Source organism: Nerophis lumbriciformis, linkage group LG19 (genome assembly GCF_033978685.3).
Source record: "Nerophis lumbriciformis linkage group LG19, RoL_Nlum_v2.1, whole genome shotgun sequence".
Lineage (NCBI taxonomy): Eukaryota > Metazoa > Chordata > Actinopteri > Syngnathiformes > Syngnathidae > Nerophis > Nerophis lumbriciformis.
In genome coordinates, this window is record NC_084566.2 from 45334369 (window position 1) to 45406457 (window position 72089).

Consider the following 72089-nt stretch of genomic DNA (forward strand, 5'->3'; position numbering starts at 1 on the left):
ACTCCGTAGACGAAATATGGACACGTTTGGCAACACTTTTGCTTGATTCAAATCCCTCGTCCATCGTACGTGCTCATAGCTTATACGACGCCACTATTTTTTGAATTTTTGTCCTTGTAACACGCCTTTGCAATAGGGTAGTTTATTTCAGTACGGTCCCTTAATTTTTAAAAATGTTGTACAATCCATTTTAATCCAGTTTTTTGCTCGCTTTCACATTGTAAACAAAGCCTTCGTCCAACAAGTATGGCTACCGCAAGCCCCACAATGCATTGCATAATCCTGTGGCCTTTGGAGAAAGAAACATGTGAAATAGGTCAAAGCAAATGGTCCACGACCAGTCGCTACCTTAAAAAACACTCGCAATAATCTAAATATTTAGAAACGTTTTGGTAATGCAGTGTTGTTACAAAGTGATGGTCCACTTTTTAAAATTAAAAGCAATATGTTTATGTGCCGTATTTCTCTATGAATGCACTTTCACTTTTACTTATGTAACAATATGAATTGAGTTTGTGTTAGCACATCTTTCCACCTTGCTGGAAGTTCACGCTCTACTGAACGATTTTACAGTTTCAGAGATGATTTTTTTATTTTTTGCAATTGCGATCTCTGCCTATTAATGGGAAAAACAACACAACAGTCTGGTTTGGTTACCCACATGCAGACTAACAATTAACGCAAACTTTGGCCTCCTCTGCAGCTATCTTCACCTCCTTGCATATTTAATAAACTCATTAATACACAACCACTGCGATTGACCCTAAAAAACAAACACTCCATATGAAACAAGTGTTGTTCAAGTAAGTTTTCTTCCTCCCACACTTTCTATACTAAGCCAGGATTTGAACGCCTCTACGTTTGCACTCAATGAACTTCAACAGACACCACTGAAAGATGGGCCTTCTCTGATGTATCAGAAGATTTAGCATCTAAAAGATTTTAATAATGTGTTTCCTCAATAACTATAATACAGAAAAACAAAACAATCCTTTGGATCAAGTAGCTCACTCCTGCCTTGAGGAGATGTAGTCCAGTCTGAAAGAGGGAGGTATAAATCCAAAGTGGAGGAGGATTGACAAGTGAGTGGGTGAAAGTGAAGGGAAAATTGAGGCTTTGGCAGAAATGCAGCATGAAATTGTTTGCATTTTGCAGACGTGATGGCAGGGATGAAAGCCTCGTGCAAAGAGAAGGGGAAGGAATTCAGACGGAAGGTGGGAGAATGTCGAGGCTGTGGGTATGGTTAACGGCCAAACGTCACATGGAGTGTGAGCTTAGGGCACATAAAGCACACCTAAGCACATGCACTCTGTGGCTTACACACGTGTTTGTGCTAGGACGCTCCACTCTAGTCTTGACCTTCCTGAATTTATCACGGAATCATTTTGTTCAATATACTTTCAAGTCTGACATTCACACACATTCAGTTGCCATTGTAATTCCCCTTTAAGTTGGGGTCTAAGCTGGCCTTTCAAGCAAGTATCAGACCTATATGCTAACATATAGCATTTCCATAAACAGACGCAGGTATAGCAACAGCTGTCACAATGTGTAATTGAAATATCTTCCATACACTTGAAACAGCCGAGCTACAGCCTTGTAATGTGCAGCTTTGGCATGTAAAGCGACCATCAAGCATGGCAGAGTCAAGTATGGAAAGATGGAACCTAAATCCTAAGACTAAAGTTAGGCAATAGCAGAGGTGGCCTGAGGCTCTAAAAATGTAAAAACAAATGAAAGCCCAGGCCAGTGGGATGGAGCGCTAACATTAGCTGTTAATGTTAGCTTGTAATGTTAAAACATTATCAAGAGTAGACTGTTAAAAAATAATGATGTGTTGTCAAACTATTCAAGCTGTTTAAGAACAAAACTTGAAGGGACCTTCCCAGAGATTCTTTTGTATAGTACTCACAGGTAAATTAGCTTGTGGTGTAAGGTCATTTGAACAATATTATTTGAGCAAAGGAACATTTTATATGAATTGAATTTCTCTAACTTGGTTAATATGTATTTGACACATTTTTCATACATTTTTTTCTAATTACCCCTGAAAAGATATCATAGCTCTTAATACATCTTCGGGTGTACGCCAGGGATCAATACTGGGACCAAGCTCAATCTCTCATTATCTTGTGTGATGACTGTATTATGATGATAGTATATATCTGTATCATGAATCAATTAAGTGGACCCCGACTTAAACAAGTGGAAAAACTTATTGGGGTGTTACCATTTAGTGGTCAATTGTACGGAATATGTACTTCACTGTGCAACCTACTAATAAAAGTCTCAATCAATCAAAAAACTCTATGTAAACAACATTTGTTAAGTTAAAAACAACTTTAAGTTAGTATTATTTGCAGACAATATGATAATTTTTTCAGGAGAGAACACACAGAAGCTAATTCAAATAATAACAGAATAAATGAAAGACATGGTTTGACAAAAACAGACAATTTTAGAATTCCAGTAAAACTAAAATAATGCTATTCGGTCTTAGTAGGAAAGACAGTCATACACAAATAGAAAAAGACAGCGTAGACATTGACAGTGTAAAATAAATCACATTCCTAGGTGTTATAACAAATGATACAAATACACAACATAAGGTGGCAAGAAATACTTAAACAATGAATAAAGAAAGATATGTTTATGGACCACCATATTCTCGAGTGCCCACTTTTGTTACCGGATATAAGTTACTGTGTAGTAATCTCGTCAAATAATGCACCAATATGATCCAGTTAAAGAAACTCTTCAAACTCGTGATAAACATTTTGAACCTCTCCAAGGTTTCTCATAGTCATTCACATTGACATCTCACTGGGTTGTGAGTTTTTCCTTGCCCTTATGTGGGATCTGAACTGAGGATGTCGTTGTGGCTTGTGCAGCCTTTTGAGACGCTTGTGATTTAGGGCTACATAAATAAACATTGATTGATGATTGATTGAACCTTATCAACAACTTTGACAAAACAGTTCATCTCATTACGTGAATCACAACTTATAAATCATGACTTTATTATCTATTTAATGAGTTTCTGCTGCAAATTGAGTGCAAGGTGTCAAAAAAACAAACATGTGTTAGAAATGTCTAAAAAATGGAAAAGGGGTAAATAAAGCTCTGCTTCTTCCTACTCCTTATTGGACATGCAATGAGAAACTGTAAATATGTGATGTACCATATAGTATATGTATATGTATGCATGTTTGAAATACTTGAAAACCACAAACAATTGTATTTTATTTGTCAAACTTTGTGGTTTTCTTGCAAACCGACTTGTGTTGCCTTTTGAGAATCAATGTGCTCATTCTTTTACTTCTCGTGTTTGTTTGTTTTTTAATTGCATCTGCTATATGAATAAACATGATCTTGCCCTAAAAAAGACTTAGGCCAGGTGCATTTGTGACTTCCAGTTAAGATTCAGGTCCGCAGTCATTTTGACCTGAAAGGTTGCTGGAATCATCGCCTGCACAAGCAGTTGCTAGCAACTTGCCGAAGTATTGTCATGTTTGAACTTATGCCCTCGTGTCCCACCACACCATTGCAGGTGATGCACTCCAGGAAGATGGTGTTATCCTCCGTAGGGGCTTTGGTGTCGACGCTGTGTCAGCAGCCCAAGGTGGGGGCTCACAAAGCGAGTAGAAGCAAAGAGTGAGGCATGGCCCATACTTGGTCTGCGCTGGACATCTGATAATAAGCCAATCACTGGTGCTGATGGAGGGGGAAGAGTGATGAGAGCAGAGAATGAGACTGAGGTAAGAGGGGAGATAGGTAATAGATGGATGTGTGATGATGCACCCTGGGTTCCTCTGAACACCTGAGACCAAGGTGCGGAGGCAACTGAATGATTGTGTTGTGTCTGATTGCATGATAAAAACACGCTTTGTTGTACAATAAATCTTGCAGAAAGTAGCAGGTCTGTTTACAATCACAGTGGAACAGCAATTACCCGCTGTGATATATTGAGGAATGAACAAGCGCCTGGTCAAGCCTCATGGCATTTGAAGCATAAAAACCTTGATAAACGAGGCCCATTGTGCATTAATTGCCGCGCCGTGACTGCAAAAGGGAAATAAATGGAGACGCTATTTGAGTTTGGCACTTTGACAAGCACTTCTTTTGCATGACTGAAATGGAAAGAGTCAGACTATTAGGAGGCGTGCATTGATCAGGCTTTTATCGCCACATGCAGGTCCACATCAGGGATGGAGAAATACACATTTAGGTCAATAAACTCAGATCAATTGTGGCCCCTCTACTAGTGACTGTTTTGATGCTGTAGCGTTATTTAGCTACCTTTATATAAAGTCAGAGGTTACATTTCTCCAATACGGCCGTTATTATGACCCAGGCGGCCGTTTTTCGCAGCGTTTTCAGTATCAGCCTCGCAGAACTTATGCGGAGGTGGCACGAGGACACCAAAGATCCCACTTTGGTGGCCAACCTCGCCCACGCTCGAACACACGCCGCCATTATGGGGACGAACAGCAGGAGGTGCGCCACAGCGCCCCCCAGAGGCATTTTGGAGTAGCGCACACCCAGCTAAACAGAGCATGGGTATTTTTTCATCCTCAGGTATATTTTATGCCTGAAAACTTACCTCAAAGGCGTCCCCGCAATCCTCCTCGTTCCAGGAGGACACGCCTAAAGCGCAGGGGCGCTTCGAGGGGGAATGTACCCCCTCAGAATTCCACAATAGACACTGATTTGAAATTAAAAGCCAAATGCTTTTATAACATAATAAATGATAATGATAAATGGGTTATAGCGCTTTTCTACATACAAGGTACTCAAAGCGCTTTGACACTATTTCCACATTCACCCATTCACACACACATTCACACACTGATGGCGGGAGCTGCCATGCAAGGCGCTAACCAGCAGCCATCAGGAGCAAGGGGTGAAGTGTCTTGCTCAGGACACAACGGACGTGACTAGGATGGTAGAAGGTGGGGATTGAACCCCAGTAACCAGCAACCCTCCGATTGCTGGCACGGCCACTCTACCAACTTCGCCACGCCGCCCCCATAATAAAAATATTACATCATTTGAATGATGTCACAAAAGACAATCAGCCACAGACTATTACAAAAATGGAGCTGACACTGACTATCATGATCAGACCTACTGTCACGAATCCCAACACTGAGTCTTTGATCATGGGCAACGCCAAGAACTGGGCATTTACGACGGTGCTTATTTTAAGAGACCACTATAAAAAATCTCTCCATGTTGAAATGGACAAACTGGTCATTTTTATTGGTGAGGACTGGAGGCCCTCCTTCCAGATGGCCTCTACATGGGCGAGGAAATGGGGGCCTCTCTCCAGCAGGCCGAGACTCGGATCGTCGTGGCCCTCGCCAACACCCGTGTCGGTGCTGACATTGTGCGCTCGGCCCGGACTCGGATCGTCGCTGACCTCGTTGACGCACCGCAGATCGTCGCCCGCGCTTCGGTGGCCACCATCACCGACCCCGTCGGCCGTGACTGGTCTCCTGAGGTGCCGGTGCCATGTGTCGGTGCCAGAATGTATTTATTTAGCACAGGATATCATTCGTACTCGTCTTGTCTCACCCACTACTTATAGGCCCAACAGACACATTCACACGACACGTAAAACAGTGGATTGAAGTCTGTCGGCCACCAAAAGGGTCTTGGTGATCGGCGACTCTAATATTAGCCACATCACACCCTTCCAGGTTGCCGACCACCAGATGGACAGTTACCCGGGGCCAACTTACGCCACGCGGAGGCCATCCTATTAAAAACCAGGGTCGCTGCCCAAGTGGATGTGTAGGTCTTAGCCTTTAGTCTCAACAATCGCGAGCAGCAGACCAAGGAGACCACAATTAAGCAGCTCCAGGAGGCGCTCAGGGCGGCCACAGCCATTTTCCCACATGCCCAGGTCCTCATACCCCTGGTTAACTATTCTGACTCTCTGCCCAAGGAACAGAAAACCAACCTTGGGCTTCTGAAGTTATATCAGTTGCCACCACTCTTACATCCCGGCCCTTGACAGCCAGGATTTCGAAACCCAAAGGGACCACGTCCACTGGACGGAGGGTACTACCAAGCTAATGCTCACGCATCGGCTTCGCCATTTAAACTTGGGATCCCCATAATCCCGACCACTCAGGGGGGCAATAAAAACGTGGTAAAATTGTCCCAAAATTTCCCACCAACCCCCTCAGAGCTCTCCCTCCCCAACAATGGTCTCAACTTTGTCTCTTCCACTAACCTCAGTAGTGATTGGCACCATCAACTCAAATTTGACCTCCAACACTATCGCAGAAGTGTCAAGCTTGCGGTCTATTATGAGAAGCAAGAGGCTCTCAGACCACGACCCTTTACACAATCTTTTACTAAAAAGAATATCAATGCTAAACAAAAAAAAGTACTTTGGGTGAGCTGGATCCTTGCCCCCGCAGATTCTATATGCTCCCAAAAATCCACAAGGAGCCACACAAGTGGAGCAAGCCCCACGAGATCCCTGCGGGCCGGCCCATTGTGTCTGATTGCGGCAGCGAGACGTATAGAACAGCAGAGTTCCTTGATTACTATTCAACACCACTCTCTGTTCGACACGACAGCTACCTCAGGGATACTTATGATTTCATTGATAAAATTAAGAATTTGCACATTCCCCCGGATGCCATCTTGTTCACTATTGACATTTACAGGGTATTCAGGCTGTCAAAAATGTCTTTTACAAGTACCAGGACGTCAGCAGGCCCGAAAAGGAGCTCTTGCAGCTCCTCGAAATTAATTTGAGGAGAAATTACTTTGAATTTGATGGCCATTTCTACCTCCAAATTAAGGGCACTGCTATGGGCAAGAAATTTGCACCCGTCTATGCCAACATTTTCATAGCAGAGTGGGAGACCTCTGCCTTGGCCACTTGCCCAAAATGTCCTCTCCACTATTTTCGGTACCTGGATGACATCTGGGGTGTGTGGACTCATTCTAGTGAGGAGTTTAGTGTGTTCTTGAACGCACTGAACTCCCACAACAAAAACATCACCATTAAGTCGACCACTAGCATCACATCGGTCGACTTTTTGTACACTACCATGCTTAAGGGTCCAGACTTTGCCAACACGCATCATTTGGACATCAAGGTGTTATTTAAGGAGACCGACACCCATGCACTCCTTTACAAAAGCAGCTTTCACCCCAAGCACAATTTTGCGGGGTGGTGAAATCACAACTATTAAGGTTTCATAGGATCTGCACCAGGCGGGAGGACTTCTTGGTGGCCTTGAGGGCCCTCTTTTCTGCCCTGAAAAGGAGGGGCTATTCCAAGTCCTTCCTCAGGCGACAGGCGAGGGTCTTCTTGGACCGGAAGAGGCCTCCCCCCGGTACAACCATGATTCCTCTGATCACCACCTACTCTCCCTCGGCCGTACAGGTCGCCAGGAAAATCAACTTCCAGACCTTTGTGGAGAGTAGTGGGAAGCTGCGGGAGCACTATGTGGTGTTGCCCTTCCGAAATATCCCCAACTTGAGGGATCTGCTGATCAGGGCCCGTTTCAGCTCATTTAGAGGCCCGCCCTCCACTCGGAGGAACTCCCTTTTCCGCCGCTCACCATGGTTTGTGAACCCCCACAATGGCAAAGTCTTCAGCTGTTGTGCCGAGGTGACCAACACACTAAAAACTGTGTTTATGTGGTTCGTTGTCAGCGATGTGGTAGTATGTAAGTGGGCGAGACTGGCAACACCCTTGTCATGATATTCGCCCAGCACAAGTACAACATCGTTCGACAGAAAAATTCGAACACTCACCTGGTTCAGCACTTTGTCTGACACGGGTGGTCTTCTGTCCGGGCGACAGTTGTTGAAACTGATCCCAAATGGAGCATCACCCAATGCCATAGGGCGGAGCTTCTTTGGATCACCAGGTTGGGCACGAGGCATCCGGGAGGCATCAATAAGGCGTGAGTGTGAGCCCGTCGGATTGTCGATGGACCCTTCCCTAACCCTAACCATTTTTCTTACCTTATTCTTTGGCTTCTCGAGCCCTACCCCTAACCCTAACCCCAACTCCAACCCCAACCCTAACCAGCCCATGCCTCTGGTTTGCCCTATGGTTGGCGCCCTGCGTTTGTGGGTCTCACTCGGGGCCTCTGTGTTGGAGACATACAGGTTCAAAACAAATAGAAAGCTATTTGTGTTGACTAATTTGGGGCGATAGAGAACAGATTTAAAATAGTTCTCTAATTACCAGATTATGCCTTTTTTGTATTTCATATAGGAACAGCATAATTAATGGTATCTTTGTAATTTTTATTTTGTTTTATTTTATACATGTATATAGTTTTTATATTTCTATATATATATTTTTATTTTCATGACAGTTTGCACCTGTTGTAACTGTTGTTAGCCACAGGATGTCACAATAACATTACTGTCTCTTTAAATGCGGGTCCATTTTGAGATGACTGATCCTGTTCATGCTTGTCAGTGGCCGTTGGCCATCGCCCTGTGCGCACTTCGGCGGTGGCCGGGTCGGCTGCTCATATTTTTCTACATACCATTGGCCTGATGAAGTATTAACCCTTGTGTGGTGTTCATATTGTTGTTACTCAGCCAGTGTTTGTGGGTCTGATGGACCCGTTGCATTTTGTGGCTTTTAATGCCTCACAATCAAACACTTTTTTGTTAAAATACTGAAAATATGTTTACCTTATCCCAAAAAACATCTGTAATGAAGTGCTTCGAGAGGCTGGTAAAGGAATACATTGTCTCCAGACCTCCCCCCACATTCGACCCATACCAGTTTGCTTATCGCCCCTAACCGCTCCACAGAGGACGCCATCTTCTCTGCACTCCACCTGAGCTTAGAACATCTGGAAGGAAAGGACACACACGTGCGGATGTTGTTTCTGGACTTCAGCTCGGCGTTCAACACCATCATCCCGCAGCACTTGGTGAGCAAACTGGCCCCCCTTGGACTCAGTACCCCCCTATGCAACTGGCTGCTTGACTTCCTCACAGACAGACCCCAATCTGGGAGAGTGGGCAACAACACCTCCAGTGCCATCTCCCTGAGCACCGGCTCCCCCCAGTGCTGCGTCCTGAGTCCGCTGCTGTTCACGTTGATGACCCATGACTGCTGCGCCAGGTCCACTACTAACCACATTGTGAAGTATGCGGACGACACAACAGTAGTACGCCTCATTTGTGACAACAACGACATGGACTACAGGGAGAAGGTGAAACATCTGGTTGACTGGTGCAGAACCAACCACCTGGTCCTGAACGTCGACAAGACCAAGGCAGATCATCTTTGACTACAGGAAGCACCAGTCCAGCCACGCTCCACTCTTCATCAACGGCATAGCGGTGGAGATGGTAAGCAGCACCAAGTTCCTGGGGGTGCAGATCACTGACAATATGACCTGGTCCCTACACACCTGAGCTCTTGTAAAAAGAGCTCATCAGCGCATGCACTTTTTGCGTCAGATGAAAAGAGCACAGCTCCCTCTCCCCATTCTCACCACATTCTACAGAGGCACTATAGAGAGCCTACTGACCAACTGCATCTCTGTCTGGACTGGAGCCTGCAGTGCCTCAGACTGGAAGTCTCTCCAGAGAGTGGTGAGAACGGAGGAAAAGATCATCAGGACTCCTCTTCCTCCTATCCAGTAGATTGCAAAAAGCCGCTGCCTGACCAGGGCTCAGAAAATCTGCAGAGACTCCTCCCACCCCCACCAAGGACTGTTTTCACTGCTGGACTCTAGAAAGAGGTCTGCACTCTCCGTAGCAGAACCTCCAGGTTCTGTAACAGCTTCTTCCTTCAGGCCGTAAGACTCTTGAACGCATCATAATAATCCCCTCAATTCCCCCCAAAAATGGATTAAGTGGCTGGAATATAAAGACAATATAACATACATCCATAAACGTGGATGCATATGCAAAAGTGCAATATATTTATCTGTACAGTAATCTATTTATTTATATCTGCACCTTATTGCTTTTTTATCCTGCACTACCATGAGCTAATGTAACAAAATTCCGTTCCTATCTGTACTGTAAAGTTCAAATTTGAATGAAATGAAAGTAAGTCTAAGTCTAAGTCTAAGACCCACAAACACTGGCTGAGTAACAACAATATGAATGTTGCATGGAAATTTCTCTGCCAGTTTCTGCATCCCACAGGGATTCTTCTTTTGTGTTTCTGCACCTGCGGTTCCCACACAAAGTTGCAACATTGTTTGTCAACACTGTCTGCTCTCATTTTCTTGCACATTTGACCCTCTGATGTTCTGTGTACCTACACTCTGTCCTCCCCTGTCTAGGCCTGCTGTGTGTGTGTGTGTGTGTGTGTGTGTGTGTGTGTGTGTGTGTGTGTGTGTGTGTGTGTGTGTGTGTGTGTGTGTGTTACACAGAACATCAATTTCCACACTTCTATTAGCCCCGGGTCCAGTGGACCCAGACATCTTATATGTAATAGAAATGTGTAGGGGGGGGTGTAGTCATTAAATATGTATTCTGATATATGTTCTTCACAGAAAATGAGCCAAAGCCAGTTAGTCTCAGTTTGAAAAATTAATTAATTGTATAATTTTTCTTTTAATAAAAATCTAAAACGGATCTCACAGACCCGAACACCACACAAGGGTTAATAAAGTCGATACGTTGCCTATTGACTTGGCATGGTAATTATCTTTTTTATTTAGTTTATTTACTGTTTTTGAGCATTACGCTAGCCAGGTCGAGGCTTGAGGCCTAGTTAGCTCGACGGCTAGTTAGCAGTACTCTTGTACAATTGGCTCTCTAAATCAACCATTTTTGTTTTTGATTACCTCTTACTGTATAAAAAGGTTTTTGGCCGTGAAATGGCTGCGGCGGACGAGTTCTTGGGCAGCGAGACCTACAGAACGGCAGAGTTTATTGATTATTATTCAACCCCACTCTCCGTTAAGCACGATAGTTACCTCAAAGACACTTATGATTTTATAGACAAGATTAAAAATATTTTAATTCCCCAAGAGGCCATTTTATTTACGATCAACATAGACAGTTTATACACTAATATTGATATCGATGAGGGCATCCAAGCCGTGAAGAACATCTTCTGGAAGTATCCAGATGTCAGCAGGCCCGAGAAATAGCTCCTGCAACTTCTCGAAATCAACCTCAGGAGAAACGATTTTGAATTTGATGAAGGTTTTTTACCTACAGATCAAAGGCACGGCCATGGGGAAGAAGTTTGCACCGGCAGAATGGGAGACCTCTGCCCTGGCCGCCTGCCCAAAACAGCCTCTCCAATACTTCCACTATTTGGATGATATCTGGGGTGTGTGGACTTACTCGATGGAGGAGTTTGTAATGTTCCGGAACATGTTAAACATGCACAACCCCAGCATCACCATCAAGTTGACCACCAGCCCCACGTCGGTTGACTTTCTGGACACCACCACCTTTAAGGGTCCGGAGTTTGCCACCACACACCACCTTGACATCAAGGTGTTCTTTAAGGAGACCGACACCCGTGCCCTCCTATACAAGACCAGCTTCTACCCCAAACAAAGCTATGCGGGGTTGGTTAAGTCCCAGCTGCTGAGGTTCTACCGGATCTGCACCAAGCGGGAGGACTTTGTGACGGCCACGGGAGCCCTATTTTCTGCCCTGAGGAAGAGGGGATATTCCAGGTCCTTCCTCAGGAGACAGCTCAAGGGTTTCCTAAACTAGAAGAGGCCTCCCCCTGGTGGATCTATGATCCCCCTCATCCCCATGTACTCCCCTGCGGCGGTACAGGTCGCCAGAAGGGTCAAAGACAACTTCCGGACCTTTGTGGAGAGGAGTGGCAAAATGCAGGACCATTATCTGGTGTCGGCCTATTGCAAGAACCCTAGCCTGGCCGATCTGCTGGACAGGGCTCGGGTCAGCTCCTTCGGAGATCCGCCCTCGGCTCGGAGCAGCGCTCACTTCCGTCACATACCGTGGCTTGTCAACCGCCACAGCGGTAAGGTGTTCCGACCGCTGTGCAGGGGTGACCTGCACAGCAAGAACTGTGTTTACGTCATCCTTTGCCAGCAATGTCACAGCATGTATGTGAGCGAAACAGTCAACGCCATGGCCACCTGTTTCAACCAGCATAAATACAACATTGTCCGGCAGAAGAATACCAGCACCTAACTGGTCCAGCAATTAATCCGGCGCGGGTGGGCATGTGTGGTCGAGGCCAACTCCGGATGGAGTGTCGCCCAACGGAGGCGGGCAGAGCGCCTTTGGATTGCGAGGCTGGGGACCAGACATCCGGGGGGCCTTAACGAGACGTGAGTGCGAGCCCGTTGGACCATAGATGGACCTTGCACACCCTGCTTAGTTTTTTCTTTTTTCACTCTTTTCTATCGCCCCACCCCAAACCTTAGCCTTTAGCCTAACCAACTCTCTTACTCTATTCTTTGGCTTCCCTAGCCCTATACCTAACCCTAACCCCAACGCTAACCCTAACCCTAACCCTAAAAGTTGACACGGTTTTAGTAGTGGTTTTGAGCCACGGGGGGGGGGTCACTGTGTTGTGTTTAAGACCACCCCTCCTGTCTACAATTGCTACCTGCAGCCTCATTCGGCACAACGACGGCAGACGGGTGATATCTCGCACCGTTCGCACAAGTAAGGCTGCCTTTTATTGACAAGTCTAATTTGATGAAGGCACATATATGCCAAAACGTAATTACCGTACATAGCTTGTCATTAAATATTACTATTGTTTCTACCTTTTGTTTACTTTTTATCTTTTCCCTTTTTTGATATTTTTTGCTAACACTTACCTCAGCTGTAGCCACGGCGAGACAATAATTGTAGTGCTGTTTGCCTATTTTTTTTATTCACCATTTTTTTAGCATAACCTTGGATGTTGCTAATCACCTTTCACAATGTCAAGGCTAGGCCAATGTGACACACTTCCTGTCCGATGGAAATTAGCTTCCCGCCCAGAAGTTGACGGTGATAAGGACACATGTGGAGGGAAGTGCTTTAGCGCCCCATGGTTGCAATATGGTGACACTACAGGCAACCAAGACCAGAATATAGACTTTGCCCCTCCATTTTTTGAACCCCACGCACAATTTCTGCCTGCACAACAATTTAAAAAATATCTCCACAATCTAGGAGAACATGTGGGGGTCAAGAGGTCAAGCAGGACTATAACTCTGGCTTGAAAGCCAAATGTATGCACAATATTATAAAAATCATGCATCACCTTACAAATATTAACAGGGATTTTCAGCCGCCCACAATAAGCAAAATGGCATGTCATTTGACCAGGCCTTGATCGCTGACAACGCCATGACTTGGGCTAATACTTCCATCCTCATTTTGAGGGAACATTACAACAATACCCTACAACTTGAGATGGACAAGCTGGTCCCATTGATGGGGGTGGACTGGAAGGCTCCTTTTCTCCAGGGTCTTAATTTACCTCAACAAGGAACCACGATGAGAGACATCTCTCAGTGTGATGACGCAGTTATACGCCACTGCAAACTACTGCCATGAAAATAATGTGCAGGCTTACCTAATGTTGTGGACCCTAAGGGTAGAAATACCAAGCAAGAAGTCTCAGAGAAAATGGACCTCCACTCAAAGTGAGAAAGTCATTATTCATTCATTGAAACATTCACAGCTGCTGACTGGTGGGAATAGAGAATAGATGCATACTAGATGTGCATGATGGGAGTTTATCGCTGCTTCCAGTATGTGCTTATGGCCTGTGAAATAAGGCAGCCACAATTTCAAAAGCAGAAGACAGTATGGAGGGGCAAAAGGCAGGAAGCATACAATTATTGAAGTTAGCGTTGCTTCTGCTCTACTGTGGACTAAAATGACACTGGCACCAATACGACGCACACACACACACACACACACACACACACACACACACACACACACACACACACACACACACACACACACACACACACACACACACACTCACTCATAAAGTGAGATGTTTGTTTATCTCACCCCTGCAGGCTCTCAGACTCATGTTGGTTCTCATATGTGATTGTTGTGCTTGCCAGCTCCTGATGATGATTTTGTATTGCCTTTTTGCCGAGTGCCTATTATGTAGATAGTATTCCACCTGCTGTATTTGCATGTCGTAAAGCGTGTTCTAAACGTAAATCACCAAGTAATAATTTCCAAGCATACAGAAGGCAAAATTATCAATATCTCCGCCATGCCTCCATGGTTTCATTGCATATTTTTGGGACTTATGCAGATCTCAAATCCACAAAAACAGGTACCAATGGGTAAGAAAAGTTGGTTATGCAAACCAATCTGGAGGAGGAACTTGGCGCTGCGGTCTTTGTTTCCGCCCGGACCAAACCGGGACCCATCCGTCGTCATACCACTCCGACATTAATGTAAAAAATAATGTCGCGGTTGTGGATGGTTTGAAAAAAGTCAGCGAAGGTCGGGTAAGGTTCGCTTTTCAAAAAATAAAATGGATTTAGGCCGTCTGGGTCGTAATAACGGCCGTCTTCCGGGGGGAACCAATCTGGAGGCGAAACCTGGCACTGCGGTCTTCATTTCCGCCCGGACCTGACCGGGATCACTTTTCAAAAAATCAAATGTATTTGGTCTGTATCTTTTCTTTTTCTTTAAAAAGAAAAAGCGGACCATTGGCGGGACTTCCGCTTCGCTCGTATCCGGTTATGGCGTTGGCGATCAAAGGTAAGGACGATCGTCTCTTACTGTAAAAATGCGTTGTAAATAACGCTGATGTGTCTAGAAAGAACGCTAATGAGCCACCGGGGTGGATTGTGGTATAGAAAATATAAAAGGTTTATTTACAGAAGAAAAAAAACCAGTTGTCCAAGTGACGCTTCACCTCGTGACCAGGCCAGCTGGCACGGTAAACAAAAACAAAAGTTGTTATTGAAAGAATAACTAGTAAGGAAAGGTATATTTACATGCGACAAGTCAGTTGGCAACGTTTTGTTAGAAAACCTTCATCAGGCCTGACTCGTCAAAAGAGAAATAGCAATAGCAGACTAGCACGACATCATGTAAATGGCTCGGTGCTGATAGCTATAAACAATGAGGTAGAGTCCCCGTAATTCACTGTGTTGGACTTCAAAATAGAAGTTTTACCAAAACAAAAGTGTAAAACAAAAGCCAACACGGCGACCCTCTGTGGCCCCAAGCTGCTATTGCAACATGCCGAAACAATAACAGAACAAGAAACATTGAATATTGAATATATAAATATAAAATAAATATATATGAAAATATGTTAAGTAAACAAACACTTATACCCATACATAAAAACATGCATCTTTTTAATCATTCAAATAAATCATGCAAAAAACACCCTGGATTGTAATTTAGGGCTCCAGTAAGACACACAGAGGAAGGAGAAGACTACCTCCCATCATTCTGGAAAGTTTGTGTAGTGCTATGGATTTGAACGTTGCCATCTATTGAGAGTCATCCTTTGATCCAATCTTTTGTTGCAGAGAGCCTGTCCGGGGGGCGGACAGGCGGCCGAGAGGGAGTGAGCGCCCCTCTGGTGCCCGGAAGGGACTGACCGCCCCTCCCGGTGTTTCTCGTAAGAGCCTGAGGGCCGCCCGGGAAGGGGTGAAGCGTCTCGTGCGTGCGGGACGAGACCTCCCTTTTCGCGTGCGGGCCCCTGACCGGCGTACCAGCCGAATGGGCGGGGTGGCCCGTCAGGGGACTATGGGGCTCAAGATGTCCACCTCCACGCGGTGAGCCCTGGAAACTAGTGCAAACTAGGCCAACGACAACACTGTGGAGCCGGGGGCCGCGGGGCAGCCGGGGACTTTGTCACTTCCAAAAAAAAAGGTGGAAGATTTTTTCCAAGTATCTAGGAGGAGCGGCCTGTAAGAAAGCTGAAATGGCGTGGAGCCCTCCTCGGATAGAAAAGTCAGATTAGTGCCTTACGTTGATGGAGGTACATAAAGGGTTAGCGTTGGGGTTAGGGTTGGATCTCCACCTGGGTAAGGAATTCAAAATTAGTCCCTCTACATGCTGGAAGTCACTAAAAAAAAGCTGGGATTTTGTCAAAGTGTCTAGGTGTGTGTTCCTTTAAGAAGGCCGACCTGCCGTGGATCTCCACTCGGAGGTAATGTTCAAAATTAGTCCCTCTACTTGCTGGATGTCACTAAAAAAGCTGTACATTTGTCTATATGTGTGTGTTCCTTTAAGAAGGCCGACCTGCCATGGAGCCCCCGGATAGAAGTGTCAGGTTAGTCCCTTGGGTAAAAGCAGGGAGTCATCTTGACTCGAATAATTTAAGGTTGGTGGGATTTTTTTCTAAGTGTCAAAAAGTTGGGAATTTTTCACCATTTTAGGGTCCCAGCACTCAAAAAGTTGGGATTTTTTCCAAGTGTCACTATTTTAGGGTACCAGCACCTTGTGGAGAAAATGTGGCGGTGTGCTTGTTCTGGAGCCTCTGGATTGAATTCCCGCAAACAAAACCTAAAAAAGGGGCCAAGTGATGTCATTGGGATAGCGGGGAATGGGAGCCCTCTTGCTGGGCATCTTTTCAAACAGTTTGGCGTATTTGAGTGAGGCAGAGGAGTCCAGCATTTGTTACCGGGGAGTTAGGGTTGGGTTTTAAAAAATACTGCCCCGGGATGACTCGCAGCGGTATGGAAGGCCTAAAAAAGCCCCAAAGGCCAAAAGGTCAACCGGGCCGCAACGGACCAAAATATGGGGGGTGGGGGGGAAGCCGAAAATAGTTCAAACATTTCCTTCCTGTGAGTGACCTGGGCAAGGCCCAAGGAGAGCCGACATGGGGCAAAGGTCAAAAAAGGCAGTTGAGCTGGGAAAGACAAAGAACCATTAAGACTAAAAAGGACAGCGGGGAATCGCTGCCCTCCTGTGGATTTCCGCCACTATTGCACACATAAAGAAATTCATTATTTCCAAGTGTGCCTTATTTAGTGTCCCAGACTTCTCAGGGGGAGAAAAGTCGGCACTTTCTGAGTGTCCCTTATTTAGAGGACCATACTTATGAAGAAACAACGCTGGCTTTTGCCCAAGTGTCTTTTAATGACAGCAATAGACTCTGGAGGGAACGTACGCCCTCCTGTGGACTTCAACCGCCATTACACACAAAGACATTCATTATTTCCAAGTGTGCCTTATTTAGGGTTAGGGTGAGGTTAGGGGTTTAGGGTTAGAGGGTTAGGGTTCGCGTTGGGGTTAGGGTTAGAGGAGGGGGTTAGGGGGTTAGGGTTAAATGCACTGTCCGTCTATGATAAGCCAGGATGGCACCCAAACCGCACGCAAGGCCCCCGGAGGACCCCGATCAGAAACAACAGACGCACAACGACTGGAGCCTTGATCAGCATGGTCGTGACAGGTCGGATGGACCTTGAACACGGCTGACGTGGAATGACGAGTTGTGCTGATCTCTCTAGACCAGGGGTCTCAAAGTCAATTGACCTGGGGGCCACTGGATGCCGAAACTGGGTGAGGCTGGGCCGCAAGAAAAGATTTCTTAAAAAATCTAACATGCACTTTTTAATGAATTCACCTTCTTTGAATGGTTCTCCCGCCCTAGCAACATACTTGCCAACCCTCCCGATTTTTCCGGGAGACTCCCGAATTTCAGTGCCCCTCCCGACAATCTCCCGGGGCAACCATTCTCCCGAATCTGTCCCGATTTTCACCCGGACAACAATATTAAGGGCGCGCGTCTGCTTCTTCACCATACAAACAGCGTGCCGGCCCAGTCACATGTTGTATGCGGCTTCTGCAGACACACGTAAGTGACTGCAATGCATACTTGGTCAATAGCCATACAGGTCACACTGAGGGTGGCCGTATAAACAACTTTATCACTGTTACAAATATGCGCCACACTGTGAACCCACACCAAACAAGAATGACAAACACATTTCGGGAGAACATCCGCACGGTAAGACAACATAAACACAACAGAACAAATACCCAGAACCCCTTGCAGCATTATTTCTTCCGGGCTACAATATACACCCCGCTAACACCCCCCCCCCCCCCTTACCTCAACCGACGCACGGAGGAGGGGGAGGGGGAGGGGGAGGGGAGGTTGATGTTGGGGGGCGGGGTTTGGTGGTAGCGGGGGTGTATATTGTAGCACGGAAGGGTTAGGGCTGTTTGTAGAGGTTGTAGAGGGCGCTAAAGGCAGTGACATCACGACACGCCCTTAATATTGTTGATTGGGTGAAAATCAGCAGACACACGAGAGAATGGTTGCCCTGTAATTCGGGAGGGTTGGCAAGTATGACGCTGTCAAGCGGCAATCATATAAAACTCGCGGGCTGCACTAACATCAAATGTTCATATTGGCCCGCGGGCTGCGTGTCTGAGACCCCTGCTCTAGATACGTGTCTGAGACCCCTGCGTGTCTGAGACCCCTGCTCTAGATGACCTTTCTAGAGGGCTCGTCAGTGTTGGATGTCAACAAAGTAGTTTGTCTTGTCTAACTGAAGTTGTCTCACGGTGGTCGCAACATGGCGACTTGTGCTGACCTTTCCCATGTCACCGCCTGCACCCGGTACACCTACCTGGTAGACCTATCTGGTAGACATACCTGGTAGACCTACCTGGAACAGCCCGAAGGAGGTCTCCAGCCGGCTGTCCGCGGGTCTGACCCACCACAGGTTTGCCAGGCTGACAGCTGGCCCGGTCTGCGAGTCCGCTGCTTTTGTCCTCGCGCTGCCGTTTTCTGATTTTGGCCTTTTGCTGTGGGTGGCCCTTTATCCTTGTGCTGCCATTTTCTGTTTTTGGCCTTTTGCTGTGGGTGGCCCTTTATCCTTGTGCTGCCATTTTCTGTTTTTGGCCTTTTGCTTGGGGGTAGCAGGATGATCGGTCGCAGGTTTGCTGTGCTGTCAGTTGTCAGGGTTTGCATCAGAGTCAGCCGCAGACATGTGGTGCTGTCGTCTGTCCCTCCGTCCTCCAGATGCGCAGCAGGCGTCAGGGGGACGATCATCACGGGTCAAGAGGTCACGGCCGTCGGAGTAGTGTTGACCTCAATGTCCATTTTAATTCTGATGGTCTTCGCTGTCATTCTTAATTATGTGGCAAAACATTGGGGCGTAAAACCTCTGTAGTGGTATGGTTGCTTAATTTGTGGCAACATTGCTGCTAGTGGGCATAATTATTCAAAATGGCGGTCTGCCACGTCATTTGACGAATTGGGACAACAACCTGACCTTGGGGGACTTAGGGGGCGGCCATCTTGCAGGTTGTCATGACGACTCACATCCAGGTCTTTGGCCTCAATGGACGGGCTGGATTTGTTCACCGCAGCCATTTCACCGCCAAAAAACATTTATAAAGCATCCAGAGGTTATTAAAATCAAAAATGGTTATTTTGCCGAGCCAATTGTACCAAAGTACCGCTAACTAGCCTTCGAGCTCAGTAGGGTTAGGGTTAATATATCATTGATACACCTCATGTTATCAATGACACACCTCATGTTTTCAAACTCTGCGCTACTCCTCCGTGGAGTACAGAGACTCCATTTGGTCCCAGGAATGCGGGGACGCAGCACAGTGCCGGAAGCGCCGCTCCCGAGGAAGGACTTCAGGAAGAACTTCCGCGAGTCGGCAGGACACGCCGCTCCCACAAGCCCCTCCCCCTCCGGGCGGAAGCAAGCTGCAGCCAGCCCGGCTTTGCCCGAATGACGTCAAAGACCAGGATTTTTTTTTTCTGAATTCTTTTTCTTTTGATTCCCCGCTCCCCAGGACTCAAGCCACACCCAAGACACAAAACAATTTTTTTTCACCCACTCAATCGCAGGTACAAAAAAGACATTTTGGACAATTTAAAGGGGAAGTTTCTGCCCTCCTCCGCCCACCCTACAGAGAGTTCCAGACCGCAGGGAGCGCGTCTGGTATCCGCCCCTTGAGGGGGGGGCTAGGGCTGGGAATTGTTCAAGTGGGGTGGCTCAGCATCACCATATCAAGCCACAGCCTCCAGCACGGCCGCCCCCACCAGTCTTCCGACCTGCCAAGCCACAGCCTCCAGCACGGCCACCACCACCGGTCTTTCGGCATGTCAAGCCGCAACCCCCAGCTAGGCCACCTCCACCTGCACCAGTAGCTGCACCACGGCTAGCGCCAAGGCTAGCATCAGAGCCAAGGCTAGCACCAGTAGCAGCACCACGGCTAGCTGCTCCGCGGCTAGCACCACGGCTAGCTGTACCACGGCTAGCACCTGTCGCTGCACCACGGCTAGCACCTGTCGCTGCACCTGTCGCTGCACCACGGCTAGCACCTGTCGCAGCTCCACGGCTAGCACCTGTCGCAGCTACACGGCTAGCACCTGTCGCAGCTCCACGGCTAGCACCTGTTGCCGCACCACGGCTAGCACCAGCTCCACGCCAAGACCAAGACCCTCCACGCCAAGACCAAGACCCGCCACGCCAAGACCAAGACCCGCCATGCCAAGACCAAGACCTGCCATGCCAAGACCAAGACCCGCCATGCCAAGACCAAGACCCGCCATACCAAGACCAAGACCAAGACCCGCCATACCAAGACCAAGACCCGCCATGCCAAGACCAAGACCAAGACCCGCCATGCCAAGACCAAGACCCACGCCAAGACCAAGACCAAGACCCACGCCGAGCTTCGCCGCCAGACGCGCCACGCTGAGCTTCGCCGCCTGACTCACCACGCCTGCCATGATGACGAAGCGCCTGCCTCCTCGTCGGCTACGGATATGGCCGCTACCTGGTCGCCCGCCACGCCAAGTGCGCCCACCTCCCAGTCGGCCACGAATGTGGCCAATCCCTGGGCGCCCGCCTCGCCTGCTGCAGCGGCATTCCACTCGCCGCCGCCACTTGACTTTGCCTCGGTGGATTCGGGGCCACTTGGGCTGGCGACCCACCGCCATGTCCCCCTCCCGCCCTCCCATGACTCTTGTTCATTTTTTTTTCTTTTTGGACATCTGGTATCTGTCCTTAAGGGAGGGGCTCTGTCATGTCTGTGTGATCATGTTTTTGTTTTGGTCATGTTCGTTTTGGTTTTTGGACTTTTTGTGCACTTTTGTTTTGTCACCATAGCAACCATTAGTTGTCACCTGTCACGTCACGCACCTGTTTCATGTTTTCATGTCACACCGGTTTATGTCTTGCTCTGACCAAGTAAGTTTCCATGTCCATGCCATAGCTTCTGCTTAAGATTAGCCTCACTTGCGTTTTAGGCACGCTTGCCTTTTTTTGTTGTTGTTGTTGTATTGTTTATGTTTGTGGTAGTGCGTGATTTATGTTAATAAATCCTAGCCTACCTTCACGCTGTTGTCCGGAGCCGTCTCTTTGCATTGGAAGAACACCCACGCCGCGAGCTGCGACCCCCCCATGTGACAATAATAAGAAAACAATGTCAACTTCCCAAAGTTGGGTTATGGATATTTATTTATGCCCCCCGCCGCTGTCATCCAACAGAATCAAACAAACATGACAAAAGCACACAGATTCATCCACATGCAGTACTCTGATCAAGGAACCAAATAATGATATTGTTTGAACATTTTGGATTGTTTCTTTTTCAAATGTAATCTCCTTAATACCTAGAGCCAGATGAGGTGGTTCGGGCATCTGGTCAGGATGCCACCCGAACGCCTCCCTAGGGAGGTGTTTCGGGCACGTCCGACCGGTAGGAGGCCACGGGGAAGACCCAGGACACGTTGGGAAGACTATGTCTCCCGGCTGGCCTGGGAACGCCTTGGGATCCCCCAGGAGGAGCTGGACAAAGTGGCTGGGGAGAGGGAAGTCTGGGCTTCCCTGCTTAGGCTGCTGCCCCCGCGACCCGACCTCGGATAAGCGGAAGAAGATGGATGGATGGAATATTTTGTATTGTGTAAGCATACTTGGCTTTGGATGCTACATACCATAAACATAAACATATCTGTCTTGTAACCTTGTTTGATTACAGGTGCTGTGAGAAAAAATGTGGTGGCAGGGTCAGCCACGGACGCTGAGGTCACCAAACACGCCATCAGGTGGTTCAACCTGGCGGCGGATCGGGCAACCAGGAGACGAGTCCCGCCTCCACCTCCTCAGGAGGAATAGAAATGTATCAATTAAACAATCTTTTATTGAACTTCTTGTCATTCACCAGTTATTCATTTTCTGATATGTTAGCTGTGCATGGAGCAGCATTTCATTGAAGCTGTAGCCTAATAGATTAAATATGTATATTTACTATTTATATATTTACTTTATAGAGTGAATTGACCATTTTCTGTTTCTGCCTATTGACAATGTTGTTAGTTTAAAAATACAAGGCAATGCATATGTAAGCCTATATTGCTGTGGTAGGGCTTAGTGAATGTTTTAGTTTCCTATTTTATCCTACAGCAAGAACAGAAGGGATTTTGAAAATGAGATAAACGGGTCCAAAACGGACCCGGGCCAGATGAGCCAGGGTTTTTATGAGTCCGTTGCTGGTGCGCCGCGGAGCTTAGGTTTTGATCATGGCTGCGGAGCGGATCCAGCTCGGCGCCACGGCGGGTCCGCGCCACGCCTCCGTGGCGGATGTAATCCTGAGAGCAAGTGGACGCCGATACGGGTCCGTTTCGCGGGTCCGTTCCGGAAAGCGCGATACCTCCGCGGGGGATCCGCCGCGGAGTCTTTTTGCTGTGTGGGTAATGTGTATCATTAACATGACATGGAACGTGACATGTTAGTATGACATCTTTTTTTAAGGTGACAGGTATCATTGATTGACATGTGTCTTCATTGAAAACATGACATGTATCATTGAAAACATGACATGTATCATTGAAAACATGAGGTGTCATTTAAAATATGACGTGTGTCATTGAAAACATGACATGTGTGATTCACGTGTCATTGAAAACATGAGATGTGTCATTGAAAACGTGACGTGTGTCATTCACATGTGTCATTAAAAACATGGTCTGTCATTGAAAATATGAGGTGTCATTGAAAACATGACATGTTTAATTGAAAACATGACATGTGTCATTGAAAACATGACGTGTGTCATTGAAAACATGACGTGTGTCATTGAAAACATTGACGTGTGTCATTGATGACATGATGTGTGTCATTCACGTGTATCATTGAAAATATGAGGTGTCATTGAAAACATGAGGTGTGTCATTGAAAACATGAGGTGTGTCATTGAAAACATGAGGTGTGTCATTGATAACATGAGGTGTGTCATTGAAAACATGAGGTGTGTCACGAAAACATGAGGTGTGTTATTGAAAACATGAGGTGTGTCACGAAAACATGAGGTGTGTCATTGATAACATGAGGTGTATCATTGAAAACATGAGGTGTGTCATTGAAAACATGAGGTGTGTCATTGAAAACATGAGGTGTGTCATTGATAACATGAGGTGTGTCATTGAAAACATGAGGTGTGTCACGAAAACATGAGGTGTGTCATTGATAACATGAGGTGTATCATTGAAAACATGAGGTGTGTCATTGAAAACATGAGGTGTGTCATTGAAAACATGAGGTGTGTCATTGAAAACATGAGGTGTGTCATTGATAACATGAGGTGTGTCATTGAAAACATGAGGTGTGTCATTGAAAACATGAGGTGTGTCATTGATAACATGAGGTGTGTCATTGATAACATGAGGTGTGTCATTGAAAACATGAGGTGTGTCATTGAAAACATGAGGTGTGTCATTGATAACATGAGGTGTTCTTGGGACCGCCCAAGAAGCCTCATCTAAATTGTCCAACTCTCGTGCGGAAAAGCGGGTCTGCTGACGACATACTGTCATGACTTGGTCCTGGGTGTTTGCTTTTCCGGGATGCAACGGAAAGTTGGCTCGGGCGAGACGGGAATGAAGGTACATGATTTATTTAATATATCAAAAAAAAAGTGCAAACGAAAAGCGCGCACAGTGGCGGAGAATAAACTATGAAACCAAAAGACTATAGCAAAAAAGTACAAACGAAAAGCACGCACAGTGGCGGAGAACAAACTATGAAAAACAAAAAGACTATAAACATGGAACAAAAACTTACATTGGCATGGGACATGAAGCAGGATCTTAGAGGATGAAGAGTGTACAGAAGCATAAATGTGGAGATGTCGTCAGAACGACAAACTGAAAAGAATGAACTTAAATACTATGGACATGATTAGTGAAAGCAGGTGCGTGACTCAAAACGTGAAACAGGTGCGTGACCTGACAGGTGAAAACTAATGGTTGCTATGGTGACAAAACAAAAGTGCACAAAAAGTCCAAAAACCAAAACGAACATGACCAAAACAAAAACATGATCACACAGACATGACAATTATATTTGTACTATCATTCTATGTTTGTATTCGTGTAGGCCAGGGGTGTCCAAAGTACGGCCCCGTGCGGCCCGCAGGTAATTTTTTTAATGGCCCCACGGCACATTTTAAAAATACGATTGAAAAAAATAAATAACATTAAAAGTGGTATTTAAAGAGCAAACAGGTGAAATGTAACAAGAAAATGTAGCAATGGTTACTCTAATCACACAAAGCTGCCATGTAGACCGTTTCTTTCTTTAAAAAATAATAATGAATGCGAAGAAACGCAATAAAGGAAGTCAGTTGAAGCGTTACGTTAATCTGACCAAGAGAATAAGTTTGGGAGCAGCTACAGGTATGATGGTTGCTACCATTTTCAAGGCTGCCCCCACTATTGACTTTGAACGTATGTAATATTACTTTGAATGATATACTTACTGAAAAGCAAGGTCTTTGTTGCCATTCTGCTAAAGGCCTTTTTGTTGTTGACACTCTTCCAATTGATCTGATCTGAAACGTCATCTGTGAACATCCTGCCCAGGATGTTCCAGGTCTCTGTTCCAGGTCTCTCTGTGCCTTCCAGGTCACCCGCTTCAACTTCTGGCCCCGGGGTAATGGTCAACCTGCTGGTTAAGAAGTTGACCTTCGCCATCAGCTGGTCGTGGGTGTGTTTAATAGTTTCCAGCAGGCTAAGGATCTGGACCTCAGCCACTGTTGACAAATAGCAGTATAAAATGTTTCATGTTTCAGTGTTTATCCTCATTACTCATAATCCTGACATTAGCTATTGACCTTAGTTAATGACAAAAGTTATTGACAAAGTTTGAAGAAAATATGTGATTGGTTGTGAATTTGAATTTTTTCCAAAATATGTGGCACAGAATGACCATCCGGTATTTGTCAGTTATTGCTCACCAGAGCAGGAAATGTTGTCGGCCATTCTTCCCCCTCGCTATGTTGGCCTGTAGGCCAGGCTGGATCCAGGCTCTTTCCTATTACTATAGAAACATGACAAAACAAGACAAAACACACTTACACTGGCTACCTGTTCCTTTTTTCTGGCAGCTCAACCTCATTCTCTGCCTCAGATTGCAGGTCTGAGGTGTTGCAGCCGTTTCGATATTGTTGCATTATTTTTGATGCGTCTTTGTAGTTGTATAAAATTTAATATGTTAAAATTAACATGACTTTCAAATTAGCTGTACAGAATATTATTATTATTGATGATGATGTATCAGGTCTCTCTCTTACAAGAGACCTGGTCAGAACATAGACAGAATAGGATATTCCAAGCAGAAAGAGAAGCAACTATGAGGTTATTTTTAAACAAGAAATTTATGAATTTGCATACCACAATGATGAAGCCTTTTTTGAACGTCTACACGTGTCTTTCGTCTTAAGGTTGATAAAGAGACAGGCACAGTCTTTCTATTTATGTTTGCGCTAAAAGACAAGAAAATACAGTAAAGTTTATCATTGATCATTGTTTCTAATGTTATATTTAAATAAATACATTGTTAAATGGTGGTGTTGTCTGTTTCATTGCTACAAACTAGACAAGATATAGGGCAACGTTAAATTGTGGGTGCACTTCTTGATTCGGCCCCCTGAATAGGCCAAGAGCTGCTAGAAAAATGTGTAAGCAACATTACATTTTAACAAACCAGAAAGTATCTTACTTGATTAAGCGAACACAGCAGGAGCAGTTGTAGGCAAAAATCCAGGCAGTAGATGATGCTGCAAAACACACAAAATAGAAGATGGGACCAAGTTCCATACAGTCGCATAAGAAATTATGAACAGGCGCAAAATACATTAGTTGTCTGAACTGATGTAAACAGTGATTAAAATAATTTCTAATTCATTCATTTTAATGATAAAGATTGCAGATAGACACTTTACATGATACATTATATATGTAACAGTCACTGTTCTGCGTTGTGTCTTTTATAGTGATGCACACACAGGAGTTGAGTCGTGGAGGATTTATTCACCTTTTCTTTTTTTAAAAGGAAACAAAAACAGGGCGTCACACACAGTCCACAGTAAACAAGATCTCTCTCCACAGCTCCCAGCGTCATCAGTGCTCACTCAACTCAATTATTTATGCTTACATGTGGAAATAATAATAATAAATAAAATAATAATAATTTAAAAAAGTAAATAAAGCATAAATTAGTCTCTAATAAATTAATTAAATAAAAAACAGTACCGTATTTTCCGCACTATAAGGCGCACCGGATTATTAGCCGCACCTTCTATGAATTACATATTTCATAATTTTGTCCACCAATAAGCCGCCCCGGACTAAAAGCCGCGCCTACGCTGCGCTAAAGTGAATGTCAAAAAAACGCTGCGCTAAAGTGAATGTCAAAAAAACAGTCAGATAGTTCAGTCAAACTTTAATAATATATTGAAAACCAGCGTTCTAACAACTCTGTCCCAAAATGTACAAATGTGCAATCACAAACATAGTAAAATTCAAAATGGTGTAGAGCAATAGCAACATACCGGTAATGTTGCTCGAACGTTAATGTCACAACACACAACACACAAAATAAACATAGCGCTCACTTTCTGAAGTTATTCTTCATTCGTACCGGTAAATCCTTCGAATTCTTCGTCTTCGGTGTCCGAATTGAAAAGTTGCGCTAGCGTGGCTTCCAAAATGGCGGGCTCCGTCTCTTCGAAATCATCGGATTCAGTGTCGCTGTTGTTGTGCAGCAGTTCTGTGAATCCTGCCTTCCGGAAAGCTCGGACCACAGTTGTGACAGAAATATCTGCCCAGGCATTTACAATCCACTGGCAGATGTTGGCGTATGTTGTCCGGCGTTGTCTGCCCGTCTTAGTGAAGGTGTGTTCGCCTTCGGTCATCCATTTTTCCCACGCAGTTCGCAGTCGTGATTTGAATGCCCTGTTGACACCAATATCCAGCGGTTGGAGTTCTTTGGTTAATCCACCCGGAATGACGGCGAGTGTTGTATTTGTGTGCTTCACTTGTTTTTTGACACCATCTGTGATGTGGGCGCGCATAGAGTCATATATCAACATGGACGGAGCAGCGTGAAAAAAGCCACCCGGCCGCTTCGCGTAAACTTCCCTTAACCACTCGCTCATCTTTTCTTCATCCATCCATCCCTTCGAGTTAGCTTTTATGATGACGCCGGCTGGAAAGGTCTCTTTTGGCAAGGTCTTCCTTTTGAATATCACCATGAGTGGAAGTTAGCATGGCAAGCTAGAACCACAGTGAAGGATGACTTCTCATTCCCTGTGGAGCGAATATTCACCGTACGTGCTCCCGTTCCACAGTGCGGTTCAGTTGCTGTGAAATACGGTAGTAATCCGTGTGCGGATGGAGAGATTGCGTCTTTTTATGACCCGGATCGTTTAGTAGGAGCCATTTTGTGGTCTTTACAGATGTAAACAGGAAATGAAACGTACGGTGATATCCGCGCGTTTTTTCTTCTTCTTCCGGGGGCGGGTGAAGCGCTTCCTGTTCTATGGGGGCGGGTGAAGCGCTTCCTGTTCTATGGGGGCGGGTGCTTTCCTTGGCGGTTGCTTGCGTAGAAGAAGAAGCGCTTCCTGTTCTACCGGGAAAAAAGATGGCGGCTGTTTACCGAAGTTGCGAGACCGAAACTTTATGAAAATGAATCGTAATAAAGCGCACCGGGTTATTAGGCGCACTGTCAGCTTTTGAGAAAAATTGTGGTTTTTAGGTGCGCCTTATAGTGCGGAAAATACGGTATATAAAATATATACATCAGCAAATAACAAAAATATATATTAAGAAAAAGGATCCTTAATATGTGCAGCAATATACCTCATTTTTCCCACTCACATCAACTCATTTTATATTTTTTTCTACAATTAACTATGCCAAAAAACTCATAACAGACATACCTTTTTTTTGAATGGATACAAAAACAACAGGGCGTCACACACAGTCCACAATAAACAGGATCTCTCTCCACTAAAGAATAAAGAAAGAAATAATACACACTCATATTAATACCACAGCGGCACACAAGATGTCCACACAGCAGCGGAGTTTTTGGCCCGTGCGCAAACTCACGAGACCAGGAAACACCGTAATAACTGCCGCTAGCTACCATTAAGCTAAGCCACGTGGTTAGCTTAGTGCTAGCGGCAGCATTTAGCATATAAAAGTCTGTTTTTTACAACAATTTAACACCCCTAATCCCGGAATTCAACCCGCATGCTTATCAACAAGTCACAAGACAGTGTGCATTCTTATAGAATACTTTAAGAGCGACAACCAAAAAGTTTATAAAAAATAAAAGGAGATGAGATATAAAAAAACGTGACTTAAACCAGTTCCGAGCGTCGCATCAAGAAAAATACACAGCAAAGAAACTTTACTTAACTACCATAACATATTCTGCCGAAATTGCTATTCCATTTAAAAATAAAATAGCCTTTTTTTTTACAGACTATAAAGTTAGCCACAAACACGTCCGTACTGCAGCAATCAACAGGCTGGCGTCGTCCTTCTCTGACGTGACGAGACTCCCACGTTGACGACGGTTACTTGAGTAAAAAACAATTTTCCCTCCCTAACAAGGACAGACGCCGCCATCTTCGTCCCTTTGTGTTTTCCCTCTCTCTCCTTGTCCCGCCCCTCCTCTCCTGTCATTCGCCAGTCCACCAGCCTGCAAGTCATTGATTGGCCGAGCCTATGGCCAACGTCCTGGCTGTGATTGGATGAAAACCTTGCTATTCCATTTGAAATAAAATAGCCTTTTTTTTACAGAATATAAAGTTTTACTGCTAGTCCTAATATCAAACAACGTCATTACTATCATACATAAATGATGATAGAAACACAAAGGCCGATCTTTACTGTGAATCTAGCAATAAATCAATAAATCTATACTTACGTTCATGTTCCAGCAAAGAAAGTCCACAAATGATCGATCTTGGCTCATGCGCGTACACACCAGTAGGCGCGTCCACGTCCGCGGGTGCAGACATTGGTCGCTCAGTATCCGTGTAGGCGGAGCCTATACTCTAGGCGGCGCGGGTGGGTAAGGTTGTATAATAAAAATGTTAACCAGTCCGTATAAAATGATTGGTGGTCACTCACCCTGTCTGGTCAACACTTACGTGCAAAGAAGGCGTGCACACATACAAAGCAGTCCAAGAGAGGCAACAAACAATTTGCAATCATGTTATTGTTAAGATAGGATTTACATTCAATGACAGCTAACGCTAACTATCCAAATCACTATTATTAGCTAACAACACCCACAGCTAATGCATGTGTTACGTACGTATGTAGTTACATCATTACGGCCTAAAAGCCGAAAGAAGAAGGGATATGCTGTGTGAAATAAATTGGAAAGCTAGCGCCCTCTAGACATCTGTGTAAATGTTGCTAACAGCCCCTTTAAGGCCTTTGGAAATGTTCCAGTCTGAAGTGAGACGTTAACCAGATGAAGGACAAACTGCTCAGCACAGACTTTAGAAATCTAGTGGGTAAGTCATCAAGGTGTGTATGTTAATGTTACATATGGTGCCGTCTCCAAGCAGAAGAAAACTTTGACCTTGGCTCTTGGCACACTTGTTCTGTCCATCTGACGCTTTGTGCTGACTTCACCCATTTTAAAGTTTTATTTCTGTTTATGATAGTCAGTCACATTTGGCAGTTCTGCCTTGCATGGGTTAGATTACAAGCCAGTGTTAAATTCCAAGCCAGGGTTGGATCAGGAAGTAAAAAGTAAAGCTGAAACAATTCATGTGATTGACTCGCTGTGGCCAAAGTACTAAAAGTGGGAGGAGGGGAAAGTGTGAGTCTGAATCTTCTAGTGCAAAGCATCCAAGAAAAGGAAAGTGAAATGTGAAATGAGACACGGTAAAGCCAAACATTGACTGGACGCTTGATCCAAGCCACTTAACCGCAGTGACCGTCATGAAAGATAAAGATGGTACATTTCAACATGATAGGATCTGCTGCTCTGAGTATTACTGAGTTACCTGTTACATCTCAGGGCAACAGGTGTGTATTTGTGGTTAGGGACTACTTTACACGCTATGTCAACCTTTTCCAGCTTGCCATTACAGTAGCAACATGTATGTTTGAGGACTATATCAGACAACATGGGTTGCCAGAGTGTAGTCACACAGACCAGGTAGGCAATTTGAGTCAGACCTTGTAAAACACTTAGTAAAACCTTGTTGGAATAATTACCTCTACCGCCCCCCAGTGGCCGTTAGAAAGGATGCATACATTTTGTGTTGAAGTCCTTAAAGCTGTCTTTCACTTTTTGTCTTGTCCTTTGTGTCCCAGATGAAGTGGTTAGTGGCTCGGGGGAGGATAGGCGGGGCATTAGCTCAGCAACATTCTTCTTTTCTTTTCTTTTTTACAAGAACTTTGCTGACAAAGTGCAAGTGTTTGTGGGTATTACTGTACATGTTGGTATTGATCACACCACCCAGTAAATACAGGGAAAGTTTTCAAGATCATTAAATGATTTTTACTTTCATTTTGTGAACAATATAAACCATACTTGCCAACCTTGAGACCTCCGATTTCGGGAGGTGGGGGGAGGGGGGTGGGGGTGGGCGGGGTCGGGGTGGGACGGGGGCGTTGCTGGGGGCGTGGCTAAAAGGGGAGGAGTATATTTACAGCTAGAATTCACCAAGTCAAGTATTTCATATATATATATATATATATATATATATATATATATATATATATATATATATATATATATATGTATGTGTGGGAAAAAAATCACAAGACTATTTAATCTCTACAGGCCTGTTTCATGAGGGGGGTTCCCTCAATCATCAGGAGATCTCCTGATGATACATATATTGCGCTCTACTACGGTATCGAGCACTATTTTTTGGATAACCTTATTAAGACATATATATATATATATATATATATATATATATATATATATATATATATATATATATATATATATATATATATATATATAAGAAATACTTGACGTTCAGTGAATTCTAGCTATATATATATATATATATATATATATTTATTTATTTTATTATATGTATATATATATATATATATATATATATACAAACATATATATATATTTATTTTATTATATATATATATATATATACACACATATATATATATATATATATATATTTTATTATATGTATATATATATATATTTTATTATATGTATATATATATATATATATATATATATATATATACACACACACATATATATATATATATATCCATCCATCCATTTGCTACCGCTTATATATATATTTATTTTATTATATGTATATATATATATATATATATATATATATATATATATATATATTTTTTATTATATATATATATATATATATATATATATATATTTTATTATATATATATATATATATATATATATATATATAATAAATACTTGAATTTCAGTGTACATTTATTTACACATATACACACACATAACACTCATCTACTCATTGTTGAGTTAAGGGTTGAATTGTCCATCCTTGTTCTATTCTCTGTCACTATTTTTCTAACCATGCTGAACACCCTCTCTGATGATGCATTGATGTGTGGCACGCACAAAAGTGCTTTCATCAAATGCACTAGATGGCAGTATTGTCCTGTTTAAGAGTGTCACAACATTGCTGTTTACGGCAGACAAACTGCTTTACGGTATACAAAAACGTGACTGCTGTTGTTGTGTGTTGTTGCCGCGCTGGGAGGACGTTAATGAAACTGCCTAACAATAAACCCATGAGGACCTGAGTCCGCCTGAATTTCGGGAGATTTTCGGGAGAAAATTTGGCCCGGCAGGTTTTCGGGAGAGGCGCTGAATTTCAGGAGTCTCCCGGAAAATCCGGGAGGGTTGGCAAGTATGATATAAATATATATGAACACAACAATGTAAGACATAGTAACAATGTTGTGTATTTACTGGCATCGTCCTCTAGAGGTCACTGATGTGTGCTCCTTTCCAGAGTCGTGTAGAGAGAGTTTGGCCAACCCGGGTTCAGAGTCGGTGTCTAACAAGGTGCTCTGTAGTCACCTGAGGGGATTTCACTAATTAGAGAGAGTATGGCCAGACAGTCTCCCAAATGATTGGTTAAAACCCCTTCACGTGACTACAGGGTGCCATGTTGGACATCAACTCCAAAACCCTGTTGGCTATACACTCTCTATACTCTCTCTGTGCCTTGCTGGCGTCAGATGACACTCACTACGTCACAGAAGCCTGTGTGAAAGTTACGTTCCTCGATAAAACAAGTCTGTGTTGAAGTGAATGAATGAACTGGTATTGTGTTTTGCATTTGGTGAATGTTTATATTCATGTTGGAGAAAGCAAAGCACCAGGTTAACTAGTAGCTATTTCACTCTGGGCACATAATAACATAGGGCCCTTTAGTACTGACATTTGTGTGTGGATTGGATTAGTTCTGGCAGAAGAAGAGGCAACAAAGTTGGACCTTGGTATGCAAAGGTGATGGCCCTAGCCGTGAGAAGAGACTAAATCAGGGGTGTCAAATGTACGGTCACAAACAGGTTTAATCCTGGGATGAGTTTGCTAAGTATAAAAATGATTTGACATTTTTGAATGAAAGAAACTGCTGTTCTAAATGTGTCCACTAGATGTCACAATAGCAATTATTTGTATCTTTGTAGATTATGCTACATATGTAAAAAACTAAACAAAAAAAAAACACATGTTAGTGCACCAGTCAAGGAAAATGAGCAAAGTATATAAATAACATCCTGTAAATTGGTTTTGATGTTATTTTGTTATCTTGATAAATTGAAAATGAACACCAATGAGTTGACTGATGAACATTATCACATCATTTATTCAGAAAGTATAAATAACAACAAATAAAGGTTGAATACTATTATTCAGGAATGTTTTTGTCAAAATGTCATAATTTTTTGTAAGTGTCAAAAAGTCGTGATTTTTTGTAAGTGTCAAAAAGTCAGGATTTTTTCTATTCGTCAAAAAGTCGGGATTCTTTCTAAGTGTCAAAAAGTCGGGATAATATTTAGAAAAAATCCCGATTTTTTGACACTTATAAAAAAATCCACACTTTTTGACAAAAAAATTCCAGACTTTTTGACACATACAAAAAATTCTGACTTTTTGACACTTGGTGGCCATGGATGAAGTGCTGGCTGTCCAGAGTCGGGACCCGGGGCGGACCGCTCGCCTGTGCATCGGTTGGGAACATCTCTGCGCTGCTGCCTCGTCTCCGCTCGGGATGGTGTCCTGCTGGCCCCACTATGGACTGGACTCTTACTATTATGTTGGATCCACTATGGACTGGACTCTCACAATATTATGTTAGATCCACTATGGACTGGACTCTTACAATATTATGTCAGACCCACTCGACATCCATTGCATTCGGTCTCCCCTAGAGGGGGGGGGGGGGGGGGGGGGGGGTTACCCACATATGCGGTCCTCTCCAAGGTTTCTCATAGTCATTCACATCGACGTCCCACTGGGGTGAGTTTTTCCTTGCCCTTATGTGGGCTTTGTACCGAGAATGTCGTTGTGGCTTGTGCAGCCTTTTGAGACACTTGTGATTTAGGGCTATATAAATAAACATTGATTGATTGATTGATTGACTTACAAAAAATCCTGAATATTACACTGTTTAAAAAGATCCCAAATTTTTGACACTTAGAAAAAAATCCCAGTATTTCCAAGAACGGGGTCAAGTATGCAAGTAAAATTTTGCCAGAAGCATTTTTCTTCATTTTTATGTAGTTTTCCGTGTTGTGAAGAAACCCTGAATTGCTCCGTCGTAAGAACATCAGACTTTCATTCTGAGTTTCCGGGATTCAAGTCCCTGTTCTGCTGACCAACAATATGCTACGAGATCGCCCTTCAAAATTCTCCTTCTTGCCCTCACAAGTCAGTATAATAAGTCCAGTACTGTTTTCAATAATGATACATGAAGTGTTTAGTGAAGTGGAAGTGTTAGTGGAGGTGGCACTGTTTGTGATGATGGAGTGATGTGAAAGAGAGCTAGAAATACACATCATAGAGAAAAGAAGATTCAAATAGCGTTAAATAAAGTTGAAGAATGGGGAACAGCTTGGGCTTTAAGATTCTCTGTTGGAAAGACTAAAGTCATGAATTTCACAAAGAGGAAGGAAATACAATAGAGAAAGGGCAATACTGGGAAATAAGTTAGTGAAAGAGAAGGTTAGATTAGTAGTGGAATATATTTTAGGATTGCACTCAGAACATGTAGGATACAAAACATTATAAATACATTTAAAAAAAGACTGGGTTAAATAAAATAATATAGAGTAGGGATCCATCACCGTCCACACTCCATTTCAGTAGGTGGCGGTAATGCGCATCACAAGGTTGCTTGTCAACCGCCATTAAACCAAAGAAGAAAAAGAATGACACGTCACAAGCCTGGAAGCTTTGGCACATTTCCTCCCATCACCAATTGAAAGGTTGCTAGCGCGATCTCCTGTACTGTAGAATGTAGTATGGACCACAGGACAGGACGTTAAGAAGCTGTAGAATGTAGTATGGACCATAGGACAGGACGTTAAGAAGCTGTGGAGGCCTAAGATGCTCTACTAGTCGCCTGGAAATTCAAAGAAGACGAAGGAGTAAAAAGCAAAATGGCGTTTAACGGAGAAGGTCTAAACTTGGCCACTGGCCATTATTGTTTCTCTATTTGTATTTAGTGCATACATGTACGCACATATGTTGTGTAGTAGATGAAACATTGTTTGTATCCGGATACATTAGTCTGAGCGCACTTTATCAAGTCTTAGCTTGCTAGTTAGCTTAGCTTGTTAGCTGCTAACAAAGAGACGCGGACGTTATCAACACATCGCTAAGTAGAGATCAAGTGTGAGTGTAAAGTGTTGGGATTGTGTGAACATGTGAGTGTAAAGTGTTGTGATCGTGTGAACATGTGAGTGTAAAGTGTTGTGATTGTGTGAACATGTGCGAAAGAACCATAGCAAAGTATGTCCAACAAAAGAGGAGAATGAGCGACAACATTTCAAGAAACATCAAGTTGTGTTACACACAACAGGTTTGTTGACTTCTTACTCTCACATCTTTACTAACTTTGTATTTCATTATTAACACTTTTCTTCAATATATGCTTTGTCTTATGGGGATGATGCAATGCTTTCATTTAGATTCTTCAGAAAACGAGACAGTTTGAAGTTGATGTTCTTCTCAGTTTGTATCTTTTTTGATTGATTGAAACTTGTATTAGTAGATTGCACAGTGAAGTACATATTCCGTACAATTGACCACTAAATGGTAACACCCCAATAAGTTTTTACACTTGTTTAAGTCGGGGTCCACGTAAGTCAATTCATGGTAATGTAATGTAATGTAATTAATGTGCGATTGATTGATTGAAGGAGTTATGAGAAGTTTGCATAGGAAAGGCTACACTTTCATCACGGTACACATTCACTGCTACAAGAAAGCCTGAGATGGTTTCAGTTGAAATACTTTTTTTTAAACTCACACAGAACACAGTACTATGTAGAAAGTAGACAAAAATACTGCAACAAGTAAATTAAAATAACATTTAAGCTAAAAGGCACATTTGTCTATTCCCAGTTACGAGTAGTGACAACCTGTATTGTCTTTTCAAAGCGACTTTGAAGGAAGTAAGGGATTTACACTCCTTTATGGCTATTGATAGGGACTTCCACATTTTGGTGGGATAGCAGGCAAACTAATTAGAACCTTTTTTGGAGTGAAATCTGGGTTGAATATGATTTGTACAACTACCTCTGAGGTTATAATGATGAACATATTTTACATTTCTGAAGTATCTAGACAGGTACATGGGTATTTTAGTGGTATGGTGTATCTTTTACACCAGACCAACTGCAAGAATCTGTACTCTGCAACTAAGAGCATTTAGGAAATGGTTGGCGGAAATGTGAGCCCGAGATGGACTTTGTTTTGGGCTGTCTGGAGTTTGTTTTTCAGGGCTTTTAAGGCGTCACGGTACCAAACATGAACTCTGTAGTCAAAGTGGGGTTAAATGAGTGCTTGTGTTAGTCTTAAGTGTATTTCTACCCACCAGAGGGGCGATCCTACTATGTAAGAACATAATTTGTCGGCTGATTCTTTGAACACCTTAGTAGTAATTTTTTCACTGGAGAGATTAGTCTCTACGATGCAGCCAAGATAGGTAATCTCATTTTTGTTTGTTATAATATTGTCACCCACTTTGACTGTGAAGTTATCTACTTTTCTGAGGTTAGGAATTGACCCAAAAACCTGTGTACTTGCAAGTACCAGGAACAGTCTTAATTTGCCAGTTTGTCATTGAAAGCTTTGCTAGTGTAGGTTTTTTATGGGTACAGAAAATGATGGAATGATCACTTAAGCTGCATACAGTAGTTCCACTTGTGGTGATTTAGACTGGTCAGAAGTAACAACAAGGTCTATGAAGGTTTAAAAGGACTCACTCACCCTGGTAGTTTGCTTAATGAGCTAAGTGAGACAATGTTGGTTTGATTGATTGAGACTTTTATTAGTAGGTTGCACAGTGAAGTACATATTACGTACAATTGACCACTAAATGGTAACACCCGAATAAGTTTTTCAACTTGTTTAAGTCGGGGTCCACTTAATTGATTCACGATACAGATATATACTATCATATATACTATCATCATAATACAGTCATTGCACAAGATAATCATCAGGGTGTATATATTGAATTATTTACGTTATTTACAATTCGGGGTGGGGTGGAGGGGGGTTAGGTTTGATTGTTATCATCAGTCATCAACAATTGAGAAAAGAGAAATATTGAAACAGTGTAGGTCTGACTTGGTAAGATATGTACAGCAAGTAGTAGAGAGAGAGAGAGAGAGAGGAGAGAGGAGAGAGAGAGAGAGAGAGAGAGAGAGAGAGAGAGAGAGAGAGAGAGGAGAGAGAGAGAGAGAGAGAGAGATGAGAGAGAGAGAGAGAGAGAGAGAGAGAGAGAGGAGAGAGAGAGAGAGAGAGAGAGAGAGAGAGAGAGAGAGAGAGAGAGAGAGAGAGAGAGAGAGAGAGAGAGAGAGAGAGAGAGAGAGAGAGAGAGAGAGAGAGAGAGAGAGAGAGAGAGAGAGAGAGAGAGAGAGAGAGAGAGAGAGAGAGAGAGAGAGAGAGAGAGAGAGAGAGAGAGAGAGAGAGAGAGAGAGAGAGATTAGAAGGCATAAGAAAAGTATCTACATTTGATTGTTTATATTTGATTATTAACAATCCGAGGAGGGTGTTAGTTTAGGGTTGAAGTTGCCTGGAGGTGTACTTTTATTGCGGTTTTGAAGGAGGATAGAGTTGCCCTTTCTTTTATACCTGTTGGGAGCGCATCCACATTGATGTGGCATAGAAAGAGTGGTGGCACAGCTTAGTGAAGGTTTTAAAAATGGGTGCATCCTTTCAGGACATACCTGTGTTCCAGTCCCCAAGAAGATGTAAACCTGTATCAACATGTTTACACAAAACTCACACACTCACCAAATACATTTTATACTGTAATCAAATCTAATTAAAGTTATAATTTCACTTCCTGATTCTGACTTACATGCAACAATAAGTGAAAGTAAACATTTATTTTCAGTAACCAAAGTAGTCAACACTTGAATTATTAAAAGAACATGAAGGTGACTGACTTTCTTTCAGCGTGTCATAGATGGTCTCCATTTCCTAAAGAGGAATTGTTGATGGGAATACTCCATAAAACACCACATAGTAAAACATGTTTTGGTAAAAGTTCCTTTTGGCCTAGCCAACAAAATGACCACCCAAAAGTATTCTGCATGATGACAAAAACATACCATGAATATTTTTTTAAGTGATTTTGGAGTTATATATTTTTTATTTCCATGATATTGAAGTTATGGTAATGACAATCTCAATATTTACAGACTTTAGTGAAGTTAAAAATGCCTCAATCAATGCTGCCTCATACTTATAAAACTTTTCAAATTGACCCCCATCAAATGTCCAAGTCTGTTTTTGTACTGACTGTCCACTTTTTAATTAATTTTAGGACAAAAGGTGGTATTTCCTGTGTTTCTTTTGGTTGTTTTGCTACACACTTTTAACACAACACACAAAAGAACATAAATAATGTCATTGTGTTAACAGTGTCAGTCCAAAACTATTTATATTCTCTCTTTATCTCTTATCATTTATCTTATTTACTTATTTACCCAACATACGTCCAGCAGTCCCCCCACATTAAAGAGGAAGAGGAGGATCCACAGCCCCCCCACATGAAAGAGGAAGAGGAGGGAGAGTGTGTTGTAGGGCAGGAGGAGGATGATGTCAGCAAGTTTCCACTGACTGTTGTCTCTGTGAAGACTGAAGAGCATGAAGACAAAGCACCTGAGTCCTCACAGCTTCATCACAGTCCAAGTAAGCACATATCCTTTTATTCTCAGGGCATTCAATCCATCACAACTGGACTGTTCACTTTGTCTTAGAAGACTCATCCAAGTAGGCTTCATCACTTCATGCTCATACACTTCAAGTCTTAAATCTAATCATTGGAATTTAGAGGGGAACTGCACTTTTTGGGGAATTTTTATATCGTTCACATTCATTATAAAAGACATGATGGTGGATATATTCAAAAAAAAAATCACATTCTAACTAGGGCTGGGCGATATGGCCTTTTATTAATATCTGGATATGTTTAGTCCATGTCACGATACACCATATATATGTGGATATGTTTAGGCCATGTCACCATACACCATATATATGTGGATATGTTTAGTCCATGTCACCATACACCATATATATGTGGATATGTTTAGGCCATGTCACAATACACCATATATATGTGGATATGTTTAGTCCATGTCACCATACACCATATATATGTGGATATGTTTAGTCCATGTCACCATACACCATATATATGTGGATATGTTTAGTCCATGTCACCATACATCATATATATGTGGATATGTTTAGTCCATGTCACCATACACCATATACATGTGGATATGTTTAGTCCATGTCACCATACATCATATATATGTGGATATGTTTAGTCCATGTCACCATACACCATATATATGTGGATATGTTTAGTCCATGTCACCATACACCATATATATGTGGATATGTTTAGTCCATGTCACCATACACCATATATATGTGGATATGTTTAGTCCATGTCACCATACACCATATATATGTGGATATGTTTAGTCCATGTCACCATACACCATATATATGTGGATATGTTTAGTCCATGTCACCATACACCATATATATGTGGATATGTTTAGTCCATGTCACCATACACCATATATATGTGGATATGTTTAGTCCATGTCACCATACACCATATATATGTGGATATGTTTAGTCCATGTCACGATACACCATATATATGTGGATATGTTTAGTCCATGTCACCATACACCATATATATGTGGATATGTTTAGTCCATGTCACCATACACCATATATATGTGGATATGTTTAGTCCATGTCACCATACACCATATATATGTGGATATGTTTAGTCCATGTCACCATACACCATATACCGGTATATGTGGATATGTTTAGTCCATGTCACCATACACCATATATATGTGGATATGTTTAGTCCATGTCACCATACACCATATATATGTGGATATGTTTGGTCCATGTCACCATACACCATATATATGTGGATATGTTTAAGCCATGTCACAATACACTATATATATGTGGATATGTTTAAGCCATGTCACAATACACCATATATATGTGGATATGTTTAGGCCATGTCACGATACACCATATATATGTGGATATGTTTAGGCCATGTCACCATACACCATATATATGTGGATATGTTTAGTCCATGTCACCATACACCATATATATGTGGATATGTTTAGGCCATGTCACGATACACCATATATATGTGGATATGTTTAAGCCATGTCATGATACACCATATATATGTGGATATGTTTAGGCCATGTCACGATACACCATATATATGTGGATATGTTTAGGCCATGTCACGATACACCATATATATGTGGATATGTTTAGTCCATGTCACCATACACCATATATATGTGGATATGTTTAGTCCATGTCACCATACACCATATATATATGGATATGTTTAGTCCATGTCACCATACACCATATATATGTGGATATGTTTAGTCCATGTCACCATACACCATATATATGTGGATATGTTTAGTCCATGTCACCATACACCATATATATGTGGATATGTTTAGTCCATGTCACCATACACCATATATATGTGGATATGTTTAGTCCATGTCACCATACACCATATATATGTGGATATGTTTAGTCCATGTCACCATACACCATATATATGTGGATATGTTTAGGCCATGTCACGATACACCATATATATGTGGATATGTTTAGTCCATGTCACCATACACCATATATATGTGGATATGTTTAGGCCATGTCACGATACACCATATATATGTGGATATGTTTAGTCCATGTCACCATACACCATATATATGTGGATATGTTTAGTCCATGTCACCATACATCATATATATGTGGATATGTTTAGTCCATGTCACGATACACCATATATATGTGGATATGTTTAGTCCATGTCACCATACACCATATATATGTGGATATGTTTAGTCCATGTCACCATACACCATATATATGTGGATATGTTTAGTCCATGTCACGATACACCATATATATGTGGATATGTTTAGTCCATGTCACCATACACCATATATATGTGGATATGTTTAGTCCATGTCACGATACACCATATATATGTGGATATGTTTAGTCCATGTCACGATACACCATATATATGTGGATATGTTTAGTCCATGTCACCATACACCATATATATGTGGATATGTTTAGTCCATGTCACCATACACCATATATATGTGGATATGTTTAGTCCATGTCACCATACACCATATACAGGTAAAAGCCAGTAAATTAGAATATTTTGAAAAACTTGATTTATTTCAGTAATTGCATTCAAAAGGTGTAACTTGTACATTATATTTATTCATTGCACACAGACTGATGCATTCAAATGTTTATTTCATTTAATTTTGATGATTTGAAGTGGCAACAAATGAAAATCCAAAATTCCGTGTGTCACAAAATTAGAATATTACTTCAGGCTAATACAAAAAAGGGATTTTTAGAAATGTTGGCCAACTGAAAAGTATGAAAATGAAAAATATGAGTATGTACAATACTCAATACTTGGTTGGAGCTCCTTTTGCCTCAATTACTGCGTTAATGCGGCGTGGCATGGAGTCGATGAGTTTCTGGCACTGCTCAGGTGTTATGAGAGCCCAGGTTGCTCTGATAGTGGCCTTCAACTCTTCTGCGTTTTTGGGTCTGGCATTCTGCATCTTCCTTTTCACAATACCCCACAGATTTTCTATGGGGCTAAGGTCAGGGGAGTTGGCGGGCCAATTTAGAACAGAAATACCATGGTCCGTAAACCAGGCACGGGTAGATTTTGCGCTGTGTGCAGGCGCCAAGTCCTGTTGGAACTTGAAATCTCCATCTCCATAGAGCAGGTCAGCAGCAGGAAGCATGAAGTGCTCTAAAACTTGCTGGTAGACGGCTGCGTTGACCCTGGATCTCAGGAAACAGAGTGGACCGACACCAGCAGATGACATGGCACCCCAAACCATCACCCAACCATGCAAATTTTGCATTTCCTTTGGAAATCGAGGTCCCAGAGTCTGGAGGAAGACAGGAGAGGCACAGGATCCACGTTGCCTGAAGTCTAGTGTAAAGTTTCCACCATCAGTGATGGTTTGGGGTGCCATGTCATCTGCTGGTGTCGGTCGTGATACATCACACATGCATTTATACATACTGATACAAACCCCGTTTCCATATGAGTTGGGAAATTGTGTTAGATGTAAATATAAACGGAATACAATGATTTGCAAATCATTTTCAACCCATATTCAGTTGAATATGCTACAAAGACAACATATTTGATGTTCAAACTGATAAGCATTTTTTTTTTTTGCAAATAATCATTAACTTTAGAATTTGATGCCGGCAACACGTGCCAAAGAAGTTGGGAAAGGTGGCAATACATACTGATAAAGTTGAGGAATGCTCATCAAACACTTATTTGGAACATCCCATAGGTGAACAGGCAAATTGGGAACAGGTGGGTGCTATGATTGGGTATAAAAGTAGATTCCATGAAATGCTCAGTCATTCACAAACAAGGATGGGGCGAGGGTCACCACTTTGTCAAAAAATGCATGAGAAAATTGTTGAACAGTTTAAGAAACACCTTTCTCAACCAGCTATTGCAAGGAATTTAGGGATTTCACCATCTACAGTCCGTAATAGCATCAAAGGGTTCAGAGAATCTGGAGAAATCACTGCACGTAAGCAGCTAAGCCCGTGACCTTCGATCCCTCAGGCTCAAGCGACATCAGTGTGTAAAGGATATCACCACATGGGCTCAGGAACACTTCAGAAACCAACTGTCAGTAACTACAGTTGGTCGCTACATTTGTAAGTGCAAGTTTAAACTCTCCTTTGCAAGGCGAAAACCGTTTATCAACAACACCCAGAAACGCCGTCGGCTTCGCTGAGCTTGAGCTCATCTAAGATGGACTGATACAAAGTGGAAAAGTGTTCTGTGGTCTGACGAGTCCACATTTCAAATTGTTTTTGGAAACTGTGGACGTCGTGTCCTCCGGACCTGCCAACTACTCCGGTTTTCCCGTAATTAGTACGGTTTTCATCAACCTATTCCGGGTTATGGTTGCAGTGATAAAAAATAAGTTTTTTAATTAATTAAAAAAAAAAAAACGTTTTTAAGTTTTATTCACGAAATCGCGTAACAACAATGACAATCGACACTGCTTCCCGTAACTTCCTATCGAGCCATTCCGAATGCCATGTGTAACACGGGTGGGAAATAAGCCATATTTCCTCTCATGACATCTCCTTATATTACCTGCGCCGTTTCCACGTTTAATCTCGCGAGTTTAACACACGTGCTCACGTGACCCGCTGCAGCCAATCACGCTCTATAAAATCCAGCATTCCAAGATGGCTGCCAGGTGCGGTGGCTAAGCCTGGGGACATATGAAGCCGGTATGTTTTAAAGTTGTCGTTTGCTTGCATATTGTAAAAACAACCGTCCAATATTTTACAACTAATTGTAAACTTGTAGGTGCCGAACATCAGGGACGTGTTGCGACGAGAGAGTGTGTCGATGATAAGATATTAAGCCGAGTTGGTAAGTGAATCTGTTTGCTAATAGTAGCGACTAGCCGTACCCATGTATTTCCTATGGGCGGTTAGCATCGGGTTTCAATCCCGTTTCCTCCGATGTTTCTGATCCGATTGAATTTATATTTATGTCGAGTCTTTATTTTGAGTATTTACATATGGTAACTGAGTGTTGTGGCGTTTTAAGGCCATTTGCACTTTTTATGCTATGGTAAAGACAATGAATACTGCCGCTGGTGTGTGGTTAAACCCGTCATAGTGACGTCACTGTTATTGTTCATGTAACTCCCGTCATAGTGACAACACTGTGTACTGTCGTGTTTATTTTATACATGCATGTGATTGTTAATGTTAGCAGTATTATAGCTAATAATGATATTTATTGAAGGTCGAACGATAGATGACTTAATGTTGATGTTATGTGCGCACATTGATTGAACTTCGGGTCCTGTGCTTACGCAGGCCAGGTCCCTAAGTAAATAGGCCTGGAGCCTGAGCCCAAGGATCTCCACCTCTCAACCCATGAACTCCACCTGCTCTGGTCGGGCCAGTAGGCGGCTTATAGCCGAACCCCTTGCCTCGCATCTCATTGCTCTGCGGCCCTTTGCACTACCTCATACACACCCTGCCCATAAACTGAACTCTCACTACAAACTGCCATACCCACAACCCCAAACTGTGTGGCTGTATGAACTCTGAATGCGCATATGGACTGCGATCAGTCTCATATGACCTTTTAAGAACTTTTGATACTACCTGTTATGAATTACCTGAACCCTTGCTGTTTTTTTCTTTTGTTTTGAATGGCCATTCCTATCAATGTATGTCCACTATTTGTTGCACTGTACATATTTAAATAACACCAGTATAATTTAAAGCATTTCATTGTGTCTGTCCTACTCTGATTAGCCCAAATATTGAGAACGTCTACTATAATAGCTAACGTACCTGTTACACATGCACGAGGCTATTTATAGCACCGCTGCCAAGCACGAGGCACCAGTTGCCATTGTTTCCAAACGAGCGAACGATCATGGAATCAGCCGGAGAAAAATCGCATACGAGTCTTAAACCGAAAAGAAAACTGCAGTCATTCCGTGAAGAATATTCAAAAGCCTATCCGGGAATAATTATCCGTTCCAAAAAGGGTGAAAACTACGCCAATTGCACCTTGTGCAGACAAGATTTTTCGATCGGACACGGAGGAATTAGTGATGTAAAAGACCACGTTGGGACAAAAAAACACAAGTCTAATGCCGTTGCTAGCGATACAAGTGGAAAACTTTCAATGTTTTTTGTCGCCCAAACAGTTTCTTTGGATTTGATAAATGCCAAAGTTTTATTTACGGAGGCAATAATTGAGCAAACAAAAAGGTAATGACACCAATGTTATCTATTGGAATTGTTTAGTACTGTTATACTGTTAAAAGTGTTTATACTATTTATGCTTTCAAGTCCAAGTTGAAGAAATCTTGTTAAATGTTGACAGCATAACTACCAAAATACAGAAGTATGTCCTTAATATTTTTGCAGTTCTATTTCTGTTGAAAAGTTAAAATGATTACATTAGAGATGTGATGTGCCACTTTTCAAGTGTCTGATGGCTTAAATTAATTTTCATTAATTTTTCATATTTTGAATTCTTTTGAAAGGCTTACAAAAAAACTACATTAGAATTGTAATTCCATGCTATTGACAGGACTATTCATTTTAATGAAGTTAGCTTACCATGTTTACAGTATGATAATTGTGATAGAAATGTGAATTTTAGGCACAGAATATTTTTTACAATTGAACAAGGCAGTAGATTATACAAGCTTGGACAGAAAGTTAATAATGACACCAATTTTTTTTTTAATGGAATTGTTTAGTACTGTTTTACCATTTGTTTACTGTAAAAAGTGTTTATACTGTTTATACGTTCAATGAACAAATTGAAGTCTTGTGAAAGGTTGACAGGATAACTGGCATTAACTGTCAAAATAATTTCAAACTATTGAAGTTAGCTGACAGAATAAACATGTCAATCAACCCCTTATGATTTTTGCTGTAATATTTTTGTTTCGAAAAGTCACTGTGACTGATAGAAAAGTGATGGTTTTAGCAACATTTTAACCTGTCTGAATGCTAATAATCATTTTGCGTCGGGGGGCGAAGGAACCCCCCACCAGGACTTTGTCCTGGACCTACCGGGGCCTGCGGCCCTTGGACCCTGGCTACTAGGTTTTTCTGATTTCAAAAGTTGGCAGGTATGCAAAGAGGAAAAGAACCATCCGGATTGTTATAGGCGCAAAGTTGAAAAGCTAGCATCTGTGATGGAATGGGGGTGTATTAGTGCCCAAGACATGGGTAACTTACACATCTGTGAAGGCGCCATTAATGCTGAAAGGTACATACAGCTTTTGGAGCAACATATGTTGCCATCCAAGCAACGTTACCATGGACGCCCCTGCTTATTTCAGCAAGACAATGCCAAGCCACGTGTTACATCAACGTGGCTTCATAGTAAAAGAGTGCGGGTCCTAGACTGGCCTGCCTGTAGTCCAGACCTGTCTCCCATTGAAAATGTGTGGTGCATTATGAAGCCTAAAATAGCACAACGGAGACCCTCGGACTGTTGAACAACTTAAGCTGTACATCAAGCAAGAATGGGAAAGAATTCCCCCTGAGAAGCTTCAAAAATGTGTCTCCTCAGTTCCCAAACGTTTACTGAGTGTTGTTAAAAGGAAAGGCCATGTAACACAGTGGAGAACATGACCTTTCCCAACTAATTTGGCACGTGTTGCAGCCATGAAAGTTAATTATTATTTGCAAAAAAAAAATAAAGTGTATGAGTTTGAACATCAAATATCTTGTCTTGGTAGTGCATTCAACTGAATATGGCTTGAAAAGGATTTGCAAATCATTGTATTCCGTTTATATTTACATCTAACACCATTTCCCAACTCATATGGAAACGGGGTTTGTACATCACACATGCATGCATACAACATGATACATCACACATGCATGCATACAACATGATACATCACACATGCATACATACACCATGATACATCACACATGCATGCATACAACATGATACATCACACATGCATGTATACAACATGATACATCAGACATGCATGCATAAAACATGATACATCACACATGCATGCATACGACATGATACATCACACATGCATGCATACAACATGATACATCACACTTGCATGCATACAACATGATGCATCACACATGCATGCATACAACATGATACATCACACATGCATGCATACAACATGATGCATCACACTTGCATGCATACAACATGATGCATCACACATGCATGCATACAACATGATACATCACACATGCATGCATACAACATGATACATCACACATGCATGCATACAACATGATGCATCACACATGCACGCATTCACCATGATACATCACACATGCATGTATACAACATGATACATCAGACATGCATGCATAAAACATGATACATCACACATGCATGCATACAACATGATGCATCACACATGCACGCATACACCATGATACATCACACATGCATGTATACAACATGATACATCAGACATGCATGCATAAAACATGATACATCACACATGCATGCATACAACATGATACATCACACATGCATGCATACAACATGATGCATCACACATGCACGCATACACCATGATACATCAGACATGCATGCATAAAACATGATACATCACACATGCATGCATACGACATGATACATCACACATGCATGCATACAACATGATACATCACACTTGCATGCATACAACATGATGCATCACACATGCATGCATACAACATGATACATCACACATGCATGCATACAACATGATACATCACACATGCATGCATACAACATGATACATCACACAAGCATGTATACAACATGATACATCACACAAGCACGTATACAACATGATACATCACACATGCATGCATTCATACAATATGATACATCACACATGCAACATGATACATCACCCATGCATGCATGCATACAACATGATACATCACACATGCAAGCATACAACACGATACATCACACATGCATGCATACAACACGATACATCACACATGCATGCATACAACACGATACATCACACATGCATGCATACAACATGATACATCACACATGCAAGCATACAACATGATACATCACACATGCATGCATACAACATGATACATCACACATGCATGCATACAATATGATACATCACACATGCATGCATACATAATGATACATCACACATACATGCATACGACATGATACATCACACATGTATGCATACGACATGATACATCACACATGCATGTATACAACATGATACATCACACATGCATGTATACAACATGATACATCACTTATGCATGCATTCATTGCATTCAAATGTTTTAATATGTATTTATGTGAATCATTATTCTCCTACTCACCTTTCCAGTAGAGGCCTCTCCCCTTACACTTTCTGTGCTCCTCTGTCCTGACTTGTACAGGTCAATAGGGGTTGTGGAGTGATTATTATTATTATTATTATTATCTACTGATGATAGTCATACGTGAATGAGCTCAGCTCCTGTTCTCCTCCATGTGTAAAGTGAGAAACAAAGCTGATGCTCCAGGAGGAAGTAACCCCAAAAATAGCAAATGGTAAAAAAGAGTGCACATTTAACTTTATAAATAACCAGGACCTTCATGATGCATTTTAGGCTAACTAGCTAACTAAGTAGCAGCATTGTTTTAGAGCGGGAATGTTACTTTTTGTCAAACAGACCTGGTGTAAAATGGAGCTAATACATTTTACTACAAGCAGTGATGAATACTTACTTTCTTGAAAAAGTTTCTTATGTTCATTTTGCATCCGTTCACGTTCTTGTTCTGCAATCTCCTTTGCTGTGTGCTAATGTGCTTCATACACCTGCAGGACTGCAACTCCGCAAGCAAGGTCGCAGAGAAAATGCGGACTGGTTTTTGAGTGATGTGGGCATTTTCTATATGAACACGTCCAAGGACCGCAAGCAAGGTCGCAGAAAAAATGCGGACTGGATTTTGAGTGATGTGGGCATTTTCTATATGAACAAGTGGAACGGATTGGATACCGACGCACTAAAGGGGCTCTCTACCTTATGCTATGAAGTGAGGGGAAACTGAGTGAATAATGACAGGTTATATGATTATTTATTTAAACTCATATTCGGGCCACTTTATAATGAATATGTCAGCATGTATTTGTAAAAGAAAAAGAAAAGAAAAAAAAAAAAAATATATATATATATATATATATATATATATATATATATATATATATATAACACCAAATTATTTAGGGGGGCTTAAGAATATTTTAGGGGGGCTTAAGCCCCCCTGAAATTGAAATAGGCCTAACAACGCCAATGATTAATACAACAGTTTTGTAATATATAATTAATTAATTCAGTCATTATTAACATACTGAGATGAAGAATATCTTCATTTCAATAAGGTTGAAAGTATTCTACAGCGGTGGTCAGGGAAGCCGTCCGACTGAAGAAGGAGTCCTACCGGGGTATGTTATCCCAGGGGACTACGGAGGCAGTTGCAAGGTACCAACAGGCCCAAAGGGCAGCGGCCGTGGCTGTGGACGAGGCTAAGCAGAGGGTGTGGGAGCAGTTCGGGGAATCGATGAAGAAAGACTATCGGGTGCACCAAAGCTGTTCTGGAAGACCATACGGCACCTCAGGAGGGGGGAGCAGGGAACCATCCAGGCTGTGCACGGCAAGGATGGGACTTTGCTGACTTCAAGTGAGGAAGTCGTAGGGCGTTGGAAAGAGCACTTTGAGGAAGTCCTGAACCCAAATACATCAGACACACCCTCCCTGACAGGAGCAGAGCCTGAGAATGATGGAGTGAAGTCACTGAGGTAGTTAGACAACTCCACAGTGGCAAAGCTCCGGGGGTTGACGAGATCCGTTCAGAAATGCTGAAGGCTCTGGGTGTTGATGTCTTGGTTGATACGCCTTTTCAACATCGCGTGGAAGTCTGGGACAGTGCCGAGGGAGTGACAGACTGGGGTGGTGGTTCCCCTTTTCAAAAAGGGGGACCAGAGGGTGTGTGCTAATTACAGGGGTATCACACTACTGAGCCTTCCTGGGAAAGTTTACGCCAAGGTACTGGAAAGGAGGCTCCGGCCGATAGTTGAACCTCAGATTCAAGAGGAGCAATGTGGATTCCGTCCTGGTCGTGGAACAACTGACCAGCTCTTTACTCTTACGGGAATCCTGGAGAAGGCCTGGGAGTATGCCTATCCGGTCTACTTGTGCTTTGTGGATTTGGAGAAGGCGTATGACCGGGTCCCCTGGGAGATCTTGTGGGAGGTGCTGAGGGAGTACGGAGTGAGTGGAACCCTGCTGAGGGCCATCCAATCTCTGTACAACCAAAGTGAGAGTTGTGTCCGGGTGCTTGGATGTAAGTCGGATCTGTTTCCAGTGGGGGTTGGTCTCCGCCAGGGCTGCGCTCTGTCACCTATCCTATTTGTGATTTTCACGGACAGGATTTTTAAGCAGAGTCGAGACCATGGCGGAGAGGGTATACGTCTCGGGGGGCTAAAGGTTGCGTCACTGCTGTTTGCAGATGATGTGGTCCTGATGGCACCTTCGGTTCGTGACCTTCAGCTCTCACTGGATCGGTTCGCAGCCGAGTGTTCAGCGGCTGGAATGAGGATCAGCATCTCCAAATCTGAGGCCATGGTTCTCAGCAGGAAACTGATGGTTTGCACAATCCAGGTAGAGGACGAGACTCTGTCCAAGGTGGAGGAGTTTAAGTATCTCGGGGTCTTGTTCACGAGTGAGGGAAAAATGGAAAAGGAAATCAGCCGGAGAATCGGAGCAGCTGGGGCAGTATTGCAGTCTCTCTGCCGCACTGTTGTGACGAAACAAGAGCTGAGCCAGAAGGCAAAGCTCTCGGTGTACCGAGCTATCTACATTCTTACTCTCACCTATGGTCATGAAGTGTGGGTCATGACCGAAAGAATAAGATGGCGGATACAAGTGGCCGAAATGAGTTTCCTCAGAAGGGTGGCTAGCATCTCCCTTAGAGATAGGGTGAGGAGTTCAGTCACCCGAGAGAGACTCGGAGTAAAGCCGCTGCTCCTTCGCTTGGAAAGGAGCCAGCGTAGGTGGTTCGGGCATCTCGTGCGGATGCCTCACGAGCGTCTCCCTAGGGAGGCCCTCGTTGCACGTCCCACTGGGAGGAGACCCCGCGGCCGGCCAAGGACCAGATGGGGGGATTACATCTCCTCTCTGGCCTGGGAACGCTTCGGGATTCCCCAGGAGGAAGTTGCTAATGTTGCTCTGGAGAGGGAAGTCTGGGGGTCTCTGCTGGAGCTGTTGTCCCCGCGACCCGATTCCGGATAAGCGGTTGAAAATGGATGGATGGATGGATGAAAGTATTTCTCATAATTCTTCTTCCTTGTACTTTGTAAGCACTATTAATTTGAACAACCTCTTAAACTGGATCATATCAGTGCAATGTTTAACTTCTTTACCTCATCCATTCCATCGTTTAAAGGCCTACTGAAAGCCACTACTAGCGACCACGCAGTCTGATAGTTTATATATCAATGATGAAATCTTAACATTGCAACACATGCCAATACGGCCTGGTTAGCTTACTAAAGTGCAATTTTAAATTTTGCGCAAAATATCCTGCTGAAAACGTCTCGGTATGATGACGTCAGCGTGTGACATCATGGATTGTGGAGGACATTTTGGGACAGCATGGTGGCCAGCTATTAAGTGGTCTGTTTTCATCGCAAAATTCCACAGTATTCTGGACATCTGTGTTGGTGAATCTTTTGCAATTTGTTCAATGAACAATGGAGACAGCAAAGAAGAAAGCTGTAGGTGGGAAGCGGTGTATTGCGGCAGGTGTTGTGCTGGATAACGCACCCCCGCCGTAGAATGCACCCCTTGACTGGTGTGCCGGATAACACAGCCGGTATTTCATTGTTTACATTCCCGGAAGATGGCAGTCAAGCTTTACCATTGGCCTATGGAGAACTGGGACAACAGAGACTCTTACCAGGATGACTTTGAGTTGGATGCGCAGACACGGTACCGTGAGTACGCATGCAGCTGCTGCTTCCAAACATTTGATTGCTTGCCCGTACGTGCGTGCCGCTATGTGCATGTCACGTACGTAACTTCGGGGACTTTGGGGAAATATATGTGCTGTATGAACTTTGGGGAGGTGAACGGTACTTTGGAATGTGGGATTGAGTGTGTTGTGCAGGTGTTTGAGTTGTATTGGCGGGTTATATGGACGGGAGGGGGGAGGTGTTTGTTATGCGGGATTAATTTGTGGCATATTAAATATAAGCCTGGTTGTGTTGTGGCTAATAGAGTATATTGTGTTTATTTACTGTTTTAGTCATTCCCAGCTGAATATCAGGTCTCACAGCATCTTCCCTATCTGAATGGCTCCCACTGCCCTCTAGTCCTTCACTCTCACTTTCCTCATCCACAAATCTTTCATCCTGGCTCAAATTAATGGGGAAATCGTAGCTTTCTCGGTCCGAATTGCTCTCGCTACTGGTGGCCATGATTGTAAACAATGTTTGGATGTGAGGAGCTCCACAACCTGTGATGTCACGCTACTCGTCTGCTACTTCCGCTACAGGCAAGGCTTTTTTATCAGGGACCAAAAGTTGCAAACTTTATAGTTGATGTTCTCTACTAAATCCTTTCAGCAAAAATATGGCAATATCGCGAAATGATCAAGTATGACACATAGAATGGACCTGCTATCCCCGTTTAAATAAGAAAATGGCATTTCAGTAGGCCTTTAATTCCACATACTGATGTACTTAAGGTTCTAAGTGTTGTACGTGCATACAAATGTTTTAAATTGGAGCTTCCTCTTAGATTATATTCCTCCTCTTTAGTTGAGAAGAATCGTTGTACATTCTTTGGTAGCAGGTTATAGTTTGCTTTGTACATCATTTTAGGTGTTTGCAATTTTACCAAATCATCAAACTTTAATATTTTTGACTCAATACATAAAGTGTTTGTATGTTCTCTATATCCAACATTATGTATCAGTCTAATTGATCTTTTTTGTAATACGGTTAGAGAATGTAGCCCACATTTGTAGTTATTTCCCATATTTCTGCACAATAACTCATATATGTAACACTAGTGAGCAGTAGAGAATATGAAGTGATTTTTGGTCTAGAACATGTTTTGCTTTATTCATTATTGAAATGTCTTTTGCCACCTTATGTTGTATATTTTTTTACATACAATTTCCAGTTCAATTCATCATCTGTTATTACACCCAAAAATCTGGTTAATTTTACCCTTTCAATGTCTACTCCGTCCATTTGGACTTCTCCTGTTACCAAATAGCATTATTTTACTTTTACTGAGACTCAAAGATAGTCTGTTTTAGTCAAAGCATCTTTTTAATTTGGTTATTTCTTCTGTTATTATTTGTATTATCTTCTGTGTGTTCTCTCCTGAACAAATAAAACTAACTTTAAGTCCTTTGTAACTTTACAAATGTCGTTTATATAAAGATTAAACAATCTTGGTCCCAGTATTGATCCCTGGGGTACACCACAAAATATATCTAGCCTTGTTGACATATTTTCACCCATCTTCACATATTGCTTCCTGTTGGTTAAATAGCTTCTTGCCCAGTTCAAGACCAAACCTCTGATGCCATATCGTTCTAGTTTTGTTATTAAAATATCATGATTAATTGTGTCAAATGCTTTCGTTAAGTCCATGAATACTGCGGCCGCACATTCTTTACCATCTATTGCATCGCTCATCTCCTCTGTTATTTGGATTAATGATATCCATGTTGAGCTATTTGCAGTGAATTCTGGTGTGTAGTTAGTAAACTGGTGTATGTCTCCATTCATATAAATTGATACGACTTTTGTAATTTTTAATTTGGTCAGGGAATTTGCCGGTTAGAAATGATACGTTGCTGGTATATGTCAGAGGTTCTGAAATGTCTTCTATAACCTTTTTTTATGGTTACCATATCTATTCCATGACAGTCGGTTGAGGTCTTGGATTTACAATGTTTTACAATTTTGATTATTTCATCTTTTGTCACGTTCTTAAGAAACATGGAATTGGGATTTCTGTCTATGAGCTCACTCAAGTCCTCAACTGACCCATCATCTAGATTTGGAAATCTTTGTTCCACATTTTTTCCGATATTAACAAAGTAATCATTAATTTGTTCAACTATTTGGTTCATATTGTCATTTTTTGCATTTCCATGTAGAAAGTACTGGCGGTAATCTTTCTTAGCAGCATTTTTAATGATGCTATTTAGGATGCCCCATGTTGCTCTCATGTTGTTTCTGTTCTTCTTTAATAATTGTCTGTAGTATTCCTTCTTACATGTTCCTAGTATACCAATTAGCTTGTTTTTATATTTTTTATACTTATTTTCTGCCTCTACAGATGTCTGTGTTATTAATATTCCATATAATGTATTTTTTTGTGACAAGCATTTTTCAGTCCTTTTGTCATCCATGGTTGGTTGTTTTTCTTTTGCTTCTTACTAACTTCTTTCCATGGACAACATAAACATTGATATTATACATGTGGGCCAATATATATATATATATATATATATGTATATGTATATGTATATATATATATATATATATATATATATATATGTATATTTATATATATATATATATATATATATTTATATATATATATATATATATATATTTATATGTATGTATATATGCATATATATTTATACATATATATATTTATACATATATATATATATATAAATAAATGCTGTTAAATGTAGCTTTGATGTGGCAAGCTACTTTTGTGTTTTGCTTGTAGTGTAGCGTGCTACAATTCTCTGAAGATAACTTAGCTACATTTAATTGAGAGTAACTTGTAGCTTAGCTTACTACATTGTCCAGGTAGCTTGTCCATCACTGTCTATTTGGCCTAGCTCACATGTCAATAGTTTGAATACTGCAACCTTCAATACAGTAACACCTCATTTGTTCTGCAGACGTCCAGTGGTTGTCAGCGAGGTGTCATGAAGAGGAGTGGCACACCAGTGTGGGACAGAAGGAGCTACAGGCCCCCACCCACATTAAAGAGGAGCAGCTTCATGATGAAGATGAAGCTCAGTCCTTCCAGCTTCATCACAGTCAAAGTGAGGAGATCAGAGGGGAGGAGCTTGTATGTCAACACATCACAGAAGCTGATGGAGAGCATTGTGAAGATATAAAGTCAGAACCAGACAGCATCTTTGCTCCACTGTCAGACATGGACTACATGATGTCAGACTCTTCTGATCACAGTGACCACATCCAAAAACCTTTGGAGAGTAAAAATGACTCTAAAGGTGATACGAGACATCACACTAACAACAAACACTTTGACTGCTCTGAATGTGGGAAATCATTTAGACTGAAGAGTCATTTCACAGTACACATGAGAATACATACTGGAGAGAAACCTTTCGCTTGCTCAGCTTGTGCTAAAAGATTCAACACTAAGAATGACATGATATTACACATGAGAACACACACAGGTGAGAAACCTTTTACTTGCTCTGTTTGTAAGAAGAGTTTTTCCAGAAAGGTACACATGACCAGACACATGAGAACACACTCTGGAGAGAAACCGTTTGCTTGCTCAGCTTGTGCTAAAAGATTCAACACTAAGAATGACATTATATTACACATGAGAACACACACAGGTGAGAAACCTTTTACTTGCTCTGTTTGTAAGAAGAGTTTCTCCAGAAAGGAACACATGACCACACACATGAGAACACACACTGGAGAGAAACCTTTTTCTTGCTCTGTTTGTAAGGAGAGTTTCTCCAGCAAGCAAATCATGACCAGACACATGAGAACACACACTGGAGAGAAACCTTTTGTTTGCTCAGCTTGCACTAAAAGATTCAACACTAAGAATGACATTATATTACACATGAGAACACACACAGGTGAGAAACCTTTTACTTGCTCTGTTTGTAAGAAGAGTTTCTCCAGAAAGGGACACATGACCACACACATGAGAACACACACTGGAGAGAAACCTTTTTCTTGCTCAGCTTGTGCTAAAAGATTCAACACTAAGTATGACATGATATTACACATGAGAACACACACAGGTGAGAAACCTTTTACTTGCTCTGTTTGTAAGAAGAGTTTCTCCAGAAAGGAACGCATGACCACACACATGAGAACACACACTGGAGAGAGACCTCTTGCTTGCTCAGCTTGCACTAAAAGATTCAACACTAAGAGGGAAATTATATTACACATGAGAACACACACAGGTGAGAAACCTTTTACTTGCTCTGTTTGTATGAAGAGTTTCTCCAGAAAAGATCACATGACCTCACACATGAGAACACACACTGGAGAGAAACCTTTTTCTTGCTCTTTTTGTAAGAAGAGTTTTTCCAGCAAGCAAATCATGACCAGACACATGAGAACACACAATGGAGACAATCCTTTTGCTTGCTCAGCTTGCGCTAAAAGATTCAACATTAAGAATGACATGATATTACACATGAGGATACACACAGGTGAGAAACCTTTTACTTGCTCTGTTTGTAAGAAGAGTTTCTCCAGAAAGGAACACATGACCACACACATGAGAACACACACTGGAGAGAAACCTTTTTCTTGCTCAGCTTGTGCTAAAAGATTCAACACTAAGAATGACATGATATTTCACATGAGAACACACACAGGTGAGAAACCTTTTACTTGCTCTGTTTGTAAGAAGAGCTTCTCCAGAAAGCGAAGCATGACCATACACATGAGAACACACACTGGAGAGAAACCTTTTGCTTGCTCAGCTTGTGCTAAAAGATTCAACACTAAGAAGAACATTTTATCACACATGAGAACACACACAGGTGAGAAATCTTTTACTTGCTCTGTTTGTAATAAGAGTTTCTCCAGAAAGCAAATTATGACCAGACACATGAGAACACACACTGGAGAGAAACCTTTTGTTTGCTCAGTGTTAGAATAATTATGTATATATTATCACATTAACTTTAGCATGCTTAAAGTCTGTTGCTTTAGTTAATAGATATTGTGCTCAGGTTAGACTTTTCTATTTGTGCAAGGACAAAAAATTCTTGTCTGAGGGGTGGCCTCAGCCGCAGATGTTATCTTTGTTTTAGCCCGCTAACAACCAAGGACTTCAAGGACCTCAACGAAGATAAGATGACAACACGCAGACGAAGTAGAGACAAGGCGAAATCACAAGGCCCCCAGCACATTCCGTCACGTATTGTGCGTCCTGTACCTGCTTTGCATAACATATGTGACCACTCCTTTTAGAGGCGGCCTCAGTGATGTTGACTGTGGAACTCCTGAATAAATAGAGGGATGCAGGAGCTGAACCTTAGGCCATAGTTAAAGTTAAAGTACCAATGATTGTCACACACACTAGGTGTTGTGAAATGTGTCCTCTGCATTTGACCCATCCCCTTGTTCGCCCCCTGGGAGGTGAGGAGAGCAATGAGCAGCAGCGGTGCCGCGCCGGGGAATACTTTTTGGTGATTTAACCCCCAATTCCAACCCTTGATGCTGAGTGCCAAGCAGGGAGGTAATGGGTCCCATTTTTATAGTCTTTGGTATGACTCGGCCAGGGTTTGAACTCACAACCTACTGATGTCAGGGCGGACACTCTAACCACTAGGCCACCAAGTAGGGCAAGACTGTGACTAAGTGTGCAGCTCCATGCGTTCTCCTCATGAACTAAATTGAACTCTGTCTCTGCATGATTCCTAGCTTCTTGTCTGATTAATAGATGTCATCAGTGTTTGAACCTGACACTCAGCTTGTGCTAAACAATTCAACACTAAGAAGGAACTTATATTACACATGAGAACACACACAGGTGAGAAACCTTTTAATTGCTCCGTTTGTAAGAAGAGTTTTTCCAGAAAGGAACGCATGACCACACACATGAGAACACACACTGGAGAGAAACCTTTTGATTGCTCTGTTTGTGCTAAAAGAATCAACACTATGAAGGAAATTATATTGCACATGAGAACCCACACAGGTGAGAAAGCTTTTACTTGCTCTGTTTGTAAGAAGAGTTTCTCCTGAAAGCAAAACATGACCAAACACATGAGAACACACACTGGAGAGAAACCATTTAGTTGCACTGTGTGTGATAAGATGTTCAGGTTTAAGAATCAGGTCAGTAAACACAAGTGTGTAACAGTCATGGAAGCTGCAGGGATGTAAAAACACGTAAACAGTGATTGTGCTAAATGTAGTTGAAAAACACAGCATGTTTAATATGAATGTATATTTGATGTTGTATGTAGTGCTTCTCATCTTCTAGTCTTATATGTTTTTAAGTTGTGTGCATGTATTGAATATTATATATATGTAGCTACTATTTTATTCTATTTTCTCATATTTGAAGAGAGGACATCTTATTATTTTCATTGGTTTTTTCACACATTTTTCCATTGCATTTTATTGATGTTATTATCCAATTAAAAGTATGAATTAATAAAATGGTTAACAAAATGTGGACTCTGGTAGATTAGCAGCATTGTTACATTGTGGATGTTAACTACTGCAAAACATCAAAAAAGAAGAAAAATGCTGAAGTTAGCAACACATCACTGAACTTTAAAGCCATCATGAGTGGAGTTGCTTGTTTTTATTGCTGCATTTGTACTTATTTCACCTCACATCTTCACTTTTAATCCTAAAGTCTTCTTCAAATATATTGTTGTAGGCTTCTAAGATGTATGTTTCTGATGTGTGTGTAGTCTGTGGAAAGGGTTGTTGTCCCTTGTGGATCCATTTGTTCACTTGCACAGACACATCTTCAATAGGGATGTCCGATAATGGCTTTTTTGCCGATATCCGATATTCTGATATTGTCCAACTCTTAATTACCGATGCCGATATCAACCGATACCGATATATACAGTCGTGGAATTAACACATTATTATGCCTAATTTGGACAACCAGGTATGGTGAAGATAAGGTCCGTGACGGCGTGGCGCAGTGGAAGAATGGCCGTGCGCGACCCGAGGGTCCCTGGTTCAATCCCCACCTAGTACCAACCTCGTCATGTCCGTTGTGTCCTGAGCAAGACACTTCACCCTTGCTCCTGATGGCTGCTGGTTAGCGCCTTGCATGGCAGCTCCCTCCATCAGTGTGTGAATGTGTGTGTGAATGGGTAAATGTGGAAGTAGTGTCAAAGCGCTTTGAGTACCTTGAAGGTAGAAAAGCGCTATACAAGTACAACCCATTTATCATTTATTTAATAAAATATATATATAAAATAAAATAGGTTAAATAAATTAAAAACATTTTCTTGAATAAAAAAGAAAGTAAAACAATATATAAAAACAGTTACGTAGAAACTAGTAATTAATGAAAATGAGTCAAATGAACTGTTAAAGGTTGGTACTATTAGTGGAGCAGCAGCACGCACAATCATGTGTGCTAACGGACTGTATCCCTGCAGACTGTATTGATATATATTGATATATTGTTATTATTAACTGTATCCCTGCAGACTGTATTGATATATATTGATATATAATGTAGGAACCAGAATATTAATAACAGAAAGAAACAACCCTTTTGTGCGATGTGAATGGGGGAGGGAGGTTTTTTGGGTTGGTGCACTAATTGTAAGTGTATCTTGTGTTTTTTATGTTGATTTAATAAAATAAAAGAAAACTAATAATAATAAAACGATCAATCAATGTTTTTTTATATAGCCCTAAATCACAAGTGTCTCAAAGGGCTGCACAAGCCACAACGACATCCTCGGTACAGAGCCCACATAAGGGCAAGGAAAAACTCACCTCAGTGGGACGTCGATGTGAATGACTATGAGAAACCTTGGAGAGGACCGCATATGTGGGTGACCACCCCCCTCTAGGGGAGACCGAATGCAATGGATGTCGAGTGGGTCTGACATAATATTGTTAGAGTCTAGTCCATAGTGGATCCAACATAATAGTAAGAGTCCAGTCCATAGTGGGGCCAGCAGGACACCATCCCGAGCGGAGACTGGTCAGCAGCGCAGAGATGTTCCCAACCGATGCACAGGCGAGCGGTCCACCCCGGGTCCCGACTCTGGACAGCCAGCACTTCATCCATGGCCACCGGACCTGTGCCCCCCCCCCCCCCCCCCCCCCCCCAAACACAAGGGAGATGGGGGAGCAGGGGAGAAAGGACAAGAAACGGCAGATCAACTGGTCTAAAAAAAGGGGGGCTATTTAAAGGCTAGAGTATACAAATGAGTTTTAAGATGGGACTTAAATGCTTCTACTGAGGTAGCATCTCTAATTGTTACCGGGAAGGCATTCCATAGTGCTGGAGCCCCAATAGAAAACGCTCTTATCCCCCGCAGACTTTTTTTTGGGCTCTGGGAATCACTATTAAGCCGGAGTTTTTTGAACGCAGATTTCTTGCCGGGACATATGGTACAATACAATCGGCAAGATAAGATGGAGCTAGACCGTGTAGTATTTAATACGTAAGTAGTAAAACCTTAAAGTCACATTTTAAGTGCACAGGAAGCCAGTGCAGGTGAGCCAGTATAGGTATATATATATGTATATATGTATATAAAGGTATATACAGTATAGGCGTAATATGATCAAACTTTCTTGTTCTTGTCAAAAGTCTAGCAGCCGCATTTTGTACCAATTGTAATCTTTTAATGCTAGACATAGGGAGACCCGAAAATAATACGTTACAGTAATCGAGACGAGACGTAACGAACGCATGAATAATGATCTCAGCGTTGCTAGCGGATAAAATAGAACAAATTTTAGCGATATTACGGAGATGAAAGAAGGCCGTTTTAGTAACACTCTTAATGTGTGACTCAAACGAGAGAGTTGTTTTAGTAAAACTCTTAATGTGTGACTCAAAGGAGAGAGTTGGGTGTAAGATAATACCCAGATTCTTTACTGATTCGCCTTGTGTAATTGTTTGGTTGTCAAATGTTAAGGTGGTATTATCAAATAAATGTCGGTGTTTAGCAGGACCGATTATCAGCATTTCTGTTTTCTTGGCGTTGAGTTGCAAGAAGTTAGCGGACATCCATTGTTTAATTTCATTAAGACACGCCTCCAGCTGACTACAATCCGGCGTGTTGGTCAGCTTTAGGGGCATGTAGAGTTGGCTGTCATCAGCATAACAATGAAAGCTAACACCGTATTTGCGTATGATGTCACCTAGCGGCAGCATGTAAATACTAAAGAGTGCAGGGCCAAGAACCGAAACCAGGGGAACTCCACACGTTACCTTAACATAGTCCGAGGTCACATTATTATGGGAGACACATTGCATCCTGTCAGTAAGATAAGAGTTAAACCACGACAAGGCTAAGTCTGACATACCAATACGTGTTTTGATACGCTCTAATAAAATATTATGGAAAGCAGCGCTAAGATGAAGAAGCAGCAACATAGATGACATCCATGGTTAGCAGTAGATCATTAGTCATTTTTGCGAGGGCTGTCTCCGTAGAGTGATTTGCCCTGAAACCAGATTGAAAAGGTTCACAGAGATTGTTAGACACTAAGCCATGAACCTCGCCGCACGTCACTGGTAGTAATACTATGCTAATGGGGAAAGTAATAGCGTGGTTTGGGTGGTGGAGCAACTCGAGGGTTCCAGGTTCGATCCCCGCTTCTGCCATCCGAGTCACTGCCGATGTGTCCTTGGGCAAGGCACCTGCTTTCCCTTCACTTATTAACAGTAATCATAGTAATAAGTACTTAAAGGTAGAAAATGACTACTGTGTACAATAAAAACAATGTAATACTTATATATGCATGTTGAGAATACATGAATGAATGCTTAATTTCAAAGAATAAATAACAAATGTAATAAATAACAGAATGTGTGATCATTAAATATCTGAATGTAAATAAAGGTTGATATTATGTAATAAAAAGAGAATGTTAAAACTAAATGTTTGTTTGATTTACATTTTGTACTTGAATGTTACGTAACAAATACGTGAATATACTGCAATTTAATAAAGAGTGTTAATTTTAGCAAGGTACTTGTGTTGATGTACTCCTACTTCCAAGCGACTTTGTCAAGTACTAGTAAAGGAAGAAATGATCAAGTACTTTTTGTGTGTTTTGGAGAAGTACACTTTTGGAGTGTTTACTTTTGTCCTGAGATGAAGATAAACGTCTGTCATTCTTCATGAAGACACGTTATGAAAGTGAACATGACCAAAGTGGGCGTGTCCACAAAGAAAGAAGGAAGGGGGCGGAGCCTCTTTCATTTTGTGATGTTAAGTTCCTGTTCTACCTGCGATGAGATGACGACTTGTCCAGGGTGTATCCCGCCTTTCCCCCGAATGCAGCTGAGATAGGCTCCAGCACCCCCCGCGACCCCAAAAGGGACAAGCGGTAGGAAATGGATGGATGGATGGAAGCTCCTGTTATAAGCTGTTATACAGTATATGCATTGAGCCCTTATTTTGAAGGCCCTAAGAGCGGAAGTGGTGACACGTTGAGTGGAGCGGAGGTTTTTATATATGTCGCCTATACTGTATAAAAGTACAAAATAACAAACACGGAGGCTCCACTTTTACACGAGGACCAATTTATATCCTTCCTTTTAAAACCTCCGCTCCACTCAACGTGTCACCACTTCCGCTCTTAGGGCCTTCAAAATAAGAGCTCAAGGCATATACTGTATAACAGCTTAAATGGTAAATGGTACTTACAACAGGAACTTAACATTACAAAGAGGCAAGCCCATAAAAATAGGTTACATTATTTTGTACTTTTATACAGTATAGGCGACATATATAAACCCTCGGTTACATTTTTGTTGTTGTTGTTTTTGTTGTTGTTGTTGTTGTTGTTGTTGTTGTGTGTGTGAGGCTCTGTATATTTGGGGGGAAAGGTTTATGTTTTTTGTTTTAACTGCCTGTGTTGTTTTTGCACTTATCCTGTTGCTGTGTTGAAACAAGGACGTTTGCTTTTGTAGGAGGGGAGGTATGTAACTTATTTTTACGGGCTTGCCTCTTTGTGATGTTAAATTCCTGTTATAAGCTGTTATACAGTATATGCCTTGAGCTCTTATTTTGAAGGCCCTAAGAGCGGAAAAGGTGACACGTTGGGTGAAGCGGAGGTTTTTGAAAGAAAGGAAATAAAGTGGTCCTCGTGTAAAACTAGAGCCTCCGTGTTTGTTATTTTGTAGTTTTCATACAGTATAGGCGACATATATAAACCCTCGGTTACAATAACAAACACGGAGGCTCCAGTTTTACACGAGGACCACTTTATTTAAAAACTTTTTTTATATAAACCTTTATTTATAAATTTCAACATTAACAAACAGTTGAAAATAATAATCAAAGTAAATACAAAAACAGTACAAATCAGCGCCAGGGGGTTGTAAATTCAAAGTAACTTAAATAGAATACTTTATTTAGAACCTTTCTCTGTTTGCATCACGCAAGTGACGTCAATGTTCGGCCCTCGAGAGCCATATACCACACCGTGATTGGTAGATTCCTTCAGCTCCGCACACAACGCTGTCAAGCGCCATTCATGTAAAACTCGCACTAACATTACACTTTCCTATTAAGGTGAGGTCCGCAAAATAACGTCTCGGTCTAATATATGTATGTATATATATATATATATATATATATATATATATATATATATATATATATATATATATATATATATATATATATATATATATATATATATATATATATATATATATATGTGTGTGTGTCAGAAGTGCTACTGACACTTTGGTTATATTTGCTTTTACTGTGTTTGAAATCACTTCCTGTCCTGGTGCTCTTGTTTTGTTACTGTTTCCTGTTTGCTCTCTGTCTTTTACGGCACTTTTACTATCTGCTCCGTGTCTACAGCTGTGAGCACACCTGTTGCTCGTTTAATTAGTTCTATTTAGTTCCACCCGAGTTCCTCCTTCGGCGCTTCATCATTATTCTTTTGTGACGGATGTGGATCGGACGGGTTTTGTTCACAGTGAGTTATACTTTGCTCTTTTTCACTTGCTTTCTACTGTTTGTGTTGATGCTTTCTATCATGTGCTTTCTATTGATGATTGATTGAAAATACGTTTTTTTTTATTCACAGTGACTAATACTTTGGTCTTTTTCGCTTGCTTTCTACTGTATGTGTTGATGCTTTCTATCGTGTGCTTTCTATTGATTGATTGATTGAAACTGTTATTAGTAGATTGTACAGTTAAGTACATATTCCGTACAATTGACCACTAAATGGTAACACCCGGATAAGTTTTTCAACTTGTTTAAGTCGGGGTCCACGTAATCAATTCATGGCACAAATATATATGTACTATCATCATAATACAGTCATCGCACAAGTTAATCAGACATTGAATGATTTACAAGGAGGAGAACATAGTGAGTTCAGATAGCATAAGAACAACAATTATATACATTAGAAATCCGTTTGATTAACATTTGGTTATTTAGGATCCGTGGAGGTGTAAGGGGGAGGGTGTTAGTCAAGGGTTGCTTCTATCTTGTGCTTAGCTGCTTTAATTAGGCTGACCATATTGTGAAATCCCAAAAAGAGGACACGTATATGCGTGCCAAGGCCGGGACTAGGTGAACATTTGCCAATACTCGAACTTGCTTTATAAATATTTATTTAAATACAGCAGTTTTCTCCTCTGACAGCAGTGTTTGCGCTAGGAATTTTCAATATGGGGTCCCACAGTAAATTTTTGGGGTCCGACTTTTTTGTAAGCGTTTTAAAAAAACAAACAAAAAACTTATGAATTATGGTATATCTCTTCTATATTGTGTTTTGGATAAAGGTTGTCATAAACGTTACTTCATTAAGAAAAAAAGAAAACAAATGTGTATGCATATGTGAATGTATTCAGTTATAAACATTCATTCACTTCTTTCCTTCATGGATCTAAACTTTACCGCTGCTGCTAGTTTTTTCTATGTTTTTATTTAATATGTTGTAGGTGTCATCATGTCCGCTTTTTGTGCCGGCCCAGTCACGTTATGACATCTACGGCTTTTGGAGCTCAGTGCACCAACTGCACACACAAGAAGGAGACTATTATATATGTCTCTGTTATCCATAGGTTTATCTATAACCCATAAAGTAGGCAGGCACGGAGCTATTTCTCAGCGTGTGTTTATTCCAGCCGGCACGTTAACACACTGACACAACATCCAGATTCCCATCATGCATTGCTTCAAAAGTACGGCAAGTAGTGGTGTCCAAACGAAGACTGACAGTGAATAGAATGAGGATGGACAATTCAACCCTGAACTCACTCCTTTCCCGCAAATTAAATTTCACCTATGCTCCTTCGAAGGCTGTGCTACTGGCTGCAAAGCATTGCACTTTCAAATACAACGAGTAGAGTGTGTGTGTGTATATGTATGTATATATAAGAAATACTTGAATTTGCACTGAAATTCAAGTATTTCTTTTATTATATATAAGAAATACTTGAATTTGCACTGAAATTCAAGTATTTATTTTATTTATATATATATACACAAAAATATATACTTGAATTTCAATGCAAATTCAAGTATTCCTTATACATATAATAATAATAATAATAATAATAATAATAATAATATTTTTAATATAATATACATATATACATACACAACACTCCTACTCATTGTTGTATTTGAAAGTGCAATGCTTTGCAGCCAGTAGCACAGCCTTTGAAGTAGCATAGGTGAAATTTAATTTGCAGGAAAGGAGTGAGTTCAGGGTTGAATTGTCCATCCTTGTTCTATTCTGTCAGTCTTTGTTTGGACATCACTACTTGCCGTACTTTTGAAGCAGTGCATGATGGGAATCTGGGTGTTGTGTCAGCGTATTAACGTGCCGGCTGGAATAAACACACTGAGAAATAGCTCCGTGCCTGCCTACTTTATGGGTTATAGATAAACCTATGGATAACAGAGACATATATAATAGTCTCCTTCTTGTGTGTGCAGTTGGTGCACTGAGCTCCAAAAGCCATAGATGTTATAACGTGACGAGGCCGGCACGAAAAGCGGACGTGACGACAGGCTGTCCTCACTCAGGGCCGGATGGAAATTTGTGAGAATGGTTGTTCCGGGAGAAGCACTGAAATTCAAGTATTTCTTATGTGTATATGTGTATGTAGATGTACACATAAAAAATACTTGAATTTCAGTGCTTCTCCCGGAACAACCATTCTCCCGAATTTCTCTCGATTTCCAGCCGGGCTTGAGTGAGGACAGCCCGTCATGTCCGCTTTTCGTGCCGGCCCAGTCACGTTATAACATCTACGGCTTTTGGAGCTCAGTGCACCAACTGCACACACAAGAAGGAGACTATTATATATGTCTCTGTTATCCATAGGTTTATCTATAACCCATAAAGTAGGAAGGCACGGAGCTATTTCTCAGCGTGTGTTTATTCCAGCCGGCACGTTAACACACTGACACAACATCCGGATTCCCATCATGCATTGCTTCAAAAGTACGGCAAGTACTGATGTCCAAACAAAGACTGACAGAATAGAACGAGGATGGACAATTCAACCCTGAACTCACTCCTTTCCCGCAAATTAAATTTCACCTATGCTCCTTCAAAGGCTGTGCTACTGGCTGCAAAGCATTGCACTTTCAAATACAACAATGAGTAGTGTTTGTGTGTGTGTATATATATATGTATGTGTATATATAAGAAATACTTGAATTTGCACTGAAATTCAAGTATTTCTTTTATTATATATAAGAAATACTTGAATTTGCACTGAAATTCAAGTATTTATTTTATTTATATATATACACACAAAAGATATACTTGAATTTCAATGCAAATTCAAGTATTCCTTATACATATAATAATATTTAATATAATTTACATATATATACATACACAACACTCCTCTACTCATTGTTGTATTTGAAAGTGCAATGCTTTGCAGCCAGTAGCACAGCCTTTGAAGTAGCATAGGTGAAATTTAATTTGCGGGAAAGGAGTGAGTTTAGGGTTGAATTGTCCATCCTCGTTCTATTCTGTCAGTCTTTGTTTGGACATCACTACTTGCCGTACTTTTGAAGCAATGCATGATGGGAATCTGGATGTTGTGTCAGTGTATTAACGTGCCGGCTGGAATAAACACGCTGAGAAATATCTCCGTGCCTGCCTACTTTATGGGTTATAGATAAACCTATGGATAACAGAGACATATATAATAGTCTCCTTCTTGTGTGTGCAGTTGGTGCACTGAGCTCCAAAAGCCGTAGATGTTATAACGTGACGAGGCCGGCACAAAAAGCGGACGTGACGACAGGCTGTCCTCACTCAGGGCCGGATGGAAATTCGGGAGAATGGTTGTTCCGGGAGAAGCACTGAAATTAAAGTGTTTCTTATGTGTGTATGTAATAATAACTGGGATTTATATAGCGCTTTTCTAAGTACCCAAAGTCGCTTTACATGTAGAACCCATCATTCGTTCACACCTGGTGGTGGTAAGCTACTTTCATAGCCACAGCTGCCCTGGGGTAGACTGACGGAAGCGTGGCTGCAATTTGCGCCAACGGCCCCTCCGACCACCACCTGTCATTCAATTCACCGGTGTGAGTGGCACCGGGGGCAAAGGGTGAAGTGTCCCGCCCAAGGGCACAACGGCAGCGATTTTTGGATGGTAAGAGGCAGAGAGCGAACCTGCAACCCTCAGGTTTCTGGCACGGTTGCTCTACCCACTATGCCATGCCGCCCCTCTCGTGTGTAGATGTACACATAAGAAATACTTGAATTTCAGTGCAAATTCAGGTATTTCTATGTATACATTTCATATATATATATATATATATATATATATATATATATATATATATATATATATATATATATATAGAAATTCTTGAATATCAGTGCAGATTCAAGTATTTCTATATACATTTCTTTTGTATGTGTGTGTGGAAAAGAAAATCACAAGACTACTTCATCTCTACAGGCCTGTTTCCTGAGGGGTTCCCTCAATCATCAGGAGATTTTAATGAGAGCATTCACATACCATGGTTTATATAGGGCACAGAGTGGGTGGGTAGGGGCGTGGTGATTTGCTCATGTGTTACCTAGGAGGTGTTTCCGTCTGTGGCGGCATGCTGATACAATTTCGCTGCGCTTGTTGAGGGATGACAGGTCTGGACGGTATATAATAAACAGTTTCTCTTTCAAGCATAGGTTGCATCTTTTATTACCACTATTGTAAGGTGTGCTGGATGCAAGAATTTGCCATGTTATTGAATATTCAACATTATTGTCGTTGAGGTCCCAAATGTGTTTGCTGAGTTATGTGGTATTCCGCAGGTTTTGGTTCCTGAAAGAAGCCTTGTGATTGTTCCATCTGGTTTTAAACTCTCCCTCGGTTAATCCTACATATGTGTCGGATGTGTTAATGTCCTTGCGTGTTACCTTAGATTGGTAAACAACTGATGTTTGTAAGCACCCCCTGTTGAGAGGGCAATCAGGTTTCTTGCGGCAGTTGCAGCCTTTGTTGGTTTTGGGGTCGCTCTGTCCGGGGGCCGACGGCTCATTTGCAATTGTTTTGTTGTGGTTTGAGATAATTTTTCGTATATCGTTCATACAGCTGTAGCTCAATTTAATGTTCTTGTTGAATACTTTTCTTAGGGTGTTGCCTTTGGGGAAGTGTTTGTCAATCAGAGTGAGGAATTTGTGGCCAATGTTAGTTGAAATGTTTTTGCTGTATGGGGGGTTGTACCAGATGATGTTTCGTTTTCTGTTCTTTTTTGGTTGGTTTCCTGGCGTGGGTTCATAGGTGAGGGTGAAATTGTATCCGCTTTCATCAAGGGCTTTTTGGTATGGGGGGGTTGCTTGGTCAAATTCAGCTTTGCTAGATGACAGCATCGATAGCCTTTTATTAATTCCGGTAGGTATTCTTTTCGTGGTGGTGGGTGGGTGGTTGCTGTCATGGTGCACGTATTGGAGTGTTGTGTTGGATTTCGTGAATGGTTGGTAGCTGTTATTTCTCAGGTTGAAAGTGACGTCGAGGAAGTTGACGGTTTGCTTGTTGGCTTCAATCGTGATCCGTAGGCCGTTCTCTTTGAAAATTTGGCATATGCGTTTCTTGGTATTCTCGCTGCTCCTTAGCGAGGCGCGACACACTGCCAGTCCGTCATCACGGTAAATACCAAGGTTCAGATTGAGGCTAGCGAGCTGGGAGAGGAGGAAACTCCCAACGAGTTCACACGTTTCTGCTCCGTCAAAACTTCCCATAGTGACGTCAAATGTTGAATTGTTCTTTTTTTGCCATGGTGTACTGTTGTGGATGAGTATGGAGTTTTTTGCGTGAATGATGAGGTTTCTTTCGTTGCCTGTGATTGAGGCGATGTCTAGTGCTTGAGTCAGTAGGTCTTGCGTGATGGAAGGGTAAAATTCTTCGATATCGAAGGAGATAAAGTTGTGCTGTTGTTTGTCTTGGATGTTGTTGAACCATTTGATTACTGCTGCTGTATTTCTCCATTGGATGAGTGGTGTTTTGTCCTTGATTTTTGTGTTGACTCTGTCCAGGATTATTTTGCTGATTTTTCCTATTTCAGATTTAGTTGGGTTTATTAGTCGGCATGTTGGGTTATTTGCGAAGTTGGGTTTGTGGTCCTTCAATGTGATGAAGGCTTCCTTGTTGGCTGTGGCGTCCACCCTGTCCTCAATGTCCAGTTCAGCCGCGATCCTTTTATTTTCCAGGTGGATGTTCTGTAAAGTGTTGGGTTGTGCTTTTTTGTATGATTTGGTGATGCTTCTGTCCAGTAAGGTGTTATGTTCTGGTATGTCCATTCTGTAGAAGTTTGTGGTTTTATCAGCAGCTATGATGAGGTTGTTTACTTTCTTGATGCGCTCCTTGTCATTTTTCAGCTTGGTGAGGAGTGGGTTGCGGACTGGCTTGAATTTGACTGATTGTATCATTTTGAGCATGTCGTTCTCAAAATCCTTTAGTTCCTCAACTGTGGGTGGGTTCTTGGTAGATTTGAATCCGTAAGTTTTCTTTTGCGTTCCTTTTGTTTCAGGGTGCAGGAAAAAAATGTGCTTTCCACCGCATCCTTCTTAGGAAGTGTTCCGTCTTTTCTATGAGCCTGTGCGTGTGTGTGTGTGTGTGTGTGTGTGTGTGTGTGTGTGTGTGTGTGTGTGTGTGTGTGTGTGTTCTTGAATATCAGTGCAAATTCAGGTATTTCTATGTATATCATATATATATATATTCATTCTTGAATTTCAGTGCAAATTCAGGTATTTCTATATATATCATACATATATATTCATTCTTGAATTTCAGTGCAAATTCAGATATTTCTATATATATATTCATTCTTGAATTTCAGTGCAAATTCAGATATTTCTATATATATCATATATATATTCATTCTTGAATTTCAGTGCAAATTCAGATATATATATATATGATATATATATTCATTCTTGAATTTCAGTGCAAATTCAGATATTTCTATATATATATATATATATATATATATATATTCATTCTTGAATTTCAGTGCAAATTCAGGTATTTCTATATATACATTTGTTATATATATATTCATTCTTGAATTTCAGTGCAAATTCAGGTATTTCTATATATACACATTTGTTATATATATTCATTCTTGAATTTCAGTGCAAATTCAGGTATTTCTATATATACACATTTGTTATATATATATTCATTCTTGAATTTCAGTGCAAATTCAGGTATTTCTATATATACATTTGTTATATATATTCATTCTTGAATTTCAGTGCAAATTCAGGTATTTCTATATATACACATTTGTTATATATATTCATTCTTTAATTTCAGTGCAAATTTAGGTATTTCTATATATACATTTGTTATATATATATTCATTCTTGAATTTCAGTGCAAATTCAGGTATTTCTATATATACATTTGTTATATATATTCATTCTTGAATTTCAGTGCAAATTCAGGTATTTCTATATATACATTTGTTATATATATATATTCATTCTTGAATTTCAGTGCAAATTAAAGTATTTCTATATATACATTTGTTATATGTATAGAAATTCTTAAATTTCAGTGCAAATTCAAGTATTTCTATATATACATTTGTTATATATATTCATTCTTGAATTTCAGTGCAAATTCAAGTATTTCTATATATACATTTGTTATATATATAGAAATTCTTAAATTTCAGTGCAAATTCAAGTATTTCTATATATACATTTCTCTTATGTATGTATGTATGTATGTATGTATGTATGTATGTATGTATGTATGTATGTATATATATATATATATATATATATATATATATATATATATATATATATATATATATATATATATATATATATATATATATATATATATATATATATATATATATATATATATATATATATATATATATATATATATATATATATATATATATATATATATATATATATATATATATATATATATATATATATATATATATATATATATATATATATATATATATATATATATATATATATATATATGTATATATGTATATGTGTGTCTTGTATATCTAGAAATTCTTGAATTACAGTGCAAATTCAAGTGTGTGTGTATGTATTTGTGTATAGATAGAGAAATACTTGAATTTGCACTAAATTAAAAAATGTTTGTGTATATAGAAATACTTGAATTTGCACTGAAATTCAAGTATTGTTTGTTTGGCCGGCTGGGAGGCCTTTGTATGTTTGTTTGTTTGGCCGGCTGGGAAGCCTTTGTTTGGCCGGCTGGGAAGCCTTTGTTTGGCCGGCTGGGAAGCCTTTGTTTGGCCGGCTGGGAAGCCTTGGTTTGTTTGGCCGACTGGGAGGCTTTGGTTTGTTTGTTTGGCCGACTGGGAGGCTTTGGTTTGTTTGTTTGGCCGACTGGGAGGCTTTGGTTTGTTTGTTTGGCCGACTGGGAGGCTTTGGTTTGTTTGTTTGGCCGACTGGGAGGCTTTGGTTTGTTTGGCCGACTGGGAGGCTTTGGTTTGTTTGGCCGACTGGGAGGCCTTGGTTTGTTTGGCCGACTGGGAGGCCTTGGTTTGTTTGTTTGGCCGACTGGGAGGCCTTGGTTTGTTTGGCCGACTGGGAGGCCTTGGTTTGTTTGGCCGACTGGGAGGCCTTGGTTTGTTTGTTTGGCCGACTGGGAGGCCTTGGTTTGTTTGTTTGGCCGACTGGGAGGCCTTGGTTTGTTTGTTTGGCCGACTGGGAGGCCTTGGTTTGTTTGTTTGGCCGACTGGGAGGCCTTGGTTTGTTTGTTTGGCCGACTGGGAGGCCTTGGTTTGTTTGGCCGACTGGGAGGCCTTGGTTTGTTTGGCCGATTGGGAGGCCTTGGTTTGTTTGTTTGGCCGACTGGGAGGCTTTGGTTTGTTTGTTTGGCCGACTGGGAGGCTTTGGTTTGTTTGGCCGACTGGGAGGCCTTGGTTTGTTTGGCCGACTGGGAGGCCTTGGTTTGTTTGGCCGACTG

The 72089-nt window shown here is 41.6% G+C and overlaps 1 protein-coding gene and 1 long non-coding RNA gene across 3 annotated transcripts; both read left to right on the forward strand.

The window, feature by feature from the left end:
- The first annotated feature begins 20808 nt into the window (after positions 1-20808).
- Positions 20809-22074, forward strand: LOC133618972 (uncharacterized). Its single transcript, XR_009817372.1, has 2 exons — positions 20809-21831; positions 21907-22074. It is a non-coding gene; the product is annotated as an uncharacterized lncRNA (long non-coding RNA).
- Positions 22075-34667: 12593 nt separating this feature from the next.
- On the forward strand, positions 34668-58022 carry LOC133618381 (uncharacterized). 2 transcript variants are annotated; one of them, XM_061978680.2, is made up of 3 exons: positions 34668-35310; positions 38468-38657; positions 54592-58022. In XM_061978680.2, exons 1-3 carry the CDS (start codon positions 35218-35220, stop codon positions 56580-56582), a joined length of 2274 nt encoding a protein of 757 aa, XP_061834664.1. In that variant the 5' UTR covers positions 34668-35217; the 3' UTR covers positions 56583-58022. The 2 variants fall into 2 exon arrangements, with proteins under 2 accessions (XP_061834664.1, XP_061834665.1); XM_061978681.2 differs by having other exon boundaries at positions 38471-38657.
- The last annotated feature ends 14067 nt before the right edge of the window (positions 58023-72089 follow it).

What these genes read in the sequence shown, in the direction of transcription:
- LOC133618381 (XM_061978680.2), top strand. Translation starts at nt 35,218, where the DNA reads ATGTGCGAAAGAACCATAGCAAAGTATGTCCAACAAAAGAGGAGAATG. An exon ending in AGTTGTGTTACACACAACAG is followed by an intron (nt 35,311 to 38,467) that starts GTTTGTTGACTT and finishes ACATACGTCCAG; the next exon opens with CAGTCCCCCCACATTAAAGA. An exon ending in ACAGCTTCATCACAGTCCAA is followed by an intron (nt 38,658 to 54,591) that starts GTAAGCACATAT and finishes TTTGTTCTGCAG; the next exon opens with ACGTCCAGTGGTTGTCAGCG.